At 34.6% G+C, this 53,519-nt stretch overlaps 2 protein-coding genes across 3 annotated transcripts; one reads left to right on the top strand and one right to left on the bottom strand.

Moving 5' to 3' along the window:
- The first annotated feature begins 14,307 nt into the window (after positions 1-14,307).
- On the top strand, positions 14,308-17,068 carry LOC131609732 (probably inactive leucine-rich repeat receptor-like protein kinase At5g48380). 2 transcript variants are annotated; one of them, XM_058881524.1, is made up of 3 exons: positions 14,308-14,465; positions 14,811-15,779; positions 15,874-17,068. In XM_058881524.1, the coding sequence occupies exons 2-3, from the start codon at positions 14,949-14,951 to the stop codon at positions 16,873-16,875; spliced, it is 1,833 nt and encodes a 610-aa protein (XP_058737507.1). In that variant the 5' UTR covers positions 14,308-14,465; positions 14,811-14,948; the 3' UTR covers positions 16,876-17,068. The 2 variants fall into 2 exon arrangements, with proteins under 2 accessions (XP_058737507.1, XP_058737506.1); XM_058881523.1 differs by having other exon boundaries at positions 14,312-14,547.
- A 14,449-nt stretch (positions 17,069-31,517) lies between these two features.
- On the bottom strand, positions 31,518-33,341 carry LOC131612189 (cytochrome c-2-like). Its single transcript, XM_058883994.1, has 3 exons — positions 33,153-33,341; positions 32,129-32,262; positions 31,518-31,946 (listed from the first exon to the last, which is right to left on the bottom strand). The coding sequence occupies exons 1-3, from the start codon at positions 33,262-33,264 to the stop codon at positions 31,848-31,850; spliced, it is 345 nt and encodes a 114-aa protein (XP_058739977.1). The 5' UTR covers positions 33,265-33,341; the 3' UTR covers positions 31,518-31,847.
- Between the last annotated feature and the right edge of the window lie 20,178 nt (positions 33,342-53,519).

Below are 53,519 nucleotides of genomic sequence, written 5' to 3'. Positions count from 1 at the left end.
TCCAAGTCTATCCAACATTAGTTTATCTTATTCCCCACAGAGAATCGAGTCTGTCTCATATCATATTACATTCAAAATAACAAAAAAAAGAGTCAATGCATTGCATTTCATTTGCATATGAAGGACAAAAATTGTGTACTTTGTATTTATGTCTCTTCACATCTTCGATAGAAGAAACTTAAATAGGGGCATCTGTCGCACCCCAATTTTTGCCTTACGAATTTCATTCATCTGGTCATGTCGCATTCGCATTTCATTTGCATTTAAATCGTCGCATTTTTGCATATCTTAAAAAAAATTGACTTTTTATTAAAGTCAACAAAAAAATAATTTTAGATAGTTAAATTAATTTTTAGTTTTAATATTATTTTTGTTTTAGATTTAGTTTAGATTAATTTTTATTTTTAATATTATTATTATCATTATAATTATTATTGATTTTTATGTCCAAGTGGTCCAAACAATAAGGTCCAAAAAAAACTGCACCCTGCTTGTCTTCTGCATACATGGTCCAAACGCCAAACAGTACAGTCCAAACATTACTGCAAACTGCACAAAAACCTGCTGCTCGCTGTAGATAGAAGACAAAAGCTTCACCATTTTGTTCATACCATACCTGCATCCAAAAATCCAAGAAAACAGACAACAAATATGTTCAAATTTGATTCCAATTTCCCCCCAAAACCTCTCAAATTCATCTATAAAAAGACAGCAATGATACAATGAAAGGGAGGTGGAAACGCTAAAAAAAGAGAATCATACTTCTGCCCAGGAAAAAACCTCACTGCAAAAATCACCATAATAAACAAACATCACAGCAAAACCGAAGCTCACCATCACATTGAACTAAAACCTCACGTTTCAATCGCATTATCCTCCCAAAACTCTCACAGACCGATACACAAACAGCCTTCCACACACACTCCATCGACTCACTTCTGCAAAACCCAACATAAACTCACCATAACATTGATTCAACCTCCAAATTCATTCACAAAAACATTGAGCTTATTCACCTTCAAAACACACTCAGCAAGAATACCCATAACTTCACCCCTGAAATCTCTCTGCTAAAATCTCAACACTATCAAATCCACACACGAAAACAAACCTTTTTTACTTCTCGCGAACTCTGCTTCAGCATTCATTACACCTGTTCATCAACACATCCACAACAACTTCAACTCAACTCCTTTCAACATCATCCACGCAGCAGAGGCAAACAAGTAGAGTCTAGAAGAAGATGAAATCGGTGAAACAAGCAACACTTACCCGAGCTCACGGCTGAACTGGTCACGAAACGCATACACGGAGGCAGAGGAGGATTCAATTTCATTACTTACTAGTGCCGTGGGATTCATCGCCTCCGAGAACATTCGGAGTTGGTTCGTTTTCTTTTCTGAATTTGTTCTTCATGCTTGTTTGATATACCCTTTGTTCCCTTGCTTGCTTGAATCGATTTAACCATGTTGTAGAAACTCAAGTGTAATTATTTGTTTGTACGTTTCTTATTCTGTTGGTTGAATTTATTGTTGATTTGCGTATGCTCTTCTTGCGATGGATTCATTTATGTATTAATTGTCACGATTTCTGAGGATAAAGAAAAGAGTTATATTTCTTGAGAGTGAGATCGGGATAGAGAGACCGTGAGCGAGAGAATCGCAAGAGAGGTTTGAGCGTGAAACTAGGAAGTATTTGAGAGAGATGAAAGAGCAGAGTAATCGTAATTTTTTTTCTGTAGTGGTTCATATGCGAGAGAGTGAGGGAGAATGGGGCGGCTGCCTCTTGGTTTTTTTTAGGGTTTTCAAACCCTTTGTATTAAGAGAATGGGCGGATCCGGGTTCTATCCTAACCCGACCCGGTCCGGTCCAAACACAAAACTTTTCTTTTATTGTTCTAGTTTAAAAATTTCTTGGGCCTTAATCTTATAGCCCAGCCCCTGTTTCCTTTATATTACACCTCCCTTTTTACTATTTTTTTAGCCTATTGTTTCTATTTTTAATTTTGTTTTTATCTTCTAATATGTATATATCATAAAATGTAAAAAACATGTTTCTAGATTTTAGACTTTATTCTCATGTTAAAAATACCAAAAAATATTATATTAATTTCAATCCAAAGTAATAAACCTTGGTCCAACGCCAAGTCGTCAAATAATTTCTCGATCCAACGTCGAACTTCTTCATTTCGAAAACCTTTTTCTTAACCATACCAAAGATCGTGTGACAAGGGGTGGACACCTCTTGAATACCTCGATTCTTTTGGATTAACACATTTTTTTTAAAACCTTAGATTAAGTGACAAGGGGTGCACACCTCTTGAATACCTTGATCCTTTGAATCAAAACACATTAATCAAACCGAAAGATTCTGTGACAAGAAGTGCACACCTCTTGAATACCTTGATCTTTCGAATCTTTTTTAATCAAATCAAAAGATTAAGTGACAAGGGGTGCACACCTCTTGAATACCTTGATCTTTTGAATACATTGATTTACAAGGACAACAAGTGACAATGGGGCTCGCTCCTGTTCAATACCTTGGGTAAAGACGCGCTAGGTGAACACCTATGCTCAATCCTTTGCTAAATGTCCCTTTAAAACACAACTTCAATTTCATTCAACCTTTTTGCCTTATGGCTTTTAAAACTCTTTTCATAAACGAGACACTTATCCAATTTTCAATACGAACATACTTCCACATGTGAAGATCGAACATCTTCCACTCGAATGCGATGATGGCCAAAATCATGTCTTATCTTGATTTAGTCATCCATTCTTGTAGTGATATCATATCCATGTGCGCGTAGTATTTCCATTTGAAAGCGATCGAGTACCTCTCGCTAAATTCAACCAACAAACATTTCGTGGTTCTAGCCCGAACTACGATTGCTCTGACTTTCCCATTGCACTAGGGAATACGTAGGCACAAGATACAAACGTCTTGGCGAGCATAATAATAAAAAATCTTTTCTTTTTCCTCATAATAATAAAAAACCTAAAAAAATCTTTCTTTTATCTTTTCTCGATTAATAAGCTAAAGAACGCAAACATTACGCTAACACTCAAACACTAAACTAACTAAATGGGTCCCATCGAGTACGATGGAAGTGAGGGTTGCTAATACCTTCCCCTTGCTTAACCGACTCCCGAACCCTAATTTGGTTGCGACGACCATCTTATCCGTTTTCTTTTCTTTCGTGGGTTTTATCGATATTTTCCCTTTCCTTCTTGGAATAAATAAAGTTCGGTGGCGACTCTGTTGTACTTCGAATGCGCGAAAACGCGTCGAGTCACATTTTTACCGCTTCAGAAAATGGCGACTCTGCTGGGGACATACAATCCTAAAAGGGTCAACCCTAGTTTAGTTTTTTTTTATTTGAGTGTTTGATTTTGTTTGCTTATTCTTTATGTTTACTCTTTTGTTGATTATGTTTCTTTACTCTTGCTTTATCGCTTTTATTTTATTTCTGTATATATTTATTTGTGGGTATGGGAATGATATTTGAGTGAAGCTCTCAACCCGAGCTTTGAAAAACAAGAGAAAAACATAAGTTAGGAGGTGGTTGTGTAGTGCTAGTCCCCAAGGTGAACACCTTGAATGGCTAATACGAAAACCCCACTTGGAGGAGACTTATTCATGAAATTTGTCATAAGATGGTTCGCCCGTCGCATGATGGAAATCTGATTTCGTCGTTAACTCCAAGGACCTTTAGAACCCGTTCCATCTATGATGATGTAGACATCTCTACTATCAAAAATCTTAGAGCCATCATGTGAGGGGATTCTTGGGTAAGAGAATATAGAACCGTCCTATTATAAGAAGCTTTCCTCAGTGGGTTCTTTTATTCATTTACGATTATCATTTAAATTTAGTCTTTGTATAGCATCGTGTTATATTCCATATCATATTACATTGCATCATTCCTGCATGTAAAAATCAAATCAAATCATGCATCTGCATTCATGCATTCAAGTTGTCAACAAAAGACCCATTTCATTTGTCTTCACCCTCAAGTGGCTTGTCTACCGTCATGTTGATTCCTCAACACATTGAACTGGAGGCATAAGTCTGAAGACTATGGAAGAACCTCAACGAGGCCAAGAGTAGAAGTTATCCAATTGAGGAGCCAATATATCAGACAAGGCAACTCATCCTCGTCACTGATTGGTCACTAAGCCATGTTTCCTTACTGTTTGCAATTCCCTTGTTGGTACTGTGTGCTGCATTGAATGTTGTTTGTTTCAAAATGTTAATTTTAATGAAATGAGCATTGCATATTTGAATCAATCCATTTACATCCATTGTGTGCTTCTTTATGCTTTATCTTTCAAAAAAAACAAAAAATATATCTCTTGTTCACTTTCTTCTATCAAACTTGTGTTTTATGCAAAGATTGGAGGGAGGATGATGAAAACGAAATACCCAAGTTGTTGAATTGTACGCTTTCAAATAAAATTTTGCTGATGATGTACAGGCATTGTTTCAATCCCCAAACACTGAAGAAATAAGGAAGTTAATCCCTAGTCAACCCCCTTTGAGCCTAGAAGTTGGTGTTTCTTTCTGTATGAAAACCCGCAATTTTAATCTGGGGCAGGGTAGTTCTCAGTTAGTTTGGTTGTGCATTCAATTTTAAGAAAATCATTAAGTACGCCTTTCAATAAGGGTTTCAATCAAAAGTGACCGAGATGGTTATCATCAATCATTATCAAGGCAGTCACTATCTTTCCAAATACAAAAAAAATATATTTCAAAAAAAAAAAAGTCCGCTAAGTCAAAACCTATGAAGGAGACTTAGGCAAAATTGGGGCATCCCGCTGACCGTAATCCTCAAATGGAACAGTTAAGGCAAAAGTTAGGGATAATAGAAACAAAAAAGAGAAGTCCATAAATTCCTTGAACAACGATAAGACATTATGACTATCAAAAAGAAGAGGTGATTGCCATCTCGAAGATTCCCTTGGCCTTTAAACCATCATCATTATCATATGTGCGATTCCAAAGTCTCTTGGAACATGAATGCATAATTTGAGTTAACTGAACGTAGGATTGGAAGATCATCACGAAGAATGGGGTGGGTACAAATATACTTTGAGCCTATATCCTTTGTTTCATAAACCGTGAACCAAGCCACGTTACAACCTTCAAAAGACCTAATTGAAGCTAGGTTTATTTTGAAAGCATACTACAACAAGGTTGCGTTAACCTGACTCCTAAAGATCTTTGCAAATCGTTTGTTTTACCATACCTTTTGATTTATCCATCACTTTGATTGTCTTGACTATTGTGTTTAGACCCTGTGATTCATTTGCTTTACATCAATAATATCATTCGTACAATAACTTTGATTTCAAAATATGCTTTGAGCATCGCATTAAAATTACCATTTTGAATGAACATTTTATTTGCAAGTACTCATCTTTTAGGAAGTTCAAACAGTCGAGAAACTCGATCAATGATCCTATCAGGGGCACGTTACTTCGAGATCCTGTTGTTCAAGACTTATACTGGGGCAAGCGTTCCCAACTTTCATTTCAAGGACTGAAGCAACGATCAGGTAACAATCAGCCAGTCAGGGGCAATTTTCCTCAACAATCCCCAAGCAGTTTATCAGTCCTTCCAAGAGGATCATCAGTGTGACAAAACCATGACTGGCAGTGTTCTTGTGTTGAGGAATCAGAGTTTCGATCTACCCTCACAAAAGAGTCTACCTCAGTTGTCATAACCGATTGCATTACATTACATTCACATCTCATTCATAGAACAATTCATTGTCATGCATAAAAACAAAATTCATACTCATTTGCATTCTTTCAAGGTCTCGTTGTTATCAAACATCTTACCTTGAGATCTAAGTCCAACTCACTTGGCATTTACCAAAGCGATTCCGTCTTACATTCATCAGTACATTAGCTGATAATGTCAACTCTTTGTCATATTCATCAGTACATTAGCTGATGTCATTCACCACTTGTTGTTATCATTAGTACATTAACTGATAATATGCACTTTCGTTTCCCGTCATTAGTACATTAGCTGATGCAGGACTTTCATCAGTACATTAGCTGATATCAGATGTCTCCTATTTTCTCTCGTCAGTACATTAGCCGATGATTGATCATGGTTGTTTCCTCCTTATCAGTACACCAGCTGGTATAGGACTTCTCTTCGTCAGTACATTAACTAACGTGGGCCTCTTTCTTCTTTCCTTATCAGTACATTAACTGGTATAGGATTTCCTTTCGTCAGTACATTAGCTGATGACAATTCCCTCTTGTTTCCCTCATCAGTACATTAACTGATGCAGGTCGATTTGTTTCACATCTTCAGTACATTAACTGATGATATAATCGTTTTTCCTTCTTTAGTACATTAACTAAAGTCGTGTATCCTTTTCATCTTTTATCAGTACATTAGTTGATAAGAGATCTCATTTCCATCTTTAATACATTAGCTAAAGTCGATGGTCTTCTTTGCCTTTACCAGTACATTAGCTGATATGGGTCGCTGTTTTCATCCAAAGCCAATAATTGGATGTCACAATCCACAATAAGGTGTTTTTATCCGTCTAATGTCACTCTTAGACGCTTCTACTGTCTTTTTACCCAGAGTTTTATCTCTCTTTTCCAAGTCTATCCAACATTAGTTTATCTTATTCCCCACAGAGAATCGAGTCTGTCTCATATCATATTACATTCAAAATAACAAAAAAAAGAGTCAATGCATTGCATTTCATTTGCATATGAAGGACAAAAATTGTGTACTTTGTATTTATGTCTCTTCACATCTTCGATAGAAGAAACTTAAATAGGGGCATCTGTCGCACCCCAATTTTTGCCTTACGAATTTCATTCATCTGGTCATGTCGCATTCGCATTTCATTTGCATTTAAATCGTCGCATTTTTGCATATCTTAAAAAAAATTGACTTTTTATTAAAGTCAACAAAAAAATAATTTTAGATAGTTAAATTAATTTTTAGTTTTAATATTATTTTTGTTTTAGATTTAGTTTAGATTAATTTTTATTTTTAATATTATTATTATCATTATAATTATTATTGATTTTTATGTCCAAGTGGTCCAAACAATAAGGTCCAAAAAAAACTGCACCCTGCTTGTCTTCTGCATACATGGTCCAAACGCCAAACAGTACAGTCCAAACATTACTGCAAACTGCACAAAAACCTGCTGCTCGCTGTAGATAGAAGACAAAAGCTTCACCATTTTGTTCATACCATACCTGCATCCAAAAAGCCAAGAAAACAGACAACAAATATGTTCAAATTTGATTCCAATTTCCCCCCAAAACCTCTCAAATTCATCTATAAAAAGACAGCAATGATACAATGAAAGGGAGGTGGAAACGCTAAAAAAAGAGAATCATACTTCTGCCCAGGAAAAAACCTCACTGCAAAAATCACCATAATAAACAAACATCACAGCAAAACCGAAGCTCACCATCACATTGAACTAAAACCTCACGTTTCAATCGCATTATCCTCCCAAAACTCTCACAGACCGATACACAAACAGCCTTCCACACACACTCCATCGACTCACTTCTGCAAAACCCAACATAAACTCACCATAACATTGATTCAACCTCCAAATTCATTCACAAAAACATTGAGCTTATTCACCTTCAAAACACACTCAGCAAGAATACCCATAACTTCACCCCTGAAATCTCTCTGCTAAAATCTCAACACTATCAAATCCACACACGAAAACAAACCTTTTTTACTTCTCGCGAACTCTGCTTCAGCATTCATTACACCTGTTCATCAACACATCCACAACAACTTCAACTCAACTCCTTTCAACATCATCCACGCAGCAGAGGCAAACAAGTAGAGTCTAGAAGAAGATGAAATCGGTGAAACAAGCAACACTTACCCGAGCTCACGGCTGAACTGGTCACGAAACGCATACACGGAGGCAGAGGAGGATTCAATTTCATTACTTACTAGTGCCGTGGGATTCATCGCCTCCGAGAACATTCGGAGTTGGTTCGTTTTCTTTTCTGAATTTGTTCTTCATGCTTGTTTGATATACCCTTTGTTCCCTTGCTTGCTTGAATCGATTTAACCATGTTGTAGAAACTCAAGTGTAATTATTTGTTTGTACGTTTCTTATTCTGTTGGTTGAATTTATTGTTGATTTGCGTATGCTCTTCTTGCGATGGATTCATTTATGTATTAATTGTCACGATTTCTGAGGATAAAGAAAAGAGTTATATTTCTTGAGAGTGAGATCGGGATAGAGAGACCGTGAGCGAGAGAATCGCAAGAGAGGTTTGAGCGTGAAACTAGGAAGTATTTGAGAGAGATGAAAGAGCAGAGTAATCGTAATTTTTTTTCTGTAGTGGTTCATATGCGAGAGAGTGAGGGAGAATGGGGCGGCTGCCTCTTGGTTTTTTTTAGGGTTTTCAAACCCTTTGTATTAAGAGAATGGGCGGATTCGGGTTCTATCCTAACCCGACCCGGTCCGGTCCAAACACAAAACTTTTTTTTTATTGTTCTAGTTTAAAAATTTCTTGGGCCTTAATCTTATAGCCCAGCCCCTGTTTCCTTTATATTACACCTCCTTTTTTACTATTTTTTTAACCTATTGTTTCTATTTTTAATTTTGTTTTTATCTTCTAATATGTATATATCATAAAATGTAAAAAACATGTTTCTAGATTTTAGACTTTATTCTCATGTTAAAAATACCAAAAAATATTATATTAATTTCAATCCAAAGTAATAAACCTTGGTCCAACGCCAAGTCGTCAAATAATTTCTCGATCCAACGTCGAACTTCTTCATTTCGAAAACCTTTTTCTTAACCATACCAAAGATCGTGTGTCAAGGGGTGGACACCTCTTGAATACCTCGATTCTTTTGGATTAACACATTTTTTTTAAAACCTTAGATTAAGTGACAAGGGGTGCACACCTCTTGAATACCTTGATCCTTTGAATCAAAACACATTAATCAAACCGAAAGATCCTGTGACAAGAAGTGCACACCTCTTGAATACCTTGATCTTTCGAATCTTTTTTAATCAAATCAAAAGATTAAGTGACAAGGGGTGCACACCTCTTGAATACCTTGATCTTTTGAATACATTGATTTACAAGGACAACAAGTGACAATGGGGCTCGCTCCTGTTCAATACCTTGGGTAAAGACGCGCTAGGTGAACACCTATGCTCAATCCTTTGCTAAATGTCCCTTTAAAACACAACTTCAATTTCATTCAACCTTTTTGCCTTATGGCTTTTAAAACTCTTTTCATAAATGAGACACTTATCCAATTTTCAATACGAACATACTTCCACATGTGAAGATCGAACATCTTCCACTCGAATGCGATGATGGCCAAAATCATGTCTTATCTTGATTTAGTCATCCATTCTTGTAGTGATATCATATCCATGTGCGCGTAGTATTTCCATTTGAAAGCGATCGAGTACCTCTCGCTAAATTCAACCAACAAACATTTCGTGGTTCTAGCCCGAACTACGATTGCTCTGACTTTCCCATTGCACTAGGGAATACGTAGGCACAAGATACAAACGTCTTGGCAAGCATAATAATAAAAAATCTTTTCTTTTTCCTCATAATAATAAAAAACCTAAAAAAATCTTTCTTTTATCTTTTCTCGATTAATAAGCTAAAGAACGCAAACATTACGCTAACACTCAAACACTAAACTAACTAAATGGGTCCCATCGAGTACGATGGAAGTGAGGGGTGCTAATACCTTCCCCTTGCTTAACCGAATCCCGAACCCTAATTTGGTTGCGACGACCATCTTATCCGTTTTCTTTTCTTTCGTGGGTTTTATCGATATTTTCCCTTTCCTTCTTGGAATAAATAAAGTTCGGTGGCGACTCTGTTGTACTTCGAATGCGCGAAAACGCGTCGACTCACATTTTTACCGCTACATAGATATTGTTGGTGTTACTTCTACAAAGATAACTGTTTCGGTTGAGTTTGCATTTTTATAAAGTGAAAAAGAGGATAATGTTACGTGGGCTTTGGAAGTATGTGGGATTATGTTGAAAGCCAAGAAAACATGACACTGGTGATTGTCAACGATTGCAATATCGTATGGTTGAGTTCTGCTACAAAGGTGTTTCCTACATCATATATTTTATTGTGCAGGTATCATATAATAAAAAATGCAAGAGGTAGACTTAAGTATGCAGTAGGGACCAAACAAATCAAAGGTGAAGAGAAGAAAATGATCAAGTCCAGTGTGATATTGGAAAGTATAATGATTGCTTGAAATGTTATGATAAATTCTTCTACCAAAGAGTTATATGTTGAATCTGTCATACAATTCAGAAGGGTGTGTGTAACATATCTGAATTTCGTGAAATATGTTGAAAGCACAATTTTAGATTAGGTGAAGGAGAAAATCTCTCTTATATATTTCACATGAAACTACACACTATAAAGCAGTTGCGGAAGATAGCCTATCTAGAAACCAGAAATATGAAACCACCCCCAAAATTGATAAAAATAAAAGATTCTCCTAAGAATGCCAAACCAACACTTGGAGACAATTCAACCAAGCAGTCTCCATCCTATTTTGAGCATGTCGACTTATCTTTATCAGAATCTCTAATTTCGTAGTCTAAAAGAAGTTCAATCAAAGATGCTCACATAAAAAACCATCGCCTTCATCACCTTTACCACCTTTACTAAAAAATGATACACATTGAAGAAATGTTAGTTTTTATGCACATATACATTGACAGAATTATAGATGGTAAATGTGAGAGTAATTACATTTATAGCACTATTTCGTCTTTGTTGGGTAATGGAGAGGAGAATCGTACATTTGTTCACTAATATCTTATCAAAAAGTTAAATTCCCATAAAGAATCATACACAAAACTATACGAGTAAAAGAATAATACGATGAAATTCATGAATATCTTATTCCTTGTGTTAGTAGTGCAACACCAGAGAAAAAATGGATATATTTCCTTGAAATGAGTTATCATATAGAAAATGCATATAGAAGGATGTGTATTGATCTGACAAGATATGGCTTTTTCGGAAGAAAAGATTTTTCCACTTCAAAGTGGCATACCTCAAAATCCAACAAAACACATTAATTGTATTGAGTGACTTTCAAAATCACAACATTTTGTTTAAGTTTTTTTAAAATCAGAATGTCTTATACCCCGAACATCCCCTAAGTGGACATCTCATTCCACAAAAAGAAGTTGAAACTTGGTTGTATAATTTTTTGGATAGGATGAAAGTGTTTACCAAGTTAAGCGATATTGAAAGACAATCAAATCAGGAAAATTCAAAGGAGGAACCATCCATAGATAAATTAGGTGGTGACATAATTTTCACCGATGTAATTTGGATACATTTTGATATGTTTTAATGTATATCTAACATTATTTGTATAAATATTGGATTTAAAATTTGTATGTTATAAAATTAGTTTTGTCTGTATGTTAAACACATGTTCTGTACGTTAAACACATGTTCTGGACATTGGCCTCTATAAGAGTGATCATAATTTCAAACTCTGGCCTCTATAAGAGTGATCATAATTTCAAACTCTAGAGAAACCCCATATATGTTATAAAAATGGGATGACTTTGAATTTCAATATTTGGACAAATCCTTTTTTTGTGTTATTTTAAACATAATAGGGTGAATCTGAAAATTAAAATTCAGACAAAACCCCGAGACAAGATTGTTTTTGTATGATCCAAATTGATTTACAACTTTTACGAATATGTCTAATATGTTATTAAAAAAACACACTAGAATGGAAAAATATTGGTATATCACTTTTTTTTACTTCAACAACATGAGGTCTCATTTTAAATTTAGGGTCACCGAGGACATCGCTCTTATAGATTTAAAATCCAAACTAGAGAAATTCTTGCACTATTCGAACAATCGAAAAGTGGTTAAGATTGAGTGGAGAAAATAGAAATCATTATTATGAGTTTTCAACCTTATCATATCCTAAAGTTCCAAGTGAAAATACTCAAACGATTGATTAGAATTATTCATAACACTTCCAAACTTCACTATATGTTATTTTCTTAGCATCTAACGATTACAAAATTTTAATTTTTTATTCAATTTTTAATTACCTGGTGAACCTTGTTTAACTAATTCACCCAAACCTTTTTTACTAACACATTTTAATCTCAAATGTCATAATTTTGTTTCACTATGAAAGTCTTGATTAGATAATGTTAATTACCAATAACAATGAAACCATCTAAAACATACAAACTACACATTTTGGACCTATCAATGTAACTTGTGAAATCTTCAACATATCAAGTTAAATTTTAGTGCAATAGACTAAATCATCAGACATATTTATGGACACATTTTTTTCGTTTGGGAACATACCTGACGCTGCATGAAAGAAACTCAATTATAAAACATCGTGAATTGAACGGTCTCAATGCCATAAACCTTGCTATCCTTACTTTTAATGAGTTGAAGGCTCCACCTTCTTTTAACTCCAAAGTCTCAAAGTATTCTTTCCTTTGACACATGCGATAAGAACATCCAGAGTCAATGACCCAACTCTTCTCTATCTCTGAACCTGTTACCACTAGTACATCACTCTTGTAACTATCCTCATATAAACAACCACAATTTGATCGAAATCTCCCTAGTTCCACCTCTCGAAACAATTCTTCTTAAAATGGAAGATTTTATAACAAATGAAACATTTTTATTTTTATTTGTCAGACCACTTAAACTTTGACTTGGTCTTAGATCTAGATTCCTTATCCTTTTATTTTTTTTCTATTCGCATTCATTCTTCTTGAAACATTCAAGCCTTCTCTGCTGTCTTCAACCTTCAAGTCTTTAAGCTTTATATGTTCATTGGTTCTAATTGTCGATTGAACCTCCTTTTAAGGTAATAATATTTTTCTCACATTAAAGAAAGACATCCTTAAAATGCTCAAACGAAGTAAGTAATTAGCTAAATAAAGTAGAGCCTTGTTCTCGTCATTAAGTTTTACCTCAATATATTATAAGTCATTAATAATTTTGTGAAATATCATTCATTCCTCCAAAATGTATTTGTTTAACACCATTTGAAATAAATGGAATTGTTACTTCTGACCTAATCAATGAACCAACAATTTGGTCATATATAAAGATTCACGTTTGACCCATATTTCTAGCATGATTTTCTCAATTGCGACTTCACTCAATACTTTATATCTGAGGCACGAGATAATGACACTCATGGCCTTATCAAACATATTGACATTCTCTCCTTGTGCTCGATTTATCGACATATATACCCCATCTTTCATTGATTCTGCACACTTTTGCTGATTCTAAATTGTTTGCATATTCACTTTCCACAACTCAAAATCACCGTTTCTAATTTTTTTTTTTGATATCCCACTTAGAACTCATAATGCTCACTTGTAAATTTAGACCTTTTTCATGGTGGATTCAAAAAATATAATATGTTGGACAACATTGACAACCAAACTACCTCAAACAATAATTAATCTACCAACTAAGTGTATCCAAACCACAAACAAACAAGAATAAAGATGAAAGTAGAGAAATAGCGAATTCACTTAATTCCCAACGGCTAAATGATTGGTAAGGATGATTGATCATCAATTACAAGTCGTAATTTCTTCATCTAGGCAAAGGTAGAGTCACTAGCGCTGAGTGCGGATGATCATGACTATCTAAGTAGAGATGATCCTTCTTGCCTTGAAGTGTAGATGGTCGTATTAACCTTGAAACAAATGGTCCACCTTGTTATAAGTGATCATTTTCTTTCTCTTGGGGTATATGTTCATGTCCTTTCACCTGAATACAAATGATCATTTAGATTTGAGATATGAGTGGTCAAATGATGCTAGTAGAAATGATCATTTTCTTACATAAACGATTTCAAATTGTTCTACACATTATAGTATCAAGTGTTCTACATATTTGATTCTATAACACATTCAAAGACAAAAGTTAAATGATGAAATTTACTAATTTTTCAAGCACACTCTGAACAATTTACCTATTTATTTTATGGAGTTATGAAGAAGAGATAACCAACTAATATTGTCATATTGATGACTATTTTATGGACTAAAAGGGTCCAAAATAATATTATTCTTAAAATAGCAACATTTCAAGTAAAATGCAGTCATTTAACATTTCAAGTAAAATGCAATCATTTATTTCATTCAATATTATTTGCATGACAAAAATCAACAGAAATGTATTTAGCTGAAATTTTGATAATTAAAGAACTTGATTTTTAGTTAAAGCTAAAGGTAAAAGAAAACTGTAAAACATTGAGTTTCTTGGGGTTGGGACAATAGTGGCCCCTGATTTTCAGCAAAAGCGAGTAACGTAGTCAAACAAACCTGTTCCAAGTCTTCCCGGTCTATTGTCTTGTCTCTCATCACATCATCTTCCAAATATCAAATCATCTTACTCGGTATTCACATCTTCTTCAAACCAAACACTCTCATAAATTTTTATTCTTTTGTTTCTAAAATTGGATTTTTCTAATAACCCAGGTGAGTTTTTGAATACCCTTATCTAAAATTCATGTGATTTTGAATCTGGGTCGTTTTAGTTTTTGCTTCTTTTGATTCATGCTAAAGGAAACTTTACTGGGTTTCTAAAAAAAGTTTTTTTTTTTTTGTATCTATGTAGTTGTTTTTGGCGTGAAAGGGAAAAAATTGTTTCTTTTTTTGTGCCTTTTTGTTTATGATTGATTTGGTTGTTGTAGTATACTGCTGAATTGAGTTGATGATGGTTATTGATTTTGTTTTTTTAGGGTATGCTCTTATGAGGATTTCAATATAGTGCTGTGCTATGCTATGGATTCTATGATTTTTGCTGCGGATTTTATTAGAATCAGTGAAGTATTTAGATAACTTGTTCTTGGCTTTTTTCTGTGTGTTTTTGGATTTTGATGAAGATGGTTTTGAGTAGTGCTTCTGTTACTGTTAATTTCTTTCTGCTGATTAGTTGTTTCATCATGAGCTATGGTACTGAGAGTGACATATTATGCTTGAAAAAAGTGAAAGAAACACTTAAAGACCCAAACAATTACTTGCAATCTTGGAATTTTAACAATAGAACTGAAGGGTTTATTTGCAAGTTCACTGGGGTTGAATGTTGGCATCCTGATGAAAGTAGGGTTTTGAATCTCAAACTTTCGAATATGGGACTTAAGGGAGAGTTTCCTCGCGGCATTAAGAATTGCTCGAGCTTAACAGGATTGGATCTTTCGATGAACAGTCTCTCGAAAAGCATTCCAAATGATATATCTAGCCTTGTTCAATATGTGGTTTCTCTTGATCTGTCTTCGAATGATTTTACGGGGGAGATTCCTGTGTCGCTTAGTAATTGTTCCTATCTTAATAGTCTTAAACTCGACCAAAACCAACTCACCGGTCAAATTCCTCCGCAATTTGCTTCACTGACAAGGATTAAGACGTTTAGTGTTTCGAATAATCTTTTGTCCGGACCAGTTCCGAATTTTAGGGAAGGTATAGTTACAAAAGATGATTATGCAAATAATTCAGCACTCTGCGGCGCTCCGTTGGTTGCTTGCAGCGGGTCTTCGAAGACTAACACTGCGGTTATAGCGGGAGCAGCTGCTGGTGGTGTGACTCTTGCAGCATTAGGAGTGGGGGTTGGAATGCTTTTCTATGTGCGCAGTCTTTCGCGCAGGAAAAAGGAAGAAGATCCTGAAGAAAACAAGTGGGCGAGAATCCTAAAGGGAACCAAAAAAATTAAGGTAGGTTAAATTGATGCATGGCTTGTTTGTTCTTAGATAGATTAAGAATAGCGTTCATAACCATTATGCGTAATTGTTTTGAATTTCTTATCAGGTTTCAATGTTTGAGAAGTCGATTTCAAAAATGAGCTTGAGTGATCTCATGAAGGCTACGAATAACTTCAGCAAAAGCAATGTCATTGGGACTGGAAGATCAGGAACTGTTTACAAAGCTGTCCTCGTTGACGGCACATCACTCATGGTTAAGAGATTGCTGGAATCTCAACACTCGGAGCAAGAGTTTACAGCTGAGATGGCTACACTAGGAACAGTGCGACATCGAAACTTGGTTCCTCTTTTAGGTTTTTGCCTCGCCAAAAAGGAGAGATTTTTGGTCTATAAAAATATGCCAAACGGTACTCTTCACAACCAACTACATCCTGAAACTGGCGAATGCACTATGGAGTGGTCTACACGGCTCAAAATTGCAATCGGAGCAGCCAAAGGATTCGCATGGCTTCATCACAATTGCAATCCGCGGATCATTCACCGAAACATAAGCTCTAAGTGCATCTTGTTGGATGCAAATTTCGAGCCTAAAATATCAGATTTCGGTCTTGCCAGATTAATGAACCCGATCGATACTCATTTGAGTACTTTTGTAAACGGCGAGTTTGGTGATTTAGGCTACGTTGCTCCCGAGTATACAACAACTCTGGTGGCTACACCTAAGGGCGATGTTTACAGCTTTGGAACTGTGCTTCTCGAGCTGGTAACTGGCGAAAGACCTACACATATTTCAAAAGCTCCAGAAACTTTTAAAGGAAATTTGGTAGAATGGATCATGCAGCAATCAGTCAACGCAAGCCTAAAAGACGCAATCGATGAATCACTAATTGGAAAAGGTGTTGATCATGAACTTTTTCAGTTTCTTAAGGTTGCTTGCAACTGTGTTACTTCAACTGCAAAGGAGAGGCCGACGATGTTCGAAGTATATCAGTTTCTAAGAGAGATTGGAAGTAAATATAATTTCGCAACTGAGGATGAGATAATGGTGCTTACAGAAAATGGTGATGCTGGTAAGTTGGAAGAACTTATCGTAGCGCGCGAGGCATAAAACTGAAAAGGTATTTGACATATAATTGTGTATGCAATCAAATTTAAATTTGTAAAATTATCTCTTTCTCTGTGGTTATGAAATAAATGTTATAATGTTAATGTGTTAGTATATATAAATGTTATGGTCTTGACACGGTTGAAACATGATTAATCATGATTGTTCATTTATATATAGGTGACTTTGATATCAACCTTATTTTGTTCAATGTTCTGTTCTCCCTCTATGTTGTTTGTTTGATCGTTATGTTGGTGGGAACTTATGACATTATGTTTGATTTTTGATTTTCACATTATGTTGCTGAAAATCATAGGAGGATCATCATGATATGACTTTCATGTAAGCAATTTTGGAAATTTAGTTTCTAATAGAATTTGTTGAATTTTAGTTCTCATTCTGTAATAACAATAAGAATTTTTTTAGAGATTCATAAACTATGTAGCACATACACCTATGAGAAAAGAGGTTTATGTGTTAATGTCATATTTGGGTGTCTATGCTCTATAATTTATAATTTTTTTTAAAAACTTAGTAATTTTATTTGAAGTTAGCTCAGTTTGTAGTTGTGTAGAGACATTCGAGTGCAAAAATGTGGATTCAAATATGCAACATCCTTCTTGTTCAGCTTCTTACTTTAATGTTTTTTTTCTTATTACTTGCTTTGATTTCTTATTTTAGATTATTACAATTTTCTTCTTATTATTACTTGCTTTGGTTTCTTATTCTAGATTATTATAAGAAACAATTTTTATTTTTTCAATAAACAAACAAATTTTTATATAAAATTATAATTAAAAGTTATAGACTTAATTACAATTTTAGTCCCTCTATTTTATCTTTTTTTTTTTTATTTTGATCCTCTTATTTTAAAAATTACTATTTTAGTCTTTTTTTTTAAAGTTTTTTTGTGCAATTTTTATCCCGTATTTTATTTTTTTTCTTCTGCAAAATCAATCTTTATTTTTGCCTCTTTTTCAGCAAAAACTCAAAAGAAGGTCAAAATTGTGATTTTAAAAATGAGGGAAAAAAACTTTCATACCATAATGATTTCGTTGAAATGAAAATGATGTTATAATGATGGGGTGAGCGAATTAATTGATGTGAAGTACAGCAAGGAAATAGCGAATTTTTCCCCACTTGCCACACCTATGAAAAAGTATTCCCCAAATGCCACACTCTGAAAATTAATTCCCATACTGCCACGGCTTGAAGGGTTGTCGCCATTCAAGATGAAGAAAAGGGTGGGCCCCACCTGCTCCAAAGACCATGTCCCCAATCAAGGTGGAGACATGATGGGCCCTGTCTGCCACAAAGGGTGATGTCCCCCACCTGCTCCAAAGACCATGTCCCCAATCAAGGTGGAGACATGATGGGCCCTGTCTGCCACAAAGGGTGATGTCGCCAATTGGAATGGGAACAAGCCCTTTTTTTATTTTTATTTTTTCGTTTCTAATGTTTTAATTATTTTTGTTATATATTTAATATATTTTTAATATATATTTATGTTATATGAATTCAAAAAATTAGTTAAATGGTATAAAATCATTTTTTTAATTAATTATAATTATAAATTAATTTTTTTAAACATAATTAATACTAGTTATAAATATTTTTAATTAATAAAATTATAAAATTTTTTTTAAAACATAATAATAATACTAATACAACTTAATATGTATAATAAATATAAAAATAGTAGTTTAGAAACAAATATATTTAAACTGAATAATATAATATTAATACAATGATGAAGACAAAATATTAATTTATAAGCAAATATTATTAAACATAATTAATACTAAAAATACAAATACGAAATCATACATTTCATACAAATGAAAAATCATTGTTGGCCGTCTTGTTCTTGTGTTTCTTGTGTTGGAGGTGGTGGAGGAGGAGACCAAATTTGATTTATGAAATCAATATTATTGACGACATAATCACTGATATTAAGATCCAAGTTTAAGTTTGGGGTGGATTGTGTTTGCGGCGGGTCATGGTGGATCACGGTTGGGAAGTAAGAGGTGGTGGGTGGTTGATTGTATGAGGAGGTTGAAGGGTTTTGTTGGATGTAAGGGGAATCCAAGTTTGGATTCGGAATAGGTGTGAATTGCATGGGTGGACGAATATAGGTCTGTTGGTGTTGGGTTTGGTAGTTATAATTTGTTTGAGAGTGGGATGGGGTGTATTGTGTGTAGGAAGAGTATTGTGGGTCAACGTAAGGGCTAGGAGTATGTTGTTGAGAATAATTGGGATTAGGATGTTGTTGTTGGAAGGGTTGGGGTTGAGGTTGTTGTTGGAAGGATTGGTGTTGAAGTTGTTGTTGAAAGAATTGGGGTTGATGTTGTTGAAATGGTTGAGATTGAGGTTGAGGTTGTTGTTGAAATACTTGGGGTTGAGGTTGAGGTTGTTGTTGAAATACTTGGGGTTGAGGTTGTTGTTGTTGAGACCCACTTGGAATTGAACGGGGGTCAGTGAGATAGTGTTCGTACGATGCATATATGAATGGAAGCGACATATACCAATGCATGTACTCTTGTGATGGTATTGTCTCCTCTTCTAATTGAGCTCCCTGTAACGTATATGATGCTCTATCAGTCCAACATTGTTGCTCGTCGCGATAGAGTTCAGTCCATGTTGTTTTGCGGGACTTGTTTGTATGCATCCTGTGATGTTCTTTGAGGCACTCTGGTCGGGTATATTTTGTACATAGCCAAATTGAAGCCTCACTCGATCACTTTGATGCATTTCAACAAGATGGAAACAAATTATATATGTTTTTGCACTCCAAATCAAACTATCTTCAAGTCGTGGGGGCGCAAATCCTAGATACGGCCTCCAAATAAACTGGCAAGTATAATTAATTGAATAAATTAGTTAGTGTAATGAAATAGAGTTAAAACAAAATATATTCTCAAAAGAGTTGATGAATAAAAACCTGATATGGCCGCATGTGATCAATTTGAAACCTGTATCCTTGGAGATAGTGGTGTGGGTTGTTAGTGAATTTCTTGCCTTTAACGCACCATCTAAATAAAATTAAAAAAATATAACAATTATTCAAAAATAATTAAAAAAATTAAATAATGAAATTAAATTATATTTTACCTCGACGCATGAGGAAATGATGGATCGAACGAAGTTTTAGGAGAAATAATAGGCATGCATGTAAATGCCCAAGCTTGAAGAAGTAAAAGACATCCTGATATTTCTTTTACTTTGAATTCACAAGCTTTGCACATCTCCCTGTACAAGTGACACAAAACAGCAGAACCCCAACTATATGTGCCACACTTATTAAAATCAAAGAGGAATTGTGACCATTTTGGATGGACGTGGCTGCCGCTTTTGTCGGGAAATAAAAGTTGACCAATCAAAATCATTATATAAATTTGAGCATATCTCATTTTATGCTCTTCTGTTGAAGCTTCTATTGGTCTAATTGCTTGTGATTGATAAATGTCTTTAAGCCATGTCAATCTTACAGCGGAACCATGTAAAGCATTTTGTGGCGGTATTTCCCCTACGATTGAAGGCCATACATCATCATCAAATTCAGAAGGACCGTTTAATTGTGTACCTTCAATGGGGAGGCCAAGTAACATGCTAACATCCTCCAATGTGATAGTGCATTCACCAGTCGGAAGATGAAAAGTGTGAGTTTTTGGCCTCCATCTTTCTAATAACGCCAAAACTAAACGGTTGTCGATTTGGGTTGAGGGTATATTTGTTACGTGGTATAAACCTGACGAAATTAGATACGGGAGGATTGCAGGATATGGCTCCAACTTTTGATGACTTCTACATCTAAACCCTTGTACATGTTCATCATCTAGCTGTAATAAAAAATAGTAATGTTACATCTAAAATACTAAATTGATAAATATTTACTAATAATATTTAAGCGCTTAAACATAAACTAAAATACTAAAATGAAAAATATTTACGAATAATATTTAAGCGCTTAAACATAAACTAAAATATTAAACTGATAAATATTTACTAATAATATTTAAGCGCTTAAACATAAACTAAAATACTAAAATGAAAAATATTTACGAATAATATTTAAGCGCTTAAACATAAACTAAAATATTAAACTGATAAATATTTACTAATAATATTTAAGCGCTTAAACATAAACTAAAATACTAAAATGAACTTAAACTAAAATACTAATAATATTTAAGAACTTAAACTAAAATACTTACCCTAGCAATATTTTCTCACGTTCCTCTATGTTTTGAACCGAGACAAAGTAAGTTTGACATTTTTTAAGTGTATAGAAATTTAGAGATATAAGAAGTTGGTTGAGTGTGAGAAGTGATAAGAGTTTGTGGTGTATTTATAGGAAAATGTAGGTGGTTGGGATAGTAAATATAGGTGGCTAAAAAATAAATGAAGGTGGGTGAAAAGTAAATGGCACAATAAATAATATAGTTGAATCATAAATTTATATTAAATCGGGTTTTTACACAATGTTATCACTTCATCTGCAGATCTACTAAATCTAACATACAATTCAAATGGCGTTTTGTTAAAACCACTAATAAAATCATAAAACATATTACGCACATCCTCATCGGTCTCTAATTGTGTTATTTCTTCAATTACAACGTCGTCGTCGTTGATGTACATGCGATTAAATGCTATATGACGAATATGCCGATCAATTTCGGTGACCTGGCGTAGTTGATTTTTTAAATGACGAAGTTTCTCTCTTTCCATTAGTCGTATAATTAATGGATAAGATAAACCATTGTTATAATCAGAAATTTGAACAGAAGTATTATACGGAACAATAAACACTGAACAAAGTAGCAGTGCCATTATTTGAGGTGAGGTGTGTTGTTTGCGTACAGAATAGCCTGTTTATATAGGCATGCATGCTTCCCATCACGTCTGCAGCATGTCGCCAATTGGAATGGGGTAAACTACCCCTTGTCGCCATTTGCTTTGGAGAAAAGGGTGATGTCGCCATTTGCTTTGGAGACAACCCCCCCATGTCGCCATTTGCTTTGGAGGCAAGGTGCCATGCGTGTTCCACGTGTACCCCATGCATGCAGCGTGATAAATACTTGCAACACATATTTCTTTGCATGCAAACCATCTTTTATGCAACAAATAACCATATTTCTTACTTACAATATCTATTGCAATGGCATAAACTAAAATACCTTGTATCATTCATTTCAATGGAAATATTGTTACACTTGAGAATATTGGGGTAGTTTTTCAGAATACAACTACCATTCTTGTCAAAGTTCATCGCAAATGTGATTTAGCGCACATGACAAAAAAATTGAAGAAACCATGCAAAAAAATATATCAGATATATTTTATCGATATCCAATAATTGATGGAACACGTGACAGTGTTACATACAATACTGCAAAGATCGAAGATGATGAAGATGTTACTTCAATGCTTAATTGTCACACTAAATTCAGTGGTGGACATCCATTGGAGTTGTATGTTTGTTTTCACGAGGCAGAGGAAGTTTATCCCACGCAATAGTCCCAAACACATCAATATCAACAAAGCCAGTCCTCCCTAAAATGGATGGCTTGCAAAGAAGAAAGAAATCGAGTCTATTTATGGAAACTGGGAGGCCTCATACAACGACCTCCCACAATGGTTGTTAGTCATGCGAGAGCATCTTCTTGGAACCGTAATAGAACTGGAAACACTGCCTGCATATTTAGATGATGGAACACAGATTAGTGGTGCAAGAATATTTCATCGCCTTTTTTGGGCGTTTCAACCTAGTATCAGAGGTTTCGCCTATTATCAACCAATTGTGCAAGTCGATGGCACATGGTTGTATGGAAAATATAGAGGAACGTTGCTAATGGCTGTTGCGCAGGATGGGAACGGTAACATTTTCCCAATCGCCTACGCATTGGTTGAAGGTGAGACAGGAGGGGCTTGGAGTTTTTTTCTAAAAAATTTGCGGCTGCACGTGACCCCTTAATTTGATCTATGTTTGATATCTGATCGACACGAGTCTATAAAGAGTGCATATAACAACCCAGACAATGGCTGGCAAAATCCTCCTTCAGTGCATGTGTATTGCATCAGGCACATCGCACAAAATTTTATGCGAGCGATCAAGGACAAAGACCTCCGCAAGAAAATTGTAAACATGGGTAATTTATTCTATATTTTTTTAGTGTTTTGTTCTTCAACCTTTAAACTCATATTTTTTATACTAATATTTCAACTGGATAGAGAATCTTCCAAGAGAAAAATGGTCGCGAGCTTATGACGGTGGAAGACGATGGGGTCACATGACAACCAACCTTGTGGAGTCATTGAACTCGGTGATGAAGGAAACAAGGAATTTACCTATTACAGCACTGGTAAGGTCAACATACTTCAGGATGGGCACATTGTTTGGGAGGCGTGGTCATAATTGGACAAAAATGTTGTCATCAAAGAAGGATTTCACGGATAATTGCAAGAAAGAGATGCAAAAAGAAGTAGAAAAATCTCACAGTTATAATGTCCTGAGTTTTGATCGTGAGAGAAACTATTTCGTTGTCCAAGAGACAGTTAATAATAACGAGTGTCGGCCACTTACTTATTATAACGTCGACCTCCAAAAACAAACATGTGACTGTGGGAAATTTCAAACTTTTCATGTGCCCTGCTCGCATGCCATTGCAGCTTGTTCTCATGTCCGACTCAATTATCAGATGTTTATCCCTCCTGTATTTAGAGTTCGAAACATCTTCAAGGTATACGAACAAAGCTTCATTGGTGTTCCCAAAGAACATCAATGGACTCCTTATCAAGGTGATATTCTTTTACACAATGAAAGAATGCGACGAAACAAAAAAGATCGCCCAAACAACACTCACATTAGGACTGAAATGGACACCGTTGAGAAAGTAAAAAGACGATGTGGAATCTGTCAAGGATTACATATGCGGAAAAAATGTCCGCATCGGCCAAATACATCGGGCCCTTCTAACTAGTTAAACATTCTTGGATACTTTAGAGATGTTGTTGTATTATTTAGTATTAATTATAATTAATAATCTTTGTTTTTAATTTAATATTTTGTATTACAGTTTATTTCGTATTAAATAATATTTAGTATTAATTATGTTTAAAAAAATTAATTTATAATTATAATTAATTAAAAAAATGATTTTATATCATTTAACTAATTTTTTGAATTCATATAACATAAATATATATTAAAAATATATTAAATATATAACAAAAATAATTAAAACATTAAAAACGAAAAAAAATAAAAAAAAGGGTTTGTCCCCATTCCATTGGCGACATCACCCTTTGTGGCAGACAGGGCCCACCATGTCTCCACCTTGATTGGCGACATGGTCTTTGGAGCAGGTGGGACCCACCCTTTTCTCCATCTTGAATGGCGATAACCCTTCAAGCCGTGGCAGTCTGGGAATTAAATTTCAAAGTGTGGCATTTGGGGAATACTTTTTCACAGGTGTGACAAGTGGGGAAAAAATTCGGAAATAGCACTATCATCAAGTAGGAGAAAATTTATTGATTTATGGATAATGGTACTAATAGAACAAAAATTACAAAGAAAGATTCACAAATGTCGATGATAGTTACAACTGTAAACAACGCTAAATTAATTGTCTGTGTTTTATTGTTTTTGTTCATACAAAAGAGATTTCATAGGTCTAAACAAAACAAAACATAACATGTTTTTTCAATTAGAAACTACATTTGTTCAAAGTGAACTAACTGGTTTATAAAGTTTGTATTTTTTTTAATTCTTTGGTAGATATTGGTACTAAATTTTAATATATTTTAAAATAAAAAAAATGATATTGAATTGTACTGTTTGTGATTTCCAATATTTTACTGTGACTTCCAATTATTTTACTCAATTTTATTTTTCATAAATAATTTAATTTAATCTCTTTTTATAGGTTACACTCACAGTTGGATTCAAATTCATGTGATAAATATCAAACCTAATATCTGTATTCCTAAATACGCTAACTAAACGCAAGAACTCTTGTCGGTAGAAACTTAATCAGTAATGCTATTTTCAATCTCATTGACTTTAATATAATTGTTCATTTAATCTTTTAGTTACTAATAACATATTATCAAAGAAATAAAATGAAATTGATTTCTTTTATGTTAGTTTATTTTTTCCTTCTTAGTGTTGGAAATTCCTAAGAAATTTTTTTTATCTACCTCCCTATAGGGTGACCTCCAGCGAAAATCCTAAGATGCCCTGCTTCGGAGATGTATCTCCGAAGTATTTCTTTTTTTAGATTTTTCCAGACTTCGGAGATGTATCTCCGAAAAATACAAAAATTGAGATTTTGATTAATTCGGAGATGCATCTCCAAAAAAACTAAAACAATTAAAAAATCCCAAAAATTAAAAATTTTGGGATATTAATTAATTCACATATCATAAATTTGATATAATTTATGAGTAATGAATAATAATAATTATATATTTTGATATAATTTATGAGTTATGAATAATAATTATTATATATTTCTATTCTGATTTATATTTTAAAATTTAAAATAATTGTAATTAAAAAAATTAAAATAATTTGAATTACAAAAAATTAAAATAATTCCAATTATTAAAATGTAGTTATAAATAATTTCAATTCATGTTTCTACGGTTGATAATAATATTGAAAGAGATCAAGTAAGACTAATGATAATAATAATAATAATAATAATAAAATTATTTTTCGTAATGAATTATGATAAAAAAATTATTTTTCATAATTAAAAATGAATTATAATTTTTACATTTAGTTTAAAAAAATTTTAAAAAAATTGTCTTAATTTTATTTAATAAATAAATTTTATATTTAATTCCATATAATTCAAAATTTACTTATGAAATTAAAATGTTTTTAATTTATATAAGTTAGTAAAATAATTTTTAACTTTAAAATTGTTTAGGAAATTTTGATTCACCTTGATTTTATTGATTCACCTTGATTTTATACCTATTAATTCTATTGATTCACCTTGATTTTAATTTGGTTTTGGAATATTTCATAAGTATGTATGCGATTAAATAGAACAAAACATACCTAACGATAACGCCTCATCAACAAAAAAGACAACATATGTATCGGTGAACACTTTTAAACAAACCTTTTCTTCCTCCATCTTTAACCATATTAAAACATCAACACCATAAAAAAATTAAAAAACAGAAATAAAATAAGAGGCAAGAGAAAAGAGATGTGAGATAAGAGATTGTTTGAGGAAGGAAAAGAAATGTGAGAAAAGATTGTTGATATAATGGGAGAAAGAATAGAAAAATGAGAAAAAGAGTGGTTAGAATGCATTAAATGAGGCAAAAGAAATCAAAGTAGTTAGAATGCATTAAATGAGTATTAAATATTTGTATTGGTAGAAGGAAATATAAGTATGTGTTGAATAAACAAAATGGAAAAGCTGGTTGCTAAGGTTGTACAAGTGGATGGGCTAATTGGCTAGAAGGGCAACATTGAAATTTCAAGAACATTAAATTTTCTTAGAATTTTTTTTTACCCACCTCCCTATGGGGGTCACCCCAGCGAAATTCTCCATTTGCCTCTACTTCGGAGATGCATCTCCGAAGTAATTTTTTTTTTTTAGATTTTTTTAGACTTCGGAAATGCATTTCCGAGAACACCAAAAAATTGGTGTTTTCGGAGATGCATTTCCGAAATCCATGAAAATTCAAAAAAATATGTTTTTTACAATCAGGTAATATTTTGGAAGTTCATTTCCGAAAATAAATCTGCATATACAATTTTCCCTCCACCATTTCATCATTTTTCTCCAAAACTCCTCCAAACCCTCTCCAAAACTCAATCAATCTCAATCCATTTTTCGTCTCAAAATCAAGTTTCAAACCGTTGATCACGTTAAAGGGAGCATAAAAAACTACAATTTGAGGTAAACATCTCTCATTTTATCCCCTATTTCACTACATTGATTGAAGAAATTTGTGCTGAAAACTGCGATGGTTCGGAAGTACATTTCCGAAATAAGTTACCTAACAAATTTCGGAAATGTACTTCCGAAATAAGCCCTAGCAGTAAAAAAAACAGTTTTGGTCAATTTTGCTAATTTTTGCATATGTTAGGTATGGTGCATCCAAACATTATTGTCGAAGATGACGTAGTAGTTCCGGAAGTTGTCATTGTTAATAACGATCCGGTTATCGACATTAAATCTATGATCGATGCGGTTGATATACGACGACAATTTACAAATGATCGGAGCTTCGGTAGTCGTGAACAATTGTTTGATTGGGTTCGTAACGAAGTTAGTAAACTTGGATTTGAAATTGTTATTTTAAAGTCCAACAATGGAAATAGTAGACGGAAAGCTTTTGTCGTTTTGAATTGCGAGTGGGTGGGAGTTATGTACAAACAAACCGGGTGTTAAAACACGAAGACACGAGATCGAGAAAGTGTGGGTGTTCGTTTAAGTTGCGCGTGACTCGGAGGGTTGATGATTTGTGACGTTTAAGCGTCATTTGTGGAATTCATAATCATGCCTTGGATGCCAAGTTACACGGGCATCCAATGGCGTGTCGTTTGTCCCGCGAAGAGAAGAATGTGATTTCGGATTTAACGATAGTCAAAGTGGCGCCTTGCAACATACTTGCCGATTTGAAGCGGAAAAACGGACAGCGTTTCAAATATCAAGCAAGTTTACAATGAACGACACAATCTTAAAGTCTTGAAAATGGACCCTCGGTCGGAAATGCAACAACTTTTGAAACAATTAGGCGTAACCAATATGTGTCAAGCTTCCGAACGTCCGAGGACAAAGTTACGGTGTATGACATTATTTGGACTCATCCCGAAAGCATCAAATTTTTCAACACATTTCCAACCGTTCTTGTGATGGATTCGACGTACAAGACTAACAAGTATAGGCTTCCTCTTCTAGAGATTGTCGGTGTGACCTCGACGGACAAGACATATTCGATCGGGTTTGCTTTTTTGGAGTGTGAAAAAGAAGATAACTTTACATGGGCTTTGGGAATATGCAAGTCTTTGTTGGTTGATCAAAAGGTTATGCCAAATGTCATTGTTACCGACCGGGACAATGCTTTGATGAATGCGGTTGATACCGTCTTCCCGACATCGACCGCATTACTTTGCCAGTATCACATAACTTGCAACTTGAGAAGTAAGCTCAAACCCGCGGTTGGGACAAAAGATAGGCCGGATGAAAACGGTAAAGTTATCAAAGCCGGTGTTGTGGTGGATAGGATTATGGCCGCATGGAGGAAGATTTTAGATGCACACTTCGAAGAGGTGTATACCGAGAAATTGGTACACTTTAGGACTTTGTGCGTTTTCATTAAGACTTTTTGTCATTATGTCGAATCCACCATCCTTGACAAAGTAAAGGAAAAAGTTGTTTGTGCTTGGACGGATCGAGTAAGACATCTTGGTTGCACCACGACTAACCGAGTTGAAACCGCACATGCGGTCTTGAAGAGGTGGTTGGATGATAGCAATGGAGATTTGTGTCGGGGATGGGACACCGTGAACCAAATGCTCCAAAATCAACACAATGAAATTCAAACATCGTTCGATCGGAGCAAGACGGTTATGAAACATCGATTTAAGGGCCAAATTCTATTCTCCCAATTGATTTACAACATATCCCGTTCGGGTTTGAATTTTATGTTTCATGAAGCGAAGCGGACGGAGACAACGGGTCCGGATAGTTCTAAATGTGGGTGCACCATTAGAAAGACATACGACCTTCCATGTGCTTGTATACTTTTAAAAAAAATAAAGTTGAATTCACCGATACGCATGAATGAGGTAATCGACCATTGGAAGAAGCTTCGTTTTGATGATTTTGACCCGCCGAAAGAAAATGATTCCAAAATCACCATCTCCGACGAGTTAGAAGTGATAATGGATAAGTTTGCTAAAGCGGATGACACAATGAAAATGCACATAAAAGAACAATTACGAAAAATTGCATTTCCGGAGACCACCGATTTGAAACTGCCATCTCAACCGGTTAAAACGAAAGGTGCACCGAAAAAGCCGAAAAATACCCAAGAAGACACATCAACCAAACAATCTCCTTCCTACTTTGAACATGTTGATGCATTGTTCCCGGATTCACCGACACCAAAGTCCAAGTGTAGTGGTAACAAAGGAGCCCGTATTTCGAAACCGCCTCGCACACTGCCGATCAAAAAATACCCATTAACTACATTGGTGAGATGCCACTTTTTATGCACAAATATATCGATAACATAGTTGATGTTGGAGGCGACGGCAATTGTGGATATCGGGCCGTTGCGGGTTTGCTCGATAAAGGGGAAGAAAATCACACTTTAATTCGACGGGAACTTCTTTCGGAGTTGACTTCGCATCGGGACATCTACGCCCGACTATATGAAAATCAAGAAAACTTTAAGAAAATTCATGATTCACTTGTTCCATCACTTACCGGTATCGCTCCGGTTTCGAAGTGGATGTCATTCCCCGATATGGGCCATCTAATAGCAAGTACATATGATAGGGTGTGTGTCGATTTGACGAGATTTGGACTATGTGAGACATTCTTTCCACTTCATATTCGACCGCCATTGGACGCGTCGAGCCGCATCATATGCATCGGATATCTAAGATCGCGGCACTTCGTGCAAGTTTTTTGAAACCGGGGTGTCCAATACCAGCTACTTCTTGTCAATGGACGGCACATCATTCAAATGAGGCGGAGACTTGGCCGGATCCTTTCATTTCAAGAATGGCGGAGTTTGAAGAAATGATGAGCCAAGAGCGTGAGCAAAATAGAGAGCGGTCGAAAAACATACCTATTTTAGATTTAGGCGCCACCGATTGGTTCGGCAAATTTTAATTTTTACCGGGCCGTTTTTTGTTTGTAATGACCGGTGCGTGTCTTTTTTGTATGTATTGTCGTTTACCATGTAAAAACGGACCGATTCAATACATATATAATATAAGTATATTTTATGTTGTCATTGCCTATTTTATGCCTATTTTGTATGCTTTTGGTATTGTTAACACAAAACAGAATGCAATGCACAAAATGTAAAATTCGCCTCTGTTTCTGCATAATTCGAAAATGAACTTCCGAAATATGCATATTTTCAGACCAATTTCGGAAGTTCATTTCTGAAACTTTCACTGAATGCAGGATAAAGTTTGTTGGGCCATTATTACTCCAATAAGTCTATAAATACAACACACTCTTCTTCATCCTCTTCACACCACAAAACGCAAATGACATAAACCTACCCCCACCTAGCATTCGTCTACTTCACCAGTGTCTACCCGATGTCGTTCCAATTCCGCTTCTCGCGCGACACGCCGTTTGCGGACTTGATAACGTCGCTCAACACGCTATTGCAATATCCGAAAAATCGAAAGGTTGTCAAGCTCGAGTACCGCTCGCCATCGCTTAACGACGACGGAAACGTTGAGTTCACACCTTTTGAAATCAAGAACGACGAAAATTTAACGGTTTTGTGGACAACTTTCGACCGATTTTCTTCGAAGGGTGCGATCAAGTTGGATGCGAAACTTCAAAGTCGGGGGCCGACGTTATCAAAATGTTGACTCATCCTCACCTACCCGTGCTTAACAATATGTAACTTTAATCTTATGTAACGTGATCGATATAATCTTCATCCGTTAAATAAATCGAATCGTTGTTGTTTGTTATTTTTCTTCTGTCCAGACCTTATTTCGGAAGAACATTTCCGAATTCTTCCAAGAGGGGGTGAATTTGGAGATGCACTTCCGAATTCCCCTATTTTCTGAAGAAAAAAAACATTATTTCGGATGTACATTTCCGAAATCAGTTTTTTTCATAAAAAAAAACACGTTTTCGGAAATACATTTCCAAAACCACCTTTTTTTCAAAAAAAACACGTTTTCGGAAATACATTTCCGAATTCCGAAACAAAGGGTATTTTGAAGATTTCACCAGGAATGACCAAGAAAGTAAAGAGGTGGATAAAGAAAATTCCTTTTCTCATATGATAGATATAGGAACTTATTGAGCTTGCTCTCTCTCTCTCTATCTCACTCTAAAATCACTCAATACCCTCTAGGAAAAATAAACATTTCCCAATACAATCTCATCTCACAAATATAGGGTGTGCTAGTAGTGTGAAATGTGTGTAGTTAAATCAAAAGTTACAGGATCAATGAGAGGACTAAAAGGCACCAAGAAAAAACGAAGCATGTGTAATAATTAAATTGACAGCAGAAAATTTTGATTTTCCTTTAAATAGGTAATTTTGATGTGCGCTTAAATAGATTCATTAGTTAAAATAGGTGATGGATTTCGTGGCCACTTGTGAACATTTGTTAGAACATGAGCCATGTTTGACACTTAAAATCAATCATATAATTGGCTCAAATTCCCATTAAATCACAAAGATTAAAAAGGCAACGAAGTTGCAAAAAGTTTTCTTTAGTTGGAGATAAAGTTAGAAGTAAAATTAAAGGTTCTAAAGAGCATCATAATCCAATAATTAAACCTCAACATACCCACTTAGTCTGAAATTCAAACTAACCCCCTCGATCCCCATATAGCAAGAACTTCAATCTTAGATATTAAGCTGAAAAAAATTGCACTTTATGAACAGCAAAAAAATTAGGAAAGAAATTGCATTATAATGCATTCGATTAAGCAAACTCAAAGTTAAAAAACACAAGATAATTGCAACAAATGAAAACAAAAATAAGCTTCCACTTAAGTAAAATTTAATAAGAATGTTTCAGCTTTCAACAACCAATGTCTTAATATTAGTTCAGAACCAATATTCGCAACTGCAACCCTAAAGAAGCAATGCAATGCAAAAGGAACAAAATAGCACTGCAAACTAATCAAGTCTGCTTTTATTTTTGCCAAGATAAGTGGTTTGCACCACACAATAAAATGTGCGAAAATTAAACCTCCATGTTTGAAAATCATACGGAAATTCTATTCTGATGCAGTGGCCTGCTTCAGATAGGAAATAAGATCAGCACGATCCTGGGGCTTCTTGAGACCAGGAAACACCATCTTTGTCCCCGGGATGTACTGCACAAGAACAAAACAAGTAAATCAGTGACATACTAGGTCGAACAACACTTTCAAAAAAAATTCTAAATCCTGAAATGATACGGTACAAAGAAGCATCAAATGAATATTAATAACCACTTGACATAGACAATTATAAGTCATCTAAAAAAAGCACTGAAATAACAATCAAAATGATGTACCTTCTTGGGGTTAAGCAAGTAATCATACAGTGTTTTCTCATCCCAGTTCACAGCCTTGTTCTTGTTAGCCGCGGAATAGGAATATCCAGGAGTTGTCCCAGATTGTCTTCCAAACAAACCATTCAGATTGGGTCCTATGGTTGACAACAAATAAAGCAAACGATTTTGTCGTTAGAATTTTATTGCATTATACATTATTCAGGGAGGGGCACAGGAAACTGCTTAGATTGTGATCACATATTAGCTGCAGCATAATGAATAAGGTCCTCTAAAGAAATTGCGTGCGAAACAGAAAAAATCAAACAAAGCATAAATGATAAACTCTTATGGTGTAAGGATCGAGTCTAATTCATTCCTACAAAACTGCCTTGTAAGTATTGCCTCCACTTATAATCACAATACATGTTATATATCTAAACAATGTAAAGATTAAATCAACCCCTTCAAACCCAACACAATGAAGGTGTTGGAGGCTGCAATAAAGACAAGCCAAAAGCCGCAATTAAGGCGACTAAACAGAATTACTCCCAGTCATTTGAACTACATATTCAAAACATACCAAGTGTACAAATACGTTGATAAAGTATATGAACAAAAATAAATCACTATTTTACCCTCAAAAATTGATTCTAGATGCTAAAATTTGGAGCACGTGGCTTTTACAATTGATTGCAGCCTCTAATTTATTCCTCAGCTCACTTTTGTTAAAATATATCCAATCATAAAGTACTATAGAATCAACTGGTTTTCATAGAATCGAATCAATTCAATAAAATCAAATTTTATAACAACGGGATCCAAACACGCATTTGATAATTTTTCTACAAACAAATATACATAAAATTAGAGAAAAATACACTTTAGCATGATCTGCAACAACAAGCATAAACAACAACAGAAAAACTTGATAGTGTTTAGAGAAGTAACGCATATGAAATAAAAGTAACAAAAAAAAAAGAAAAATCAAGACAGAATGTTCAGATCTGAGAGTTAGTTTACGACGAAAAGAAGAAAATTAGTAAACCTTGTTTGTGGCCGGCGCCTTTGTCGACGGTGTGGCACTGAGCGCACTTAGTTCTGAAGATCTTGTCGCCGGCGGTGGGGTTTCCGGGAGGAGCTTCATCGAAGGAGGCCATTGGAGAAGGTTCGAGAAGCAAGCGGCGTGTGGCGAAAGAATAGAATTGAGAATATGCTGGTATGTGGACTTTGGAGGACCCGAGAAACTTATTGAAAACCAACACCGCCTTTCTAGACCACCCAAATCACTTTTTCATTATTTATTTATTATTATATTCTATTTTATTTATTAAAAGTCTATTTTTTAAAGATTAATGTTGAAATAACAGCTATTTTAATATCAATAATTAAAGTTATTTTTGGTAATATTTTCAAATATATAGAAACTATTTTGGGTTTGATTTCGCAATCAATTAAATATGTCAAAATATATTATAATTTTTTTTAGTTATACTCTCTCCATTCAGTTTTAAGTGTATGATTGAAGTTATTTAAAAAGAGAAAATAAATGAAAATATAATAAAAAAAAAATTAATTTTAACAACCCACTATTTTAATTGAAGAGTTTTATGACATTTAAAAAAGAACGGAGGATTATTATTTTAGAGGAGGATTGAAATTTTTTTATTGTTTTGTATTTAATTAAAATTATAGAAAAATATTTTGTATCTTTTTTTGGGCTATTTATTGTTGATGATATTTTTTATCATTTTTTAATATTTATTTTTTTATTATTTGGAGAATTTATTCTTGTGTATTATTTCACTAAAAATCATTTTGTAAAATAATAATTAAAATACATTGAATTTAAATATTAAAATTATATTTTTAATAATCTCAAATACACCAAATAAATTTTCAATAATCAGAATAAATTTAGTTAATTTATCAATATATATTTTGTTGTTAATACTAATTTTTTAAAGTATTAACAAAATAAGAAATATTTGCATGAAAACAAATCTAAATCCATATATTTAGAAACATCCAATAAAAAGAGAGAAAAATTTATATTTTTTCAAAAATTTAATTTTTTATTTAAATTTATGAAGTAATTGTGACAAAATAGGAGAGAGAAAAAACTATTCTTATTTTTTAATTAATATAAAATTTGCTATTAATTGTATTAATTTATATAAAATTAAGTGTTATGTTTGTGTTTATCTAAGACTTTGTTTGGTAAAATTAGTAGTTGGATGATAAACTAGCTTATAATTTATAGTTTACGGCCGATGGCTGATGGCTGATAGTTTATAGCTTATAGCTGATGACTGATAACTCATAAATGTAAAATGACATAAAAAGATATTTTTTAATTAATAATTAAATACAAATTTAAAATAATTAAAATTTATAAGGGTATTAATGGAAGAAAAATATAAGCTATAAGCTAAAACGCTATTTAAAATAGCGTCTGAAAAATAGGCTATAAACTACTAAAATAAGCTATTAGTTCCTAATGAAAAGACCTTATCAAACAGGTCTTTTTTTATCATACGAGCTTATAAGTTATAAGCTCAAAATATGTTGCCATACAAAGCCTAAGTATTTTCTTAACAAAATATGAAAAATTCTATATATAAAAGAAAAAGATCTTGACCAAATAATAATGGTAAATTTTTTATTTCCTTTTAAAACGAAAAAACTAATATTTTTCTAACAATTTTTTTAGAATAATCCAAAGAATTTTTTATTTATTTTTCCCACTATCACAATATCGGCATATTAGACCGTCCATTTTGACATCAAATGATTTCATTCTCTCTTGATTACAGTTGTGGAAGATGAAATTCTCATTCTTTTTAGAAAATTCAACATCAATTACCATCGAACCAATTAACATTCGATAAATATTATAAATAATTATTAATAATCTATAAAAAAAAATATTATTATTTATCAATAAATGATTCGTTGTTAATACTATATATGTTTTCAAGAATATTCATGATACATGGTGAAATTCGATAATCTTAATAATTTTAATATAAAAATTAATAATTAATTTTTTTCATTTTTTTCTCTAACCAATAAAAAGTATTTTTGAATGATGTTTTTACTTTTACAAAACATGAACATATATTCTTTTACTAGTAAAGTATATAGATATTTTTAATTGCTTAATATTTTGTTCACATGTTCTTTTTAATTGTAATTGTTTTGCGGAATCAGAAATAAGAAGGTGAAAGACTGTGATGACCGATCGGGAGTTTTGACATGGTGGAGTGAGAGACCTACAAGATTGATACTCAATTCAAATTGTGTTTGAAATCTGTTATCTGAATTTGACAATTTGACTTCTTCTTTATTTATAGTAGAGAGAAAATAACTAACTTGCTAATACTTAAGAGAGAATTGAGGAGAGTCGTTGAGTGGGTTGTGAGCTGATATTTTTGGTGATCCCTGAAATGATGATCCTTGCGTATTACGAAGACTCTAAAAGGAGTGGAACCTTTATCTGGTTGCTGGTCGGGATCGATGTTGTCGGCTTAAGTCCATATGGGGTCGACCTGATCGGTCCAAAATAGTTTCCCCTTAACCCTTGCCGCTGTATAGGTAGGTGATGCCTTGATATTTTGATTGTTTTAAGATAAATGAACAAGCATTTTTGCATATCTTAAGGAATCATGTATTTAATGCGCCATACATCAAACTTCTTTTTGTAGATATCATTACAACTCTCGGTAACCGAAACCCTAGAGTGTTACGTGGGGGCGAGTAGACGTGTTTGTCAAAGTTTTTTGCATTCTAGGATATAATCTATTTTGGAAGGGTAAATGTTGTTTTTCTTCTAAGTCATTCTTGTAACGCCCCGATTATTTAATTATTTATTTAATTAAATATTATTATTTTATTTTCGAAAATTATCGGTTGAGAAGTATATTTTGGTGAATAAGTGACTATGTCGGCAAATAGATTATTATATCGACGGAATATTATTAAAAGTTAGGTATTGGTTATTTTGGGTTATTTATCTTATTGGGCCTAAATTGGTTTGTGAAGAATTGTTATCTAAGCCCAATTGGAATGATAAATTAGGGTTTTAGAGATATGAAGAGTAGTGTTGTCATTTGGGAGAAAACAAGTTGTGAAGAGAAGGAGGCAAGTCTTGGAGAAGATGAACAAAGCTTAGAGATTTCCATCCATGGTGCCAAATCGGAAGTGTGAATCGGAGACCCATCAAGTTGCTCCAAATTGAATAAGGTAAGGGTGAGGTTCTCTTCCTATAATGGGGCTTATGAGCAGTTGTATGTTGGGGATTAGGGGTTTAGGTTATTGCAACTGTTGTGTTGACTCGCTTCTGCAAATTGAAAACCTAAGAAATCTTGTCTCTGAAAGTTTGCCTTTACTGTTTGTGCTACCAAAAAACGTTTGATTCATTCTGAAACTGCTATGTTTGTATGAGTATGAAACTGTTATGTTTGTGTGTTAAACGTGAGCTTGGTATGTGAGTATTGAATTGACAAGAGATGCCACGAAGACGGTCGGCGCGTGCCCTGTCCTTGACGGACGGTATGGAGATGCTTGGCCCATGACGGGCGACATCTTGGTGGGGGAAGTCCTTGACGGACGACAATCATGTTATGGGAAAGGGGTTGCCGAGCGGCACCCCATTAAACCATGCCTTGTGATTTTGATTTCTTTTCTGTGCTGTTTCACATATTGCCCTGTTTTTACTAATTGCTTCATACTGTACTTCGGTTTATATATAGCAGAAGCACAATAATATAGCAGTAGCACAATAATATAGCAGAATAAAACAATTAGTAGCAGTGGTGTAATAACAGAGAGACTTTAGTATAACAATAGGTAATGAATTTAATCGGATAAATCGGATAACCGATAAAGAATTGAATTATGTCCGAGTTAATCCGTTTGAAACGTGTTTTTAGTGACTATAAAGTATAACCCGATGACTTGTAAATTCATGATATTGAGGATATACCCGAACATTAGATAACCGGTAGCGATGCAAAATATACTCGTTTAATTAAAGAATACTTGTGAATGAGTTTGAATAAATGATAGCGATTCAGTGAGTTAAATAAAAGACTAATTTGAATTGACTTAATGTGTCTATTTGTTGTGATATACCTGAACATGAGGATGTTGTGATAATTTTGTTAATATGTGAAGTTGTTTATTGGTGACGATGTGTCGAGACGTGATGATGTTGTGATGATTTTGTTAATATGTGAAGATGGGAGATTATTTGTGACGTTGAATTACCTCTAGTAATTGGTAATCATCAGTGATATAGGCGTATGCCTCATGACGATGTGTGATTGTGATGAGTATGTTGTATATGTCTTGTTTGTCGAGTCACATTTCATATGCATACTCTGTGACGGCCTGGATTGACAAATTAGTGACGAAGGCTTATGCCTTGTGCCTCTGAATTGGGCAATTGGTGACGGGGGCTGAAGCTCCGATTGGTACCACATGCATATCCATGATTCATGTCCCATGTGTCTTATGTGATTCATAGCAGTGACGTTTTGTGACTATATCGTGATTATATTTCGTGACTTGTTAAATGATGGAAGTATGTGAAGAAGTGAATTGATGATTTTATGAATAGTATGATGATACCGATGCTTGTGAATAAAATTAACTGAATATGTCTGGTGTGACTTATATGTGATGTTTCATGATTAGGTGTGTGACTTATATGTGATGTTTTGTGACTAAATGTATGACTTATATGCTGTGATGTTTTGAGACTAAAATTGTGATGTATCATGACTTGGCTTGCGAAGTAAGTGAAATATATATATATATATATATATATATATATATATATATATATATATATATATATATATATATATATATATATATATATAAAATTGATATGAATATGAAGTGTTGTGACTTGTGGTGCGATGAAAAGTATGTGAGATTTGTGAGTTAGTGGAAGTATGAAGTGTATGGCGATGTTAATACTTGTGATGTCATAGCTATATATTTCTGAATCCTAATATACAATTTATCATGCGCTCACTTATATGATTTGATATCTCACCCTTTTCTCTTGTTCGTCGTTGCCTTTATATTGGTAACGTGCAGGTGTTTGAGTATGAAGATTTAGTTGTTGTTAATCGAGTCGGTTGTCGCTCTGATACGTAGCACTCGGGAGGATGATTTATGATGTTTATGACGTTGTTGTTTTATTGTGACTATCCTAGTTTATTAGGATGATATGTTAAGTGAAGTTGCTTTATTAATATGATGTTATTTATGTGAATAAGATGGTACTTGATTCAGAAAATGAGAATTATGACTCCGCTGTTTTATTAATAGAAGAAGTTATACTGTTTTAAAAAGTATTATGTGCCTGAGTACTTGTTGATTGATTAAAGAAAGTGCTATGTATCCCCTAAATGCGATAAAGTGATTTATTATGAAGTGAATATGTGATGCCTCATTTATTTGTTGAGAAATTTTAAGACTCTGATTCTTGAATAACTGTCGGGTAAAAATGGGGTGTTACAATTCTCTTCAAGTTTATTCATCATTTTTTCTTTAGTGTTTTGTTTTCATGTATTTATAAAGTTAGTGCAATATGAGCAATAAATCACAAAAAATTGTTCATTAATCTCAGAAGGATACTCCATTATCTTGGATGGATCCTGCTTATTCTTCCACCATTTCTGCATTTTCTAAAACATATGGTCTTGATAATACTTTTACTGAAGTTGGTTTATCGTACAATTGGTAAATCTTGAGTCCCTTTGAGGAAGAAAGAATATGTGACAAGTATGATGGTTATGCCATTACCTTTTATGAGCGCGTTTTTTCAATCATGGGTCTCCGTCATCCTTTCACCGCTTTTGAGGTAGAGATTCTGAAACACTTGGATATGGATCCTTCGCAACTTCATCCTTCATGTTGGGCATACATGAAAGTTTACTAGTATTGGTGCGAGTACGTAAAAGGAGAACCTTGTGCGTTTGTTAGCTGGGATTTGCGACAAATTCAAAAAGTCCAGGTAAAGTCAATTGACATGTGGAGAGCTATCCATAAGAGAATAGCCAAAATCGACAAAGAAAGGCATGAAACAGGAGTCGACACCTTGGTTGAGGAAAGATGAAGACTTATAATATTTTGAGATAAAAGATTACTAGGTCGGCAGAGAATATAGGTCGACAGAGGCAGTTACCCAGATTGGGACGGTTACCACAAGCGAACGTGATGTGATAACCATTCGTTGCTGTATTCAAAAGCATGAAGATGTGCAGAGGGGGTTAAGTTAAGCTGGGGGATACGTGGCACACTAGGAGAGGAAGGACACCAGAAATCTGTTATTTACTTGTATTATAAATAAAAGTTTTGCAATTAGATTTAGGGGTGTTTAAATTTACTTTCAAACTCATGCAAAACTCACTGTACCCAGCGAAGAGCGAAATGAGTATGAAGAGTGCAATGTATGTTTGAATCACCAACTTTCAGTAAATGTCAAGTTTTTTGTTTACATTTCTTCAATCTCTTTTACACGTTTTAGTCGATATCTTTACATTTTCTACTTAATCTTCACTGTCACTCTTTTCTAATACTAACGATGTTATTTCAACCACTGTCGAAATTATCCAAACACTCGTTATTCTTACGACATTTGAAAAATCCAAGCACATATTCCTAGATTCACTAGTTGATCTCGCAAAATAAACTTTAATAAGAGACTAACATTGTTTACCAATTCCCATGGTAAAAAAATTGGCACGCCCAATGAGACCTGTGCTAATAATTTTCAAGTGTTTTGGTTGTTTTCAGTACTTACATGTTGTGTAGTTTGTTGTCATACGTTAGATGTTGTTTATATATGAACTTAAGGAGTGGAAAACAATTGTCTGAAATGTCATGTTCTAGCGCAGACACTAACACTTCTAATCTAACACAAAGAAATTCTTACAATGGGGATGTCATGCCAGTTAGTACCACAACCCAAAATGCAATAATTTCCCCTGTAAGGGCTTCTTCTGCCACTGGTTCAACAACGACGGGTTCGTCGATATCAGGATACTCTGGAGTGTCGCCTTTCAACTCTTCAAGGGCCTTATTTCAAGTCGGTTTAATGCCCCATATAGGGTAGTATCTGTATGGTATGCCTTAGTCGATGATTGCTAGACTTCAGTCGAACATGTCAACGTATGCTGATAATGTGTTGGCCACCGCGCCACCTTTTAATCATCAAAATGCTTCTACTGCAACTGCGAATCTCAGCAGTCGACCAGGGGGAATTAGTTATATCCCCCAAACGACGCCATAGTTGAATATGACTTCTGTAATGGCATTAAAGCAGGGTGTCATTATTAATCCCATGGTTGATCAAATAAGTCGAATGCTTGAGTCATTTAGGGTTCATCTAGTTCAGCCTCGAACCAGACACTTAAGGTCGAACATGAGGCAGGTTGAAACACCTGATGATGAGGCGCCCCTAGTAAACCAAAATCAGCCCTCAAGGTTTCAATTACAAGAGCCTATTCCTATCGAGGAAAAGGAATATATAAAAAATATTGTTAGTGCTGTGGTTTTAGGATTGGCAAAATTTTGCTAAAACATGGTTTACTGCAGATGCTATGGAAGATGTTCTAACATGTTGCTTAGGAAAGATGTCCAGACAGATGATGTAACATGTTACACCAGAACATTAGTACAAGTTGACATATTTGATTTGATTCTGTGATATTTCTTTTGGATATATCTTAGTTTATTTTTTAGGTCAAGAAGATTTAATATGGAACAAATCTTTGTATCTCCAGTAGTACAAGTTCCCAAAATTGGATGCTAAGATAATTTAGGAAACTTGATATCTGTGTTCAAAGATATAAGGATATTTATCTACACAATTGGTGCATCAATCAACTTATGAATTAAGAAATATCTGGATGCAGATTTTGAAGCCCATGGACTAAAGAGGTTTATTTAAAGAGAAGACCTGACCTAATGTAATAACAACTTTTACATAATTTGTAAATTTGGATAAGTTTAGTGCTGCGGGTTTGAGCGTCTTGTGTAGTTTTGAGTCACCCTTGTATCTTCTGATACTTCTGGTAGACGTAATGGTCTCACTCAAAAGCCTTTAGGTAATAAGTTGAGTGTTGTTCTCACTCTTGAAGCTTTTAAGCAAGAAAGTTGAGTTTTGGAAGAGTGATCTTCTTGTTGAGTTATTTCTTGATACAGTCACTGGGACTGGGGTTGTTAGATATCACTGAGGTGATTTAGTTTGTGGGATGTCGACTTCCAAGGTCTAGATGTCAACTTCTAGGAAGAAGTTGCACTAGGTAGTGATTAGGCGAGAAGTTGTAAATTGGGACTGTTTAGCTTAATACTAATACTGCTGATAGTGGATTTCTTTCATGGCTTGATAGCCCCCAGATTAGGTGTTGTTGCACTGAACTGGGTTAACAACTTTCTGTGTTATTTATCATTTTGCAATTTTATATTTCAGTATCAAACACAACTTTATGAATCTGTTCAGTTTGGAGACAGGTGTTGTAACATCAGTCTTACCATTGTTTTAATGTAAAGACATCGATATTAATATGTTTTGCCAATACCAAAAATTTCAAATACGATCCTAGGCCAGTATTGGTACGAAGAAACCAAGATGCTTACTGCGTTCTTAGGAACGCTAATAAAAATTGCCTTGTGGGGAGCAATAACATTGCGAGTGTGGTCAAAGAGGTCTTGGCCTAGAGTGGACTTAATGTTGGCCTTCATAGGCCCAATTATGCATATCCTTTGCCTAACTACATTCATCAAGCAGAGTTACCTAGGGGATGCAAAGTCCCTAAGTTTACCAAGTTCGGTGGTGATACCAACGATTCAACTGTCAAACACACAGGCAGGTTTGAAGCAAAGGCTGGCGGCATAGCTAATGATGAAGGTTTAAAAATGTGGTACTTTCCCATATTGTTGACTAAAAATGCATTCACTTGGTTCACGACCCTTACCCCAAACTCCATACGAACGTGGGATCAACTTGAGTGAATTTTCCATGAACAGTTTTACATGGATCAGTATAAAATAAGTCTCAAAGAGTTGTCTAGTGTTAAGCGAAAAACAGATGAATCAATAGATGAGTACCTCAACAGGTTTAGACTTTTTAAAGCCATATACTTTACTCAAGTCTCTGAACATGAGTTGGTCAAAATGACGGCCGAAGGGTTGGATTATTCCATCCAGAAAAAGCTATACACCCAATATCTTAGGGACATTGCGCAATTAGCCGATAGGGTGAGCCAGGTCGAACACTTAAAAGCCGAGAAACCCATAACTTCGAAATCCCATAGAAAAGAGAAAATTGCATATGTCGACACTGAGGAATTTCCCTCAGACTGAGATAATGTATACATAGAAGATGATGTCAATGTGGCTGAATTAAAGCCAAGTCCTCTGCGCACATGCAAAGTTTTAAAACCCTTGAATGAAAAATATCGGACATACAAAAGTGGCAGTATTCCTAATGCTTGCTTAAATATACCAGAGGTATATCTCCGTATTTCTCCTTGTAATGATTGTTTCACAATTTATTTTATTAAACTCTTGTTGTTTGACTGCAGGGTGGAACCAAATTCGCTCGTTTGTGTGTTATATTTTCGAAATTATAGAGGCATTTTCGATTTTCCATTTAGTTCTTTTATACTATCCAGGTGCATTAAGAAAATCTCATATCTGGAAAAAATAGTAAAATAAAAGGCCTAAAAGATTAAAAGTCCAACTATACAATAGTAATAATAAAATTCTAACAAAGATCAATTTTGTTTCTAACTTAAATATTTAAATTGTTTAAAAACTAATTTCATAATCCGATGATTAATCACCCCTTAAAAAACAAGTTTGTCCCCAAAGTTGTAAAATTGCATTGGCTTCTCATGTTCTAAGATAATATCAGTTAGCATGAATGATAGTAGAGTAATAAGCAACACAACTCCATGATCATGAAATAAACTAGCAGTTCCAGGTATCAATCAGAATAATGTTTACCTTCGTACTTTAGTTCCCTCCTTCTGGATGAATGGATGGTTATGACCAATACAGTACAAGGGGTGACGACTTTAGAGGATGATTCACGATTTGGGTTAGTTCAGATACCACTTCCAGTACAATGCTCATTTTCCTTCAAATACCACTTCCACTCTTCCAGGGACATTAGTTTAAAGTTTTTTTTACACATTAATGGTTTGTGAAAGTAATATGTGTGTGTTGGATCTCCTACTATGGAAACGAGACTTAGGGAAGTTGCTAGCGACTTTGGAGCTAACAAGTTTTGGTGGAAAAGTTTTTGAGAGGATGCCGTAATGTGAAATTGATAGTAGTCACGTGATATTGGTGGATGTATGGCCATTAGAAAAAAATCATTGCATCTCCTTTGAAAATATGTAGTCAATTTATTTCGAGTGAAATTGATTAGTTGTAGTGGAAACCCTCAACAACTAAGTGTTTGAAGTGAGACTCTGCCTCACTATAAAGGGTTTCTCACTTTTAGCGATTAACCAACTAGGGTTTCTCACTTCTATATTTTTCTCAACCACTATTAATCATGAACAAGCATGTTAATATGAATCACCATCATGAGTCTTAACACTCAAGTAACACTACAAGCACATATGAGTGAAGACTAATAGGTTTACACCATACAAGGCATAGCATACAAGTGCAAAATATCAAAGTAACAGGGGGTGTAACCGGTTACACTTTAGGTGTCATCGGTTACGCCAACTCTCTTTCACTAGATATTGAAAATTCCAGGCATGTAATCGGTTACACTTTTAGTGTAATCTGTTACGCAAAATCTCTTCCTCAAGAATTAAATAGATTTTCAAACATGTAACCGATTACACTTTTGATGTAACCGATTACATCTGGAAAATTTGCCAAAAATTCAAGCATCACCCAGTTTTTCCAGCACATCAAAACACCATCAATTGATTCCTAACACATGCTAACATACCAAAGGGACCAATGCACCACAAAACCAGTACATGCAAAAGAATTTGCTCAACATATATGCAATTATCCATATATTACAAACATTACCTTTTAAGTTTCCTATGAAACCATGAACTCACAAGATGCAAAGGAGGTGTTTAGAAACTCAACTTTTAGAACAAGGATTTTCATGAATTATCATGCTAACACGTATTCAATTCACACCAACACGCATTCAATATGATAACAATTTCACTTAATCAAAACAAGTTCAAACATCATTACACATCATTAAGCATCAACAAACATCAATAAACCCAATCATGCAAAGGCAAAAACTAAATAGGAGTCCCACCTTAATTAGTAAAACCTGGATTTTGGAAGCTTCAAGATGAAGAGGTTGATGATCCAATTGACCCTTTTGCAGCTTTACTTCAAGAATATCTTATAAACTCACACATACAATGAGAGAAACGTTGATGAATTCACAATTTCTCCTTGTTTCTCAAGATATTCGAGCCTCTCTCTATCTCTCTCCCTCTCTCTCCACTCCCACAAATACTCTCAAATTTTGGTTGCTTAGAAAGAGAAAGAAATGAACAAATGAGGAGAAATGGTATAGACCAATCTAACTACATCAAGTTTGTGGTATTTCTAGAGAGAGATGCTCCTCCTTCTCTCTAGAAATTTTTTCTCCAATCCTCTAGGGTTTGGTAGCTCTTCTCCACCTCCATGGTGGTCCTCTTCTTCCACCTCTATGGTGGCACCCTCCCTCTCTTTTGAGAGCACTTTCTTCTTCATCCCTCTTCCTTCTCATTCCCTCACCATAACCAAACTTCTCACCGGAATCTCCCTCTCTCAACCACTACCAACCGTCAAGTTTTCTTTTCTTCTTTTACGGCCGCCACCGGAACCACCACCGCCAAGACGAAATGACAAGTTAGTTGTGATTTTTATGCACACCTCAAACACAACAACAATGGATGCTTCTCTCTCTCTCTCTCTCTCTCTCTCTCTCTCTCTCTCTCTCAAGTAGCTGCTCATACAACTCCGTTGTCCGAAATTTATCGTCCACCACCAAAGCCGCCATGGTTATACAATATGAAAATTCTAACAGAGATGTTTAACTTCAGTTTATTAATTTATGTTTTGTGTTTTAGTGGTAAATGATGCACTCTTGGTGTTTGACAAAATGCCTCAAAAGAGTTTTGTGTCTTGTAGCATGTTTATGTGTGTCTATTGACATTTCGTAGTGATTGAGGAAGCTTATGAGTTCAACATCTATTCCATAACTATCTCTATTCATCTATTAATTTGTGAACACTAAAAAAATTGGGGCAATTTTGAGACCAAAGAAATTCAAAATGTGCAAACACAAGTCAAAGAAATCATCCTTAATTGGATTTAGAAAAAGACTACGGATTCTCACTTCTACATTGCCATTGATGGTGTTTGCAAGAGAGTGGATTGCTCAATGATATGTTGTTGGTTTTGGTTTGGTTGTGCCTTAACTTTTGAAAATTCTATGTCTAATGTCTCTTATGACTATGTTGTGTTTTATGTTAGAAGTGTTTTTAGGCTATGTATGGAGTATGTTCCATTTCAATTGTCTCGTAACATTTGTACTTCTTGCTTGATTGAATATTAATGAAGCTGGAATTTTTATAAAAAAAGGAGAAAAGGTCTTCACAAAGCTTATACAAACACCTTGTCAAATTACACCTTTGCGCTTGGTCTTAATTCTATTTTACTAATGAATGTCATATTTCCATTAACCATACTTAGACTTTTACTTTATCATTCTAATATTCTAATTAGGCCTTAACTTACTAATTTAACAATTAGGAATGCATTAGAGACAATTAGGATATTACACCCACAACTCGAATATGTGATTTTAGAATGAGATGAAGAAAGACAACAATTGAATTTGCTGTTGCTTTAGATTTGGCGAATATTTTAGAACTGTAACACCCCAAATTCTACCAGAAATTATAATGCAGAAATCAGAGTATTTTAAAAAAACTATCAACTAACATTTGGAATATCACATTTACTTCATATAAACAACACATAATCAGATACGCAACACTTCAATCTCAGAGGATCACATACGACTTATATCATCTCTAAGAACAAACCAACTTTTATTTAATATGCAGCGAAATCATAACATTCGACTTCATAAACAAATCATCTTTATTCAATCAGAAACAACTTTAAAACATCATAGTACTTCTCATTATTCAACTTAGAACTCAACAACTTATATATTAACTACATGAAACAACAAAATTAACATCCTCCCGAGTGCTACATATCAGAGCGACACACCAACTGGACTCGATGAAGCTACAAACTTCCACAACTATACTTGAGTACCTACCCATTTCCCATGGTAGGAGAAACATCAGCAGAAGGGGTGAGATATCAAACAGTATAAAAGAATGCATGATAATACTTATAGCAAAGATAAGATCATACACTATTCACCACTTCTCATCTCAAAGTAACTTGCATCACAACAACAATGTTAACTATCAACTATAACAATATATTCAAGTTTACAAGTATGTCATTCAAGCACATAATAACATACACTTCATAATCACAACGGAAATTAATACAACTATCAACAATGGCAAAACATGGTTCATATATTCCACACATATATACATATATCATTAATACATATATATTCGCATTCTCATCATATATGTTTCATTTACATATATCACATCTACACACATGAACAATTCATATCAAATGAATTCAACTTCGCAAACTATGCATTCACACATCATAGCATTCACTTCATAAACACAGCAATTCAAAATGCGACTCAATATGCGATTCAAAACTATGCAAATGCATGTGGTACCATTCGGAGTAAACTCCCAACTCTATCAATTTCCAGTGATTCCGAGGCATCAACGCAACAACTCTATCATCTTTACCATTAAAGGCCAACTCTAGCAATGTTATGCTATGCGAAACAATGATGCAACATCCACAAGTACAACAACAACAATTTAAACACACAACAACAACAACTTAAACATGCATCAATTGCATCAACTTAAATCAACACTGGTCATTCGACCTACAACTCAAACATGTCCATATATTGGGACGATTCAACTTATTCAACATTGGCCATAGGCCTACAACTTCATCAACGCGTCAACAACAAGTTATAATAACAACAACTAAACAATAACAACATATTTAACTTCACAATACATCATCATCATATAATCATCCTCGTCATAACAACAACTATTCGTCATAAAGAACATACATCACGTTATTTCAAACATAATCATTTCCAACTATAATACAATATTCACTTCATGCTTATTCACACAATACAACCTATCAATTTTGACCATAGGGTCTATAACAACAACAACTAATTCAACATACTAACAACAAACATAATTACATGTTATCCACAATTCATCAATACATAATGCACATAAACATGATTACATGTTGTCAACAATTCATCACATAGCTCGCACAAACATAATTACATGTTATCGACAATTCATCAATTCATAACATACACAAATATGGTTATATATTATCAACAATTCAATATATAATGCACACTGTAATACGGTGAACTGACTTTTTATCGATCGAAATGTCGCGGTTAAGCAAGAGTCGCCACCGACTTTTATTTTATCCAAACAAATTCGGAAAGGCAAAAAGAAACAGAAAAAAAACCTTTTTAAAGAAATCTAAGTTCGGGGGGTAATTTATGCAAAGGGAAGGTGTAAGGCACCCTTTGCATCCATGGTTTTCCATGGGCTCTTAATTGCTTTGCTTGCTTGTTTGTTTTTTAGAAAAAAGTAGATGAAAGAAAAAAGTGGACTTTAGCTCGTAAATGAGCGTAGCCAGTTTTCAAAGAATTGTGAGAAAGAATATTAAAGATGAGCATTGCAAAGCAATTAGGGGCAATTACCTTAAACTCAGATGATAGGTCTCTTTTTAGTCTTTCAGAATGAAAGGGTCTATCCTTGCCATAAGAGGGCAGGAAGTCTTTCGTTTGGAGGTTAAAGGGTCATCGAATTATCGTTCACCTTAAGACTGTCCCATGCCATAGAGAGGCAGGTAGTCTAAAGGGAAGGATCAGAATAGCCTTTCGTGGGCAGCCAGAGGATACCTCAGCCTTTTCGTAGGCAACTTCCGAGGGTCAAGGTCATATCTAGTGTATCGAAGGCAGCATCATTTTAGGGTCTCATGACCTTTGTATTTGTCGAGGCAACATGGCTGAGGTATCCTCGTATTCGAGGGACATGGCTATTCTGCAAAAAACACAAGGCAACAGGCAACAAGGCAACAGAGAGGTTACCCCAAAAGTGTGCGTGGGTGCAACAATCACGTGATTAATTCAGAAATTTTATCTTGTAATTGAGTCATTCTAATTCAGTTCAAGACTTGCACTCCCTAAGATTACTAACCACACAGTAATATAACAGTATAATTAAAGCAATATGGGGAAGGGAAATTGCAACCAGCGGAGGAGAGGGGAATTGAAACCAGCGGGGTATAATTAAAAATTAAAACAAAAAATATTAGAGTTAGGGTTTAGGGTTACCGATACTCGTAGCTTTGGCGATGGCGATTGACAAACCCTGGAGATTGGAAAAGAAAGAATAAACAGAAAAATGGGTGAGTGCATTATCGGTTCGGAGGTAAACGAAATTAACCTTAAAATAAGAAATTAAAAAACGAATAGATAAACGAAAGATACTTAGCTTTGTATTTGATCTGATATGGTTGGCGGTCGGAGGAAACCTCGGAGGTAACCTTGGCTTCAATTGGAAGGTTGATGGGCAAAGGTTCGCCTCGAGCCTTAAGCATTAAACCTGATCATCAGAGAATTTGACAAAAATATAAGTGTAGGAGGAGTTCTATTGACGAGGAAATTAAACCCCAATTGCATGAAATAAATAACAATAATAATAAAAGAAGGGTTTAGAACTTAGCTTCGTTCTTTTGACGTGGCGCGTAGTCGGAAGGTTTTTGTAAAGATAATCCTGAAAAGGCACAGAAAAGAAACAAACATCTTCAGTGTATGGGCTGATCGTCATAAACCCTGGTTAGGGTATGAATTAAATAAGACAATATAAACGATTTAATTAACTATTGGTCTCGCGACCTAATTAATCAAATCGGAAAAGAAAAACAAAATCGGGCGCAAAAATATTTTTATGAATTTTTATGAATTAAAATAGAATATATATGGATTATTGAAAATAAATAAAATATCTAATTATATAAATAAAATAGATAAATAAATAAATAAATATATTATTATATAAAAAAGGTTTTTAGAAAATATATAGTTTTTATAAAACAAATAAAAAAACTAAAATAAAGAGAAAAACAAAAAGAAATTTGAAGAAACTTAGCTGGTGGAATCTAGTGTGGTTGAACCTTGAGGGACTACCATGGGGCGTCTTGCCAGGGCCGTCAGATTTGGGGAATCGGAAATCCTATGGTGAAGCTCTGAGGGCGTATGGGCCACACCTGTGCGTGAGGGGCATTGGATCCTCAAATAACATTTTGTAAAAAATATCTGGTCCGGCCAGGTATCGAACTCAGGTTCATGGAGTTTTCACTCACGCGCCCAGCCATCAGTACCAAGAGTGCCATCTTGTTATTATATTATCAGAATTAACATATATATATAAAAAAAAAATCAGTTTAATTTTGAATCAAAAATCCCGCGCCCAGACTTGTCTTCCTCGTGGAGGCCGGGACTTTTGCCAACGGTTTCAGACTACTTTTACCTACAGTTTGTTGCCATGGCTAAAGGACCTGAAATTCTCAACATCACAGAATAACAGCTATAAACGACGAAATGTAAACACATCATGCGATTCGGAATCGTCTCCTGAGAACGTCAGTAGCATTAGTTTTGTTTAATTCATCCTAAAATTAAAACCCCCAAAAGAGTTCCTTCGAACCCTAACAATGGCAGGTTGCTATCCCTGTACCAAAACTTGCAATTAATGATTTAAACACGCTCTAAACATGATTATGAACATAATTAAGCAACCAATTTATGTGAATAATGCATGAATTTACGAAATCGAAGTTATAAAAGTATGGACAAACCGTGAATGAACAGTAGTGTATTCTTGATGCTTTAAGCCTGGAAATTGATGGGGAAACGATAGAGAGTGTTCCCTGATCGTGTGTAAGCCTTCAAATGTCGCTGAATCTTCTCCAACCTCTCAAACTGATTTCACGATTTTCTTCACTTTTTGGACTTATCTCTGTCTGCAGAATCCTTGTCCATTCGCCCCCTGCTTCTGAATCCGTTTTGGCATTTATAGAGAGTACATTAGGGTAACAAATTTGATCAAAATCTTTGCAATTAGTATGATTGGATGTGAAATATTTTTTATTGAAATTTGATTGAAAAATTGCCAATTTGGTACCAAATCTCTCCAAACGAATTTCTTCTAGTTTGCCTTGATTTTTGATGAGATATTGGATCTAATTTAGAATCAAATATAGTCTTTGATTATTTCTAGTATTTTATTTAATTTAATTTGAATTCAAATGATCAAATCCAAAATAAAAATAAATAATAAACACTAAAAATAAATGAAATGGCCTATGGATCATAGATGGTCCATGAATCAAGTTAGGGATCAATTATTTGGGCCCATTTAGTCTAAAGACTTTAAATTCACCACTTTGGCCTTCATATATTTTCTCGAAATTGTTCGACTTTAACAAGTCATAAATCCTTCAATATTTACTGTATGGAGTTATTCTAGGACTTTCTAGAAATCTTGGAGAGTCCTCTAACCAGTGTCTTCAGTATCATATCAAAATTATTTTCCATGCTCATTTTATGTCCTTTTGAAAAAAAGTGTCTTTTGTTGACTTTTGAAAAGGACCTATAATGTTTTGGTCCATATCTCTCAAATGAAGCGTTTTTAGACTTGACATGTGAGACACAATTTTGTAGAGAATAAAATTTCCTTCAAGATGAGCTTTGGATGGGAAATTTTTGATGTTCCATGTGAGAGTTATGGATGGTCAAAGTTCAGTTGACTTTTCCTATGAAAACCCTAATTTAGAAACTTTTGGATTTTGATGATTCTGGAGCTTTTCCTTGATGAATCATGATCGATCCTTGAAAAAAATAATGAATGATACTTCATAATGAGGATGTTGACCAAAAATCAGAAGTTTTGACTGTAGTTTTTCCAAAGTTTGACTTTTAGTCCAACTAGTCGATTATTGATCGTTTGAGCAATTGACTGAGTAATCTTTTGAATCAGGGCTTGAAACTTGGCCTGAGGATACTATGAGGCATATGAGAGACCATGAATTCCACTTGAATTGTCAGAACTTGATTTTACTTTGAAAATATCGAAACCCTAATTTGAGGATTGTTGTTTTAGGAGAGTGTACAGTCAATCAAGTCTTGAGCTTCTGATACTCAAATAAGCTTGAGCATAAAATGTAGTGGGCAAATTTTGGGGTATGACAGCTGCCCCTGTTCAATCTTCTTAAACCTGAAGATGTAGATTGGCCTGTGTGCCTGTCGGAATCTGAAGGTTGAAGATGATTGAACACTAGAATACCCAGAAATTTGCGCTTGCTGGTGTGGGAATAATGTTGGAGATGGGCTTTAAAGATGCCATTCAGTTGTTTGTCCGAGATGGGTTTAAAGATACCATCCTAATGTTTTAACAAGATATTTGTCTAAAGCAGATGCTCTTCAGACTGGACCATGTGCATTGATTGTATCTGAAGGAGAGATTCATCAAAATGAAGTGATGTCTTACAGAAAACTACCTGAAGAGGTTCTTGAATAGGGTAGTAGATGTCTTAGAAAATGTCGGGTAAATATTAAAGGAGGATTACCTAAAGAGTTTGAGATAAGTCTTAAACAAGACTAACCTAGAAAGGCTCTTAGGAAGGATATGATATGTCTTAAACGAGACTACCTAGAAAGGAAGTGATACGTCTTAAACAAGACTACCTAGAAAGGCTATGAGTCATCTTGGAAAAGATTACCTAGAAAGGCTCCTAGAAAGGATATAATACGTCTTAAACAAGACTACCTAGAAAGGCTCCTAGAACGGATATGATATCATCTTAGAAAAGATTACCTAGAAAGGCTCCTAGAAAGGATATGATATCATCTTAGAAAAGATTACCTAGAAAGGCTCCTAGAAAGGATATGACATCATCTTAGAAAAGATTACCTAGAAAGGCTCCTAGAAAGGATATGACATCATCTTAGAAAAGATTACCTAGAAAGGCTCCTAGAAAGGATATGATATCATCTTAGAAAAGATTACCTAGAAAGGCTCCTAGAAAGGATATGACATCATCTTAGAAAAGATTACCTAGAAAGGTTCCTAGAAAGGCTGGTAGACGTCTTAGGGAAGACTAACCTAGAAAGGTTCCTAGAAAGGATGAGAAATTCTTTGATTGTTTCTGAATTATCTTTGAAGAAAGGCCAGAGTGAAGCATCAGAATAGTATTCGTCTTGGATGAGATTGAATCGTTGATACGATTGTATTTGCACCGTACTTGGATGATAACGTTCTTTTGATTATGAAGTGACCTGGAAAGAGAAAGATTAGTTTTATGCAATATCATGATGCAGGTATTGAGATTCTCGAAATAAACGAGAGCACTGTATGTTATGCATGTACTTATGAATGATGCAGGGATGGACTATATAGTCGGATCATATTGATGCTTCTTGTATAGCAACTACTGATTGAGAAAATAAATCCCTGCATGCTGTCGGAGATAATGACAAGAAAATTCCTGTCTTTCGTTCGATTATATCCAGTTGGGGATTTTTGATCTTCGCTTGGGATGAGATTGACTTGAGTGATCTGATCCTGATGTATCCTGGGGACAAGAGAAATGAGCATAATATCTGACCCGATTTCTGAGCGGCAACTTTGAGTTTGAATAAACCATGATAGAGAAGAAGATTGTGTCGGAGAACCGACAGTGTCAGAAGTATAAACTCCGTTGGGGAACTAAGTTTCTGTTGGGAATAGATTGCTTGAAGATAACTTCTTAAAGTTTGCTATGTGGGGATATGATCTTGTGAACTTGGCTTTGTGGGGAAGGTTCCCAGAGATTTTCAATTCTTCATTGCCCCTTGTCTTTGAGTACTTCCTGTTGAAAAACACTTGCGAGAGCATACCTGACCCTGGAATTAGTAGCCTGATATGCTCGATACTTGAGTTTGGAATTAGAACTTCAAAGGAGAGACAGATACTGACATCATCTGATGCTAGTAGCTAAATAGCTTTTGTTGAAATTTGTAACTGATGTGACTAACTTCTCTGGTTGCTCAGTGCCTCTGAGAGGTTCTATGAATATGCCATGCCCCTTGTGTAGACAAGCTTTTAGTTGATCGAGTCATGCATAC

This window comes from Vicia villosa, linkage group LG6 (genome assembly GCF_029867415.1).
Source record: "Vicia villosa cultivar HV-30 ecotype Madison, WI linkage group LG6, Vvil1.0, whole genome shotgun sequence".
NCBI classification, from domain to species: domain Eukaryota; kingdom Viridiplantae; phylum Streptophyta; class Magnoliopsida; order Fabales; family Fabaceae; genus Vicia; species Vicia villosa.
This window is presented reverse-complemented; position numbering and strand designations above follow the sequence as displayed.

Coding starts and splice junctions, on each gene's coding strand:
- LOC131609732 (XM_058881524.1), top strand. CDS start 14,949: ATGAAGATGGTTTTGAGTAGTGCTTCTGTTACTGTTAATTTCTTTCTG. Junction 15,780..15,873: donor AGGGAACCAAAAAAATTAAG/GTAGGTTAAATT, acceptor ATTTCTTATCAG/GTTTCAATGTTTGAGAAGTC.
- LOC131612189 (XM_058883994.1), bottom strand. CDS start 33,264: ATGGCCTCCTTCGATGAAGCTCCTCCCGGAAACCCCACCGCCGGCGAC. Junction 32,263..33,152: donor AGGCGCCGGCCACAAACAAG/GTTTACTAATTT, acceptor TGTCAACCATAG/GACCCAATCTGAATGGTTTG. Junction 31,947..32,128: donor ACTTGCTTAACCCCAAGAAG/GTACATCATTTT, acceptor GTTCTTGTGCAG/TACATCCCGGGGACAAAGAT.